Here is a 72,089-nt window from a genome sequence, read left to right on the forward strand (position 1 = left end):
TGGAGTGACTCCAGACCGAACTGCCCGACCAAAAATGTTGTGGGCGGGGCTAAGTTCGTCTGGCATCCAGGCTACAGTACAAGTACATATACAACGAAATGCAGTTTATCATCTAACCAGAAGTGCAAAAAAAGGCAGTAAAGTGCAGAGTATTGTGCGTATGTAAAGTGGAATGTAAATAAATAAGATATGTACAGTAAGAAATATATATGGAATAGTACAGTATTAACAGGTATTGTATGATATAAGAACTATGAGCAGTAAGAAATATAAATGGAATAATACAGTATTAACAGGTATTGTATGATATAAGAACTATGAGCAAGATAAATATATAAGAATATATAAATATGAATATACTATAGGCGGGATAATACAGTAGTAAACAAAGTAACAGTGTAGTGCAAATGTACAATTGTTCAAATGTTCAGTGGTTGGAGGAGGGTGTGTGGCAGTCCAAGCCAGGGTGGAGGGGGGAAGTACAGTCATTGGAGAAGGTGTGAGCTGGGTTGGGGTGGGGGGGCTGCTGCTGCCATCACTGTGGAGCCGAGTTCAGCAGGGTGACAGCTGCTAATTTCATGTTCCAAACATAAAGTTGGATCCATATCATTTCTCCCTTTCCTGAAGCCACTCTAGTAGTTAGATAAACAACCTTTACTTTCTAACATTTCATTGATAATTTCCCCCATTATTTTGCAGGTGTTTGATGTTAAAGCAATTGGTCTATAATTTTCTGGGTTTGTGCAATGTTTTCGTGGTTTGCGTATTGGTACTACAATTCTCTTTCCAACTTTCCATCTCCCAAATTGTATTATATAGTTAATATATCCTTAGATGATTCACTAAGCTGGCTTATCATTATAAAACAAATCTGATCTTTATCTGGTGCTGACACTTTTGTTTTCTCGAAACAACGGTTAGGTTCTGTCTTTGTGAATGGCTTGTATAACAGATCTCTACTATCTCCTCATCTTTCACTACTATTGTTTCATGATCATTTAGAATTGGATACCCATATTCTCATTTAATGGCATTCATTCACACCATCGGGCATTACACATATTACTATTCTGTGAGCCTAATGTGTGCCCTTGTAGGTGCAACACACCATCAGGCAATGCCCAGATGGTTTTAAAAAAGAAAGTTATTGTGTGACACAAAAGTAAAAAATGCCACAAAATATAAAATCTGCAGTTTGGATCAATTCACATCCGCACTAAGGTTATTACTTACTACTAGAAACATTGGAATCAAGGACAGGCCCCAAGCATCTGTTACGCCCACACACTCATGCCTCTGCTCGCTTCTCTCTCTCCCAAACCGGCAGTCTCTCTCTATCTCTACACTGCATGCTGGAAGTTTGTTGGTGGAGAGTGTGGTAAGCATGTAAGAGTTTGTGGGTTTTTTTTTTTTCACTCAGGTGATTGAGAGTTAAAATAGGATCCAGCTAAGGTTAAACTGATTGCTTTTTATTCCAATTCTGTTAAGGACTAAATTGTATTTTACTTTGTATCTCTTGAGGTAAATAGCTTTTGTCCAGAAACAGTTTTTGGCCAAATAGGAGATTTGGGGAAACTCACTGATTAAAGGTACACGTTTCTTTTGTTAATAAACTCTTTGGAGTTTCTGCTGCTGGGCCATTTAACACCAGGTGGCTGATTGGCTCATGAGCAGGGGGAGTGGTCAGCACAGCTGTAGCCAACCATCGGCAACTCTGGTTTAAAACCAGGAAATGCCTGGAGCGTCAGCGAAGACTCATCGTATGAAGACTCGGAGGATAAAGACAAAGGAGTCTTTCGTTGGAGTTTTTCGAGGAGGCTGAGGGGGAGGCAGAGTATTAAGCTGCATTTTATTTTTTGAATATGTGTAAACTTTCCGTGCAAAATTCTACTCGTAGATACTATAGGCCTTGCACTCGTTCACACCAACACCGTAACCTTTCCTCTCTTATCTATCCAACCCGTTCCACACATACCCAACACCTTGTCACTGGTGCCTATGGAACTGCCAGTCAGCTACACGCAAGGCAGACTTCATCTCTGCCAGCGGGGTAATGTGGGACATTTTTTACATTTGCTCCCCTCTAGGCGAGCTAAACTGATATATCAGTAAAATGTACACATTTCTCATTAATTCAGGATGTTTTCTAGCAATGGAAATGATCAGAATGTCTTCAGGACAAAGGGCAGTGAAAATATGATTGTTTTAAAAAAAGTTGTCTTGTGTCCCACTTTTTCCACTTTAAAACTACCATAGTTAAAATCTCGACAGCTAGATTGACAACCACTAATATCGGATTAGTAACAGAATCATGGGGATTGGTCAATTAAGCATATTTATGATTATTATGATTAATGTGATCTCTTGCACACCTTAGCTTACCTGCACATTGTTTCTCTGTCCAATTGGTAGGGACAGGGATATGGATTTTCTCTGCGTATTCAAATGCCAGTTCACAGCACTTAACTGGAGCAAGGCCATGGAACTGGTTAGCCAGTTGTTTCAAGTGTTTGGGAAGCTCCTCCTCCATCTCATCTGTGAATATTCTCTTTACCTCAGCTACTGCACCCAAGGCTACTGATTTTACTTTCCCTTTCTCTTTTTTCTTTATGAATCTTTTGAGGGTTGTCTGGTCAATATTTCTATCCCTTCCAGCTTTTCTTAAGGACTTCTTTCCTTGCATGACCTCAGCGCCTGCACTCTCCATCTCTGCGAGGGGTGTTTAGCCCCAGGTTGTCTACCTGGTGTATAGTTTGTTGGCATGATGGCTTTTCTACAATGTTTATGACATTAAAAATAAAACGTATATAATGTAATATAACACTAAAATATGTTTAAAACTAAACTTAACTTGTGCTTCATGGTGGGGTAGAGTGAGACACTGTCCCACTTTACCCCACAGCATTTGTCCCACTTTACCCCGAAGGCACAATTTTAGAAAAACAACATCTCTTAGCATTCAGGCTAATCTTCAGCTAGCATCAATCACATGGTTTTATATGTTGGAAGTTCACCAACATGTATGATATAATTTTTTCTACCTGAATCAATTTGTTTTGACACAACAGTTGATTAAGTTCAAAGCAAGAAAATTTACTTTTACATGCGAAAAACACATTTTTGTGAAAAAACATACTTTCCACAGCACCAGAACCAACTTCTCCTTCATGGCAAGGGGGGAATGGGAGGGGGCTTTTAAACATAAGTCACATGACCGCAAATGTGTTCCGTTGCCTAGATACAGGGGGTGTTTCACATCACCCGATGTCCCACATTACCCCACTCTCCCCTACTCATTTCGCACAAATGGAGTTTTTCTCTCTTCTCGCTTCCACTATTTACCCCAACATCTTTTGAATTTCATGCTGTGACAGTTACTCAACCGGTACAACTAACTATTGTTGTTCTCTACCGTCCACCAGGTTCTTTGGGAGATTTTTTGGAGGAATTAAACGTCCTCCTGTCAAACTTCCCAGAAAATGGCCCTGCACTTATCGTTCTGGGTGACTTTAACATCCACACAGACAAGTCATCTGACCTTTTACTTCTACTGTCTTCTTTTGCTCTCTCACTCAGTCCTTCCCCTCCTACTCACAAAGCCGGTAACCACCTGGACTATATTTTCACCAGAAACTGCCCAACATCTAACCTCACTGTAACCCCACTTCATGTCTCCGACCACTTCTTCATCTCTTACTCTCTCCCACTATCTCAAACCAACAACCCTACCACATCCACGGAGTCTGCACCTGTCCGTCGCAACATTCGTTCCATCTCTCCTGCCTCTCTAGCCTCCTCCCTTCCACTGACTCTTACTCACTCATGCACCCTAACTCTGCCACAGACATTCTCCTTTCTACCCTGTCCTCCCTCTTGACTCTCTCTGTCCTCTTACGTCACGACAGGTCCGCAAGTCCTCCCCAGCTCCTTGGTTGTCTGACTCGGTGCGTGCTGACAGAGCCACTATGCGAGCCTCAGAAAGGAAATGGCGGAAATCTAAACACCTGGACGACCTGCTCGCTTATCAGTCTATTTCTATTAGATCTATTTCTGCAGCCAAAAGCACTTTTTACCAAACTGCAATTTAATCCTCATTTTCTAACCCCAAAAAACTCTTCTCCATCTTTTCCAACCTCCTCGACCCCCCCAGTCCCCCTCCTCCTTCCTCCCTTCTACCAAGCCACTTTGTCAACTACCTTACAAAAAAGATAGATGACATACGCTCTTCATTTTCGGATCCTCCTTCTATAACCACACTTCCATCAACTTCATCTTCATCACCTTCGCTTTCCTCTTTCACCCCCCTGTGTCACAATCAAGTTCTGACCTTGGTAACCTCCGCCCGCCCGACCACCTGCCCCCTTAACCCAATCCCTTCTCACATTCTCCAGTCTATTGCCCCTGACCTTCTTCCTTTTCTTACCCATCTTATCAACACTTCCCTGTCAACTGGCTGTTTCCCTAATTCTCTGAAGGAGGCAAGAATAAATCCTCTCCTGAAGAAACCCACCCTTGACCTGTCTGAAGTAAATAACTACAGACCTGTCTCTTCTTCCCTTTGTTTCCAAAACTCTTGAGCGCGCTATCTTTAATCAACTCTCCTCCTATCTTAACCACAATAATCTTCTTGACCCTCACCAGTCTGGTTTCAAGGCAGGTCACTCAACTGAGACTGCCCTCCTTGCTGTATCTGAGCAGCTTCACACTGCTAGAGCAGCCTCTCTCTCCTCTGTCCTCATCCTTCTAGACCTCTTTGCTGCATTTGACCACCAGATCCTTATTTCCTCCCTTCAGGACCTGGGTGTGTCAGGCTCTGCTCTTTCCCTGCTCTCTTCCTACCTCAATGACTGCACTTATAGGGTAACTTGGAGAGGATCTGTGTCTAAACCTTGTCCTCTCACTACTGGGGTCCCTCAAGGTTCAGTCCTTGGTCCTCTCCTCTTCTCTTTGTACACCAACTCTCTCGGCTCTGTCATTCACTCACATGGCTTTTCCTACCATGGCTATGCTGATGACACCCAACTAATTCTGTCTTTTCCCCGATCTGAAACACAGGTAGCAGCACGAATCTCTGCCTGTCTGACTGACATCTCTCAGTGGATGTCTGAACACCATCTAAAGATTAACCTTGACAAAACTGAAATACTTTTCCTTCCAGGGAAAGACTCTCCCATCCACGACTATTAACTTTGACAACTCTGTGTTAACCCCCACTCAGACTATAGGAACCATGGTGTGACACTCGATAGCCAACTCTCCCTTACTGCCATATTAATGCAACAACATGGTCCTGTAGATTCATGCTGTACAACATCAGGAGAATACGCCCCCTTCTCAGGGTTAGGGTTAAGGCAGTGCAGATTCTGGTCCAGGCTCTGGTCATCTCACGCCCAGATTACTGTAACTCCCTCCTAGCAGGTCTACCTGCTACTGCCATCCGACCTTTGCAGCTCATCCAGAATGCAGCAGCTCGATTGGTTTTTAACCAACCGAAATTCACTCACACTACTCCGCTCCTCCGCTCCCTTCACTGGTTACCAGTGGCCGCTCGCATCCGGTTCAAAACACTAGTACTTGCGTATCATGCTGTGAACGGATCAGGTCCAGTCTACATCCAGGACATGGTCAAACGTTACACCCCAGCTCGTTCACTCCGCTCTGCTTCGGCTAATCGGCTCGTTGCTCCCTCACTGCAAGCTAAACACTTACACCAAAATCACGACTGTTTGCTGTCCTGGTTCCTAGATGGTGGAATGAGCTCCCCATCGACATCCGGACATCTGAAAGTCTACACATCTTCCGCCGAAAACTAAAAACACACCTCTTCCAACTTTACCTTGAATAAAAAAAAAAGAAAAAAGGAAAAAAAATAAAACACTAACAACTCTTTGAAACTAACACTTTTAGTAGCACTTAAATGGCACTTACTAATAGCACTTTGTAGTTTTGCTTTATTTTGAAGAAATTATACTTTCTTGATTCTTGTCGTCCTGGGTCTGTACCCTCGGGGTTGAAATGTAATGTAATGTAATGTGTCTTTTTTTTCCCCCTTCCGTCGAAGGAAGGGTGTTTTTTGTTAGCTGAAAGATTTCTTAACAAATCCTTATTTCCTTGTTAAACATTAATCTTATGGCTTCCTTGTGTAACGGCCCGGTTTTATTTTCTAATTGTTTGTCCCTCTACCCTAGATAGCTTGGGGGACGTAGTAGTTTTGGGGGCTCGTCCGGGATTTTCTTAGAGCAAGGTTGCTAGGCTGTTTTTGAAAAAAAAAAAAAAATATATATATATATATATATTTTCAGTGGCGTTTCTACATTAGGGGCACTGCCCCACCAGATGGCCCTGTTGTGCAGAAAGCTCAATATATCTGTACTTTGTGGCAAAATATATTTTATTTTATTTTATATGCAAAGTAGCGTGAATGTGTGTGTGAATAAACTTGACTCACATGCATCATAGTCTTGTTTTGGAGTCATTTGATTCGTGTGTGTTTCTGTCTGTGTGCTTGCTCTGTGAAACGCTTCTCTCTTGCCGTCCGACGTCTCTGCTCTGGGGCAAGGGCCCAAGCTTAAGACCGTTGCCATGGAAACACCAATGAGCGTGAACCACATAGGCCGAAGTTAACATTGGGAGATGGGCGGAGTTGGGGTACTTTCAGATGTGCCCCAACTCCGCCCACGAAATCTGCCTAGCAACCCGACTCCAGCTCCGAGCCTGTTGCCTGCTCGGCTCCACATGAGCTAACAGGCTAACAGGCTAATCCCTGTGAACACTCCCCGAGTCTGTGGAGAGGTTTCACTCACAGATCGGATGAATAACACGGTTTGATCTTCGGTTTGTTCTCCTGACAGAGAAGCTAGAGACGTCTGCGCTCCCGTTTCTGTGGTGAGTCAAGTTTAGTATTGTATTTTTGTGTTAGTGATGAGCAGGTACCTGTACATGGCTTGTTAGTTTATCGCTGCTAGCCTGCAGGCGATGCTAACGGGAGCGTACAGTTATTGACCCGACATGATCCGGTCCACCCTGCGGGGAAAAGAGTTAGAGTTGATGGAGTTGAGGATGAGTGTGTTTGGAGAATTAGCTCCGCCACGTTAGATATCTAATGGTATGTAAAGTTGTTTCACTCACCAACCCATTTTACTTGACTACGTTACACAGATTATTATTCTGCAGAAACAGATTTACTGTGATCAACTGAAACGTGAGTATTTAAAGTCACATCTGCATTTTAAGAGCAGCTGTTTAAAGTAGCATTACGTCTCCTAAAGCTCTTTATTCAGAGTATTGATGTTGACGTTAATGTGAAGCTATGTGTCTGTCTAATCTTTTTACCCTGTTGCAATCATTTTACTTTAATGCTGTATTATAGGCCAGTTTCAACCTTTTTTGAGCCGCGGCACATTTTTTACATTAACAAAATCCTGGGGCACACCACCAACCAAAATGACACAAAATGACCCTCTATGGCAGGGGTGGGCAATTAATTTTCCCGAGGGGCCACATGAGAAACATGGACAGTTGTGGAGGGCCGGACCAATAAGCTGAACTTAATTCTACTCATATTAATTTGATAAGCTTCTACAGGTAAGAGTAAATGTTATGGTTAGGCAATGAAAAAGTGAGGCAGGCAAAGTAATAACGCCAACAATATATCACATTTTAATCAACATTTACAAGAACAGTTGTGAACAAAGTATGCAATTTTTTTGCAGTATTCCAAAGATCAGCTTTAAATTAACTGTATACAAAGCGCTATTGCTATTTGCATATAGTCTAATCACACATTTGTGTGTTTTTTTCTTGTTAAGTGAGAGAAATCTAGTCTGTTTTGGGCATGAACAAGTGCACTGAAGTCAGGTTGAATATCTGAGGTGGATATGCAAAGGATAGCTGACAGGTGATCATCAGTGAGAGAGGATCTGTATCTGGATTTGTTAAAGTTCATCACAGAAAATGTTTGTTCACATATGTCAGTAGATCCAAAGAGAACCAACATCTTCTGAGCATGCCTCCTCATGTATGGAAAGTTCTCCTCTTTGAGAGAAGAATAAAACTCCAGCAGTGATACTGACTTAAAGTGCTCTGCCAGCAGTGTACCTGCGGAGGTGATCAACTGATGGTATGGCTTCTTTCAGTGATGGCATGTGGTTGAGAATGTTACCCTCCAACTGGCTTGAAAGAAACTGCAACTTTCTCATGAAAGCCTCCACCAGGCAGTGCATTTCATGTGCAAATAGGCCCTTGCCTTGCAGTTTGGTATTTGGCTCATTCATTAATGCAGTGACATCAACAGCAAATGCAAGATCTTCCATCCAGTCTGCATCCGAGAGCTCTGGGCTGTCCTTGCCTTACTTTTCACAAAACTCTTGAATCTCTGCTCTCAGGTCCCATACTGTTTTAAGCACTTTGTCCAGACTGAGCCATCTGACAGCTGCGTGGTAGCCTATGTCCCCATGTTCAGTCTCATGCTCCTCCAAAAGTGAAACAAACTGTCTGTGATTCAATGCTCTTGCCCTGATAAAGTTAACTAATTTAGTTACAACATCAGTAACATGAATCATTTTTAGCACTGACTTACACAACACCTCCTGATGTATAATACACAGGGTTCATACACATTTTGATCAATGGATTTCCATGACTTTCAATATCTTTAAACCAACTTTCCATGACCAAACATTTTGTGAGATCTCAGTGTATACATGCAAAAGAGACTAAATTTAGTATTTAAGCTAACAAGGAGAATTGCAAAGCATACAGTATACCTTGAATTACACAAATGAATGAGACAATAGTTTGATTGACGTCTGTTGTAACACATGGCATGTACTTTTCCATTTGTAGCCAAGCATGGTTAAATCTACACTTCCCTGATGTTGTGCATTAGCTCACCTGTTTTCCCACTGAACATTTCAATTAGTATGACATAGTATGCCTGCTTATATTTTGAGCGTATTTCTTTTAAAAGCATATGAATAAATTCAAACTCAGCGTAAATGAACGAATATAACAATTCTCCATGACTTCTCCAAAACTTTGAATACAATTTTCTTCAAGCGCTTTTCCAGGACTGGAATAAACATTTAACAATTCCATGACTTTTCCAGGTTTTTCATGACCGTGGATTAATTTCCCTCACTTTATCTTGCATCCGCTTCAAAAGCCGTCCCTTTTATTGACCGCATTGCTGCCAGCTCCTCAGTAATCACAAAGTCTTTTGTCATCCCACGTACAAAGATGAGTAACTGGGCTGTGTCGCGGACATCACAGCCCTCATCCAGAGCCAAGGAGAAAAAGTCAAATCGACCAATTTCTTTAGCAGCTGAAGCTTGAGATTTCCCCCAAAGTCCTCGATCCTTTCGTTACGTTTCGTCCGTAAAAGTCTCTCCGTGCTTTGTCTCGTAATGCCGGTTCAAATTGTAATCCTTAAAAACAGCGATCTTTTCTCCACAAACTAAGCACACGGCTTTCCCCTTGACTTCAGTAAATAATTACTTAGCAGTCCATGTCTCGTTAAAAAATCTATATTTCTTGTCTTAACGTGGGCTGACATTTTTGCGGACTTTAACAGCTAACTCACATCCCTTCTTAACTCCGTTCGCTAAAACATCATCTGCTCTCGGGCATTCAGGATGTACGTCAGGTAAATGTTAAAAAAAGGCACCTTCAAAATAAAAGAAATGTTGTTGTATTCTTTGCATGATGTTCACTTATTTACGTGTGATCCTAATATTCCGTTGACCTCACCCGGGCCGGTCACAGACAGCCAAAAGGCCGGATGCGGCCCGGGGGCCATACAATGCCCAGGTCTGCTCTATGGCCTAACGCAGTACATATAATACATATAGTTAGTAATATAGTTTCTAAATGTATTAAAAAGCACTTTAAAATTATTTCAGCCCTTTATTACTCTTATCTTTTAATGAGCACAAATTGAATCACATTTATGAAACAATCTTTGATTTAACTAAACTTTATTTAACGGAGACATATTATACCCATTTTATCACAGTTTATATGGTTCCTTGGGGTCTTAATGAAATGTCTGTAACATTTTTTGGTAAAAATACCACAAGGATCATTTAAAACAGCACCCTTTTTACCCTGTCTAAAACAGACCTCCTCAGATTGACCTGTTTTGAACAGCTAAAAAAGTGTAGGATGGTAATCCATGTGATTATTGAAATGTTTAGATTAAATATTGAGTCACTCACGTCACATCTGCTGACTCAGTCAAGACTGTGATCGAGTCATCGGGATCATATATAGCATCCTGTGGCTCTCCGAAGTCCATACTTGAACAACTTGGGTTGTCCTCTCCCTCCTCCAAGCGAGGTCTCTTACAGCTGAGGTCCCAACACCGACATCAGTGCAGCACAGTTTTCTGTGTGCCTATGATAAAACAGACATTCAGTATCCGTGGAGTCACAACAAATTAGATGCTGTTACAACGTTAACACGAAGACACAATCAATGACATGACGAAGTAACTGAGGGTAAACAAACCTGTACTTTTGTAGTGAGGTCGCAGTGTTTACATAGAAAGCTTTGTGCCATGTGTGCGCATCTTTGGTGGGTCCGTCTGGCATGCTACGTGATGTACCCTAGCACGTGCTTGCCACCAAAAGCAGCAATGTTATTCATGTTTGTACTACTGTCATGCATACAAAGATACAAGGACACATTTCCCCTAACTAGGGCTGGTAATGAATAATCGTTCTAGTCCCGCACATTATGACAACAACATCCTCCGGTATCTTGCGCGAGCGCCCGTAGCAGCAGCTGTAGCTGGAAGTTAGGTTCGTGAGTGTTGTGCTCTCCACGCTCTCCCCCCCCCCCCTCCCCCCTCTCCCCCTCTCCCCCCCCCCTGCACTGTCATGCATACAAAGATACAAGGACACATTTCCCCTAACTAGGGCTGGTAATGAATAATCGTTCTAGTCCCGCACATTATGACAACAACATCCTCCGGTATCTTGCGCGAGCGCCCGTAGCAGCAGTTGTAGCTGGAAGTTAGGTTCGTGAGTGTTGTGCTCTCCACGCTTGGATTTGAAGTGTTCTTTAAAGAAAAAAAACATTCACAACGCAGAAGTGAAGACACTACATCAGCGTCCCAATAACAATCCAGGATGGTATACATCAGGCAATGGTGGATATTGGCTGTAACTATCATCTACAAAACCTGGTGCGACCTGGGGCTTGGGTGGAGGCAGCCTAGGTGGATATTAGATGTTAGTGTGGATGTTATCATTAGAGTTCTCACATATTTGTTTCCATACTGACACTTTTAGTGAATCAATGTGTAGGGTTGCGTTTACAACCTGCAAGGACATTTGATATGTGTCCTGTGCTCAGCGGTGACGCCAGGTTATCAGACACTGCAGATTGGGAGAGGGAACTGGTGGTGCCTTGGCCGGAGGCAACACTTAACCGATTATTTGCCCGCTTGTAATCAGGGAGACATACAGCGTTGGTGTGCATTTGAACCAACCAGCCATTCCTAAAGAGATATTGTGCTCCATTACTCAATTACTAAGGTTATATTTTACTGTATTGTCATGGACCTCATTGGGCCATTCCTGTTGTTTGCATTGTGGGAGGTTCCTCATGCCTCCACAGGATTTTCTACCTATGAACTAATGTTTGACAGGAAACCTCAAGGGTTGTTGGACCTTCATGAAGAAAACTTTGCGGATTGTCCAAGCCGAAGTAAATTGTCAATTGGGTTAATTGTCATGTGAAAATTTGCTCCAGGCCCAGGAACGTCAACAACACCTGAACAACAGAGGAAATAGGTTATTAACTAAGGTATTAATCCCTTCTTCCAGCTAAAAATGAATTGCCAAGTAAAATTTTTCCTTTGTTGTCGCACAACTAATAAGGGAGGTTGACTATGAGGTTGCATTCTGACAGGACCTGACCTCACTACAGAGACTAAAACAGCTTATTGTCATTAAAGGAACCAACCTAAGATGGTTTGAATCCTATTCATCAGATATATTCCAATATGTTCAAATTACTGATGAGTCATCTGTGCGCACCAATGTTAATAGTAGTGCTCCTTAGGTTTCTGTGCTTGGCCCAATTTTATTCACCTTATATGTGGTTCCATTAGGGAACAATATCAGGGCATACTCTGTAAATTGTCACTACTATGCGGATGACAAACAGATTTACAATTCAATAAAACCAGAACAATGTAATGAATTAACTAAACTTCAACCATGTTTCAAGGACAGAAAAACCTGAATGAACTGCAGTTATTATCCTATTAAACTCAGATAGAACAGAGGTTCCAATACTCTGCCCTTAACAACGTTGAGGTGCATTATCTAATGATATAGCTATTCTACATGGTATTGCACTCCAGTGAAACCGTCAGGAATTTGGGAGTTATCTTTTGTCCCGATCTTATCTGGCGACTTTCCGCTACCTTGGGGGACACATGAAACACGGAGCATCTCGTTCCTCTTCCTTATGGTGGATCGCGATTCAGAGATCAGCGATTAGGGATGAGCGAGTATACCTGAAAGTGGGCGGGGCTTAGGCATTGGTTTCTGAAGTCTGACATCAGAATCAGAATCAGGTTTATTGGCCAAGTAAGTTTGCACAAACAGGGAATTTGACTCGGTAAAGTGGCTCTCAGGTGCTTACACAGAATACACATCACAAAAACAAAACAAAACAATGCAAAACAAAACAATACAAACAGTCCGAACAGTGCGACGGTCTAAGAAAAGAAGTGCAGGTGTGCATATTACAATTATCCAGTGAGGGTGAAATAAGTAAACATAATTAAATATAATTATAATATATATTATATATAATATAATATAATTTCGGGAGTAACTGTTGGTTATTATAAGGATCCAGAGTTATTGCACAGTGCCAGAGTGGGTTGGCTGTTCAGTAGTGAGACGGCGAGGGGGAAGAAATTGTTTTTGTGTCTGGTGGTTTTGGTGAACAGCAATCTGTAGCGCCTACCAGAGGGGAGGAGTTGGAAAAGGTTGTGTCCAGGGTGAGAGGGGTCTGCAGTGATCTTTCCTGCCTGTTTCCTGATTCTGGAGGTGTACAGGTCCTGGATGGTGGGCAGGTTGGCACCGATGATCTTTCCTGCAGACCTGACTGTCCGGTGGAGTCTATTTTTATCCAATTCAGTGGCCGATCCAAACCAGACAGTTATGGATGTGCAGAGAACAGACTCGATGACTGCAGTGTAAAACAGGATCAGCAGCTCCTGAGGCAGATTGTGCTTCCTAAGCTGGCACAGGAAGTACAACCTCTGCTGGGCCTTCTTGATGACTGTATTTATGTTGGGTTCCCACTTCAGGTTCCGGGAGATTGTGGATCCCGGAAACCTGAATGATTCCTCAGCCAACACAGTACTGTTGAGTATGGTGAGGGGGTGCAGTGCTGGGGGGCTCCTCCTGAAGTCCACTGTCATCTCCACGGTTTTAAGCGTGTTCAGCTCTAGGTTGTTGTGACCGCACCACAGGACCAGCTGTTCGACCTCCCGCCTATATGCAGACTCATCATTATCCTGGATGAGGCCGATGACTGATATGTCGTCTGCAAATTTGAGGATTTTAACAGATGGGTCTCCTGAGGTGCAGTCGTTGGTGTAGAGGGAGAAGAGCAGTGGGGAGAGCACGCATCCCTGAGGTGCACCAGTGCTGACTGACCGGGTGCTGGATGTTATTTCACCCAGCCTCACCTGCTGCTTCCTGTCTATCAGGAAGTTTTTGATCCACTGACGGGTGGAGGCAGGCACAGTGAGCTGGATGAGTTTGGTGAGGAGGACTTCTGGGATGATGGTGTTGAACGCCGAGCTGAAGTCCACGAACAGCATCCTTGCATAGGTCCCTGGGGAGTTGAGGTGTTGCAGGATGAAGTGCAGCCCCATGTTGACAGCATCATCCACTGACCCGTTAGCCCGGTAGGCAAACTGCATGGGGTCCAGCAGGGGGCCTTTGATGTCCTTCAGATGGGTCAACACCAGTCTTTCAAATGATTTCATGACCACAGACGTCAGGGCGATGGGTCTGTAGTCATTCAGTCCAGTGATGCAGTGTTTCTTAGGGACTGGGATGATGGTGGAGCGTTTGAAGCAGTAGGGGACTTCACACAGCTCCAGAGATCTGTTGAATATCTGTGTGAAGATGGGAGCCAGCTGATCTGCGCAGGCTTTCAGACAGGAGGGTGACACACCGTCTGGGCCTGGTGCCTTCCTTGTCTTCTGTCTCTGAAAGAGCTGGCACACATCCTCTTCAAGGACCGTCAGTGCTGGTGGGGAGTCAGGGGGGAGGGGGGAGTTGATAAAAGGGGGTGCAGATGAATGTGTGAAGTCTGAGTTGGAGCGGGTGAGAGGTGTTAATGTGGGGTAATCAAACCTGCAGTAGAACACATTCAGATCCTCAGCCAGTTTAGGGTTCTTCATGGGGCGGGGGGAGGTTTTCCTGTAGTCAGTGATGTCCTGCAGGCCTCTCCACACTGATGCAGGGTCGTTAGCTGAAAACCGTTTTTTCAGCTTTTCAGAGTAGTTCCTCTTTGCCACTCTGATCTCCTTAGTCAGTGTGTTTCTGGCCTGGCTGAACAGGATCCTGGCCCCACTCCTGAAGGCCTCCTCTTTGGCTTGACGAAGCCGCTTGAGCTTTGCTGAGAACCACGGTTTATTGTTATTAAAGATGCAGTACGTTTTGGTGGGTACGCACATGCCTTCACAAAAACTGATATATGACGTCACAGTGTCCGTGAGTTCGTCCAGTGATGTAGATGCAGCCTCAAAAACACTCCAGTCAGTGCAGTCAAAGCAGGCCTGTAGCTCCAGCTTTGACTCGTTGGTCCATTTCCTCACAGTTTTCACCACAGGCTTTGTAGATTTTAACTTCTGCCTGTAGCTTGGAAGGAGATGAAGCAGGCAGTGATCGGAGAGTCCCAAAGCTGCACGGGGGACACAGCGATATGCATTCTTCAGTATTGTGTAGCAATGGTCCAGTGTGTTTTTTCTCCTGGTGGGACACTTAATGTGCTGCCTGTATTTTGGCAGTTCAGGGCTGAGATTTGCTTGGTTGAAATCCCCAAGAATAATCAGAATAGAGTCCGGGTGTTTTCGCTCCATGCTGGTTATCTGGTCAGCCAGGTGCCGTTGTGCCTCGCTAACGCAGGCTTGAGGTGGTATGTATACACCGACCAGAAAAAAGGAGGAAAACTCCTGCGGTGAGTCAAATGGTTTGCAGTTTATGGAAATGGCTTCTAGCTGAGGAGTGCATATTTTCCATAGCACTGTGGCATCTGTACACTAACTTTTGTTGATGTAAAAGCAGATTCCTCCTCCCCTCGTTTTCCCCGTTAGTTCCGTAACGCGGTCTGCGCGGTGGAGTTGGAAGCCCGGCAGATGAAGGATGCTGTCAGGGATGCACTCACCAAGCCAGGTTTCAGTGAAGCACAGGGCAGAAGATCCTGATAAATCCCTGTTTATCTTCTTTAGGAGCAGCAGTTCATCCATTTTGTTGGGCAGAGAGCGGACGTTTGGCAGGTATAACGCCGGGAGCGGAGTTAGGAACCCCCGCTTTCGCAGTCTAACCAGCACTCCAGCGCGCTTCCCTCGCCTGCGTCTCCTCCAAGCTCCACAGAGAGCTGCGGCTCCTCCGACCAAAATCTCCAAAAAAGTGTATGGGTCTGTAAAGTCCGGTGAAAGGGTCCGCAGAATGGAACGTCGGACATTCATAAGTTCTTCTCTAGAAAAAGTAATCGTAGAGGGAGTGCTGAAGACCGTACAAATAAACAAAAACATGAAAAGCACGAGAGAGCGCAACACCGTGGCCGCCATGCGTGGCGCCATCATTTGTTATTAATATATAGGTTGATCAGATGTTCCTATATTTACAGAATAGAATTGAGCTTGAATAAACTTCAAGGAATCAATGAACACAACACATGAAGTATTAAGTAAAATGCAGTTTTTCATTCCAAACCTACTCAACAACTTTTTATATTAAATTTTTTATAAACATTTTAATAAATAACATTTAACCAGTTTTACCAGAAAAGCATTAGCCCTGACTCCCAACACTGGAACAGCAGAAGCGTCAGACATGACACAAGTTTTGTGATTGACCAGTCTAATTAAACATTTAACAAGTACAATCATGAAGAAGTCAACAACGCCAACCTGGAATATTAATCCAGGGAATATTAATTAATTCCAACCAATATTTATAACAATGAGGCAATCAGGCTCAGTATACTGAGGAGCATGAGACATAGTTCAATCCAATAATAATATTTTTATTCAAATCACAATTTCAATCATTAAAATGGCCATCACACCATTCACAGGTAAGAAGGGGGAAGGAATGATCCAGGGCTGAGGCATACCAGTGTAGAATAAGGCTAGTGAAAGAGGAGTGGTATCCCTAGGAGACTCACCCCGATCACATGTTCACACACGTCCTTACACACACACATACACGCAATAGTGGAAAACTGGATTAGGGTTGAATAGCACAGCACACAGGAAGGAGAAACCAGCCAAAAACACCAGCCTCCACCACCTTAGGCTCTTCATTCCTATAAGATATAGAGGAAACCAACATCAGTAGGGGTCCATACAGTTAAATCAAAGAAATAAAAATAAAGAAACAACTCCAAAACAATATAAATTTAGAGCAGTAAATTACAAAAGAACTCATTCCACACAATTATTCAAAATAAAAAAAGTCTGCTGAATCAATTAATAAAAGGGGCTAAATTAGATACAATAAATAAAAGAACAGAAAATAATAGAGACCCATAAATCAAGCAGAGACATATCAGACAAAACAACAAAGTTAAGCAAACAAAACGTAAAGTACAGCAAAGCCAGGCTTAATGAAAACAAACACGTTAAAGCAATGCAAAGTATGGTAAAAATCAGCGCGAAGCACGCAAGACAAGGCAAAGCAACAGCGCTCTTGTGGCGGGTGATGAGGAGCTGTACAGTGAAGCGGCCAAACACCATCCCGGGCTCACAGTCCTGATAAGTCTGTGTTGGGTCACTTAGCTCAGAGCGGCGGGGGGCCGTCAAACGGACTGGGAACGGGATATGCCATAATCATCAGGGGAGAGCTCAGGAGACAACTACGTATATATATAGTGTCCCTGTACTTGTGATTGGCTGATACAGTTGAGTTATCAAGAGCGCAACCACTATGGCTTAATGGACTAGCAGACTGGATGCTAGCGGACCAAGGAGCTGAATGGAGACCAGAAGGACCCAAATGCAGGAGTTACAGGTTTAGATATTTAAATCTGAATCTAAACATCTCAACAGGGGAATACACTAAGAAAACCCCAAAAAACTGGAACACACAACCGATAAGGAACCAGACGAAAAGACAAACTGCCAAAGACAAAGGGAAGCACAGAGACTTGTATACACAATGCAGGCAGGGATCATTGAACACAGGTGAACCACACTAGGAACGGGTGCAGATAATCACAAGGGCGGGAAAACAGGACAAAGGCAGGAAATCAAGCAGGAGACACACACCATAAAAAAAAGAAAAAAAAAGAAATGGACAACTTAGGGACAAAAATCAAACAAAACACAAATCTAAACCTCAGGAAAACAAGGTATATGTCCACAAAGTCATGTCCGAAAACAGGCCTTTTCAATTATGTATTTAAGTTCCAGGGGAAGAATCATGATACTTTTTAGCATTGTCTCGAGGTGCCCAGCCCAGTAAGATGCCTGAGAAAACAATTCATAAACTTCATAGTTTTCCATTGGTTAAAGCAATACAACAAAAGCGTGCCAGACACAAACATTGATCAAGTCGCGCAATTATGAGCTTAGTGTTAGCAGTAGTAGGGTGACCCCCTCCAAACAGACACCTTTTGAAGTGGAGCAAACACAGTAAATCCCCTCAGTCTAATAATGAAGGTGTGTAGGACTGCGTGTATTGAGGCCCTACAGCCCAGACAAAGACGCCCAATGTTGTGTGTCTGTTATAACTGTTCAAAGGTAGAGTTAAAGAGACAGCTGGTAAAGCCTGATAGAGGCTGGACATTGTGGGATCTACTTGTTTTAACCCTTTAGAGTATTTGTCACTTGAGGTCAAGGAGGATGGTGGTATGCTTCTGAAAGGAGGAAGGGGTTAGACAGCACCCTCCCTTCTAGTCCGCTCTGTGTTTTTCAAGCCCGGGTGACCTCCAAACCAAATCATGTCTCAAGGAGCCATGGGGGGCTATTGTTCTGCAAGTAGGTCAAAGTCCGCAGCTATCAAAATCCATTTGGCCTGATTGGAGAACAGTGGGGATGGAGACAAAGAAACACAGGCTGCAAGGCTGATCACACTTGTTGATATAAACTGAAGGAACAGGAACTAATGATAGTATTATTTATATTTCATCAGCCTCTTTCTCATCCTCATCATCTCCTAAACCTCATACAATATCTTTATCCTCCTCTTCATTGTTCATCCTCCTTCTCCCCCCCCCCCCTTTTCTCCTTACCCAAGCACCCTCCTCCATCCTGCTTTTGTATAGTGTAATTAGTCATGTGGAACATATGGAGCATCATATTACATAACCCAACAGCAGCTGCACTCAGCCTGGATCAGAGATAATGCAAATCAAGTACCAAATTGCTTTGGCACAGTAGATCTGACATATTTAGGAGCATCATAAAAAACTTGATGTATTCTGTGTCTCTTTTAGAACAATGCCTTGTTATTGCTGGCCTGTTTCTTTCATCAAGCTACCAATGAAACTGTCACTATATATCTTACTGATGTGCAACATGTTATGTCTGATTAGTTAAGTTTGGTGTTGGATTAAGTGCAGAAGGAGGTGATAATTTTTAAGAATGCAAACACTGCCTAAAAGAGATTAGTTAAGTAAAGAAGCATGCCCCAATTTAAAAACCTACCATTTCTATTTGACATAGATAAACACATTTGCTTGGTTTCTATTTACTTTAGATGATAGAAAATTATATACATGAACAGATCCGTTTTTGTTTTATTCTATATTATTCATTCAGTTGTATGTTTACTTCAACCTACAGTTATACAGTATGTTGTATTTTCAGTGGATTTATGTGTTTGTGAATGCAGCAAAACAGCTGTCTGTGTGTGCTTGAAACAGTGCAGAACTATTAAAAAGGTATCAAGGGACTGAGGGCCATCATCTCCTGAGCCCAAAAACTGAATTGTGAACAGTGGTAAAACCAGCTTGGCTCAAATTAGCTCTGTCACCTCTTTGTCTCTCACTTTGCAAAACCATAATCACAGACTATTGGGTTCATTAGCCACGTATTGTAATATTGGCTGAGTTAATCCTGTGAGCCTGTTTCCTTGTTTCTGCCACCATATGGACTGGAATATATAAGCAAAATGGTACATCCAATGGCCAGACTCAGACATATTGGATTATTATTATTAGGTATTATGCAATGACATCATGTTTTATTGATTACATTGTAATCTGAGAATATTTCTTCTCATTTGTCTCCATATTTGTAGAAGTTATACAGAAACTGAGATCACAAATTAATTATCTTCAAACCAGGGATAAGTATTTTTTTCCATTCCCCCCCCAATAAAATTCCATTATCTTGATGCTAATTCAGAATACGCTTGCAGTGCTGTTGTTTTTTCAATGTGGACTAATGTATTTATATATAATATATTAATATTAATATAATCATTGATACTTAAAATTAATAAAAAATATTATTTATGTAATCACCACCAATTTCATCACCACCACCATCAATCAATCAAATCGTATTTGTATAGGCTATATTCACAAATCACAATTTATCTAGTGTCACACCTTGAATTGTTAAAAAGTTAAAGTCGATAAAGAAGAAAGGCTTTGTAGTGAGAAAAATCTAAACATAGTATATAAAACATACCTATTACAGCAAATATAATAACATGGCAACATTAATTAAAAAGCTCAATTATAATAAATACATCTTTTAATCTGTATAAATTAAAATAAGTATAATATACCCATTACTTAGCTAATAATTTCAACACTATTTAGGGGTTGGTAATATAATTAAAATTGTTAAAGATTAATAATGAAGGGTGACCAGGTGGAGTGCAGTGCCATTCTAAACATGCCTGTTTTCATGACCAGTGCTTGCTTCAGAGCCTACTACAGAATTGTTTCTTGTCATTTTTTAGCCCTCCTAAAACAGATCTACACGATATTGTCACTTTTTAAATGTTTTGCCTGCTGGACGTTGTGTGCTGAGTTTTTCAAAAAAAACGTCTGTTAGAGATTGTTGAGTGTTGAATGCTCTGAATGGCTGGGAAATCTTCTTCAGTAACCCCGATAGGAAAGCAAATGCAGACACAGTGTACAGTTCTCCATTCTTTATATTGACTTTAGTGATTATCAGCGGTAGACAAGGGTGGACTGGCCATCTGGCATACCGGGCATCGTCCCGGTGGGCCGTTGACCCAATGTGGGCCGGTCTGGTCCGCTATGTTTTTTTTTTGTTTTTTTTTTCTCTTCTTCCTCTCTAAATTCCCTCCAATTGGGCCGGCCAATTGGCTACAGAGGGCTAGCAGTGTGTTGCCAGCATCGACACATATTATGGGTCCATTGTTTGTCATTGTCAATCAATCATGGGCTGACAGGCTCAGAGAGCCCTGACAGTGCTGTCAATCACAACACAAACCAGGGTGGGGCGGGACCTCATGGCATTGGCCGCGGGGACGAGTCGCGGGACGGGCTGCTGCTGAGACAGAAACTTAAAATGGATAATAAGAGTAAAAAACGCCCGGGTGGCGCTGAGAAGCATCGGGAAAAAAAGCTGAAGTCTCTGTGGGTGGAGGCTGCTAAATGTGCCAAACTGACGGACCTATTTGGTGCCGGGTTCACCAGCCCAGCAGCAGCAGGTGCGCCGGGAGACTAGCGAGGAGGACTCGACAATGATGAGCGAGTGGAGGCAGACATGGTAAGTAACGTTGGCCTGGGGCTGGCTAGGCTACATTTTTGAGACATGTCCAAAACAAAGTAGAAAACGTTTTTGATTTAGTTTTAATATGCTAAATTGTGATATTATGGGCTATTATTGTTCAGATGATTTAGCTAAGCTAGCTAAGAGCTGCTAACATCGTTTACTGTTGCCATAGCAACAGTAAACTTTCTTAGCCGTATTGAAAACAGAATACAAGTAAACCTATATGGAATAATTAGTTTAATTTGAAATATTTGCCAGTTATTATCACACATTGTCATTGTTAATCATTTATAATCATTATGGATGTAGTAATTCATGATTTGTCATTTTAATAATTATTTTCAGAAGTTTTATTGTGCTTATGTGTTTATCCTTAATGGTGTGATCATGTACACTAAATGATCAATTATTCTCCATTACAGGTTGTTGTGATATATTTGAGGAGTCGTTCTCCCTCTGTTTTATATATGGACATTTGGGACCACTGTTAGAATTTGGTAAGTTTATCATGTATTTTTTAACGTATAAATTCATACTTCATAATTATAATAACTTTCAGAAGGTTTTAAAAGAAACACATCCAAAAAGTTCTCAACTCTAGGTGCAGGACAGAGGAAAACATTTTCTTTATTTTTCAGACATTATAATGTATCCATGTCCTTCTCAGGTTGACCACTTGACATGTGAGAGCCTTAGGAGTTGTTCCCCCTCTGTCCATGTTCGAGGACTTGCTCTCTGTCTGCCTCCACTCTCTGCCTTCACTGTACCAAAGTTTGTCTGTTGAGTCTCCTTTAGTCTGGTGTATTTAATCATTTTTTATGTTTTATGAAATCATACTTAATTTGTGATGATTAGAGACATTATAATGTATCCATGTCCTTCTCAGGTTGACCACTCGACATGTGAGAGCCTGAGGAGTTGTTTTCCAGATACAGGTAGAGGTGGCAGGGGCGTCACCCTGAGCCTGCCCTTTTGGGCTGGGCTTCAGCTGCAGATCTAAAGGCTGCTTCCAGGGGCATGGGGCCCTCAGCCTTTGTTTTTCTTTGCTTCTGCACCTTACAACATACATCACACCTTATTTTCACACATCCAAACACTGTTAACACCACTGACGCGTAACATATTTTACACATCCCACTACGTAGTTAGAGCTATCTTGATTTGGAGTTAAATAAATTTACTTTTGGCTTGAGAGGTTTGTGTGTTGCCTCCCTTCTTGTTGCCATTTTTGAGCTAGGTGGTAACAGTAGTATACATGAGAGAAGACGCCGCGAGATTTGTGGACTTCTATGTGGTGTCCGCTGATAATGTAGTGGGCTGGTCTGGACAGACAATGCCAGGGCTGAATTTTTGTCCCAGTCCACCCCTGGCGGTAGAGATACATCTTTAGCATCAACATACATTGTTGATAAACGCCTGAGAATGTCTGAGACAGATTTATTTATTTATGTATTTCTGTGTCCCTATGATAATGAGAAAGGCGGTCCTAACCTCAGTCTAAAGTTGGACGATGTATTTTCCAAATCCAGTGTGAGACATTCACTGCCAAGTTCTCTGTCCCATACCTTTTCTACTGCCAGTATAACTGACAGTCATGTCATGGGATTACCCCATACCCTGCAATATATAAGGTGGCAGACACTGCACATACATAAAAGAGGGACATACAGTTATACTTGTAATGGGCTATGGTTGCAGCACCTCAGTATCAGTAGAATTAGTCTGTTAAGCTAGCACTCACATAAGACATTAAATCTTTCTAAACTATACTGATACACAGAGTCCACAAACAATGTTTGGAAATAACCTTTATGACACAGTTTTATTTCACAAGCATTTATTCAATGTTTTGGGTACATGTGTGTTAAGACCCCGTGATTTAAGACATTTTCCCTTGTGCTTCCTGCTTGTGTTTTTTTATGTCATGTCTTTCCTCCTGTTTATTTATGTTGTCATGTGCTTGTTTTGTTTATGTTGTCAGGCCATGTGTGTTTTGTTATTGTCCTGAGACACCGCCCTCTACTGCTTCCCGCTCTTTTTCTCCCTCACCTGTTCCCTATCGTCACCCTGAGTGTTTGCCTGATTTGTTCACCTGTGTCTTGTCTTTGTTAGCCCTTCTATTTAAGCCCAGTCTTTCTGTTGTCCCCTGTCGGATTGTATCATTTTTTTCACTGTGAAGAATCCATGCAAAGGATACTGCAATTTTTGAGCTTTATTATCTGTATGATTTTTGACTCTCTGGTTTTGGAGACTATTTGTTTTTCCCTTTTTGGAACTCTGTTTTGCCAAATTATTGAATTGGATTTTCTGTTTTTTGCTCTTGTAATTTTTTGCATTTTTGGATCCTTGGTTTTCCTTCTTTTGAAATAAAGAAGTATTTTTTTGCATCCTGGTCTGCGATTGGGTCCTTGCCCTGTGAAAGCCTAACAGTACAATCCGACCAGAATGGACTCAGCAGACCCTGACCAAGTGAAGGCCGCCATCACACATCATGACAGAGTCCTAGGACAACACCAGACTCAGCGGGAAGCCGCCCTCACGAGCGTAAAAGAGACCTGACTGCTCAGATGCAGGCTTTACAGCTCAGTGGATCCTCCGCGGCTGCTCCGCCCTCGCCCCAGCCTCCAGCCCATGAACCTAAGCTGCCTCCTCCTCAGAAATACGCTGGTGAGCCCGGCACATGCCGCTCTTTTCTCTCCCAGTGCTCTGTCGTCTTTGAACTGAAACCTACCTCCTTCCCTTCTGAGCGCTCAAAGGTGGCGTACGTCATCGTCCAGCTGTCCGGACGGGCAAGAGAGTGGGGAACCGCTCTCTGGGCAACCCAGTCTCATCAGAAAACGTTCAATGGCAACGTTGGTCCACTTGGAACGACGTTACCATCTCACAATCTGGCCTCTCAGATTGTGAGATGGTAACATTTAGTCCTCCCATTGTTTTGCATTGGCGTGTTCTCACGTCACGTGACTCAAGCTCCCGTCTGCGGAGAGGAAAACATGGCGGAGATTCCCTGTTTTTTCAGATAAAAATATAATTTTGTAACTTAGTTTGGGCATAAAAATACATTCTGACACCATTTCTAGCGAGAAATGTGCTCTTTGCTTCCACAGTCTTCAGCCAGTTCGTGCTTATGATAAATATTTTAATAGTTATCACGCATGTTTTTATCGTTGCTATGACGGTTGCCATGCCACCACGGCGCAGCTTGGTGTTTAAATCACAGTCCCTGCGTGGTGTCCTTCAGTGATCGTGAATGTTATTCATGTTATATAATAGTAATATTTGAGGCTAGATTACATCTCTAATGAGAAGGAACCTGCGAGTCTGTTCATACCGAGGCCGGCCCGGGTGCGCGACCGGACCGAGTGCGCGAGCGGACATGATGTGTGGCTGTCGTAAAAACCCTATTTGTAAACAACCAGCCCTTTAACTCGGGGCTGCGTTATAAACACTGAGCGCTTGGAAGACCACGATGTCATCTTCCTTCTGTCAGGTAAGTAGTTTATTGTTTTTAAAGATCGTTACGATCTAGGTTTACAGTCCGAGTGCGGAGAGAGTCCGTCAATCCACACTATGGACGCTGTTCATCAGCTAATACGCCATTGTTAGCCACATGCTTCAGGCCACGGTAGCCTGTGCTACCTGGGAGGTGAATACATGGTTGTTGAAAGCAGTTCAAGACGCTTAGCTCATCATTGAGGGACGCTACAATATAAATATAAACATGAATTTGATTTATGAATGCTTTAGATTAATAAGGAGTGTATTTGTCTACCATTACTCCACAATATCAGGTCAATTTGGTTTAATGTATAGTATGCACTATGACAATAATGTTTCCATGTTATGGAGTTGCGATTCATTTTATAAAACAATTGCTATGTTCTGTTTTTTAATCAAGGAGGATCAAAGTGAAGCTACAGGAGTTTCATTAACGTCAACAACTTGGACCGAACAGTTTGTTTTGCTTGAAGAGCAGGAAGGGCAGCCTGGAGAGAAAGAGAAGCCGGGTTGAGCCCACTAACATCATCCACGTACCACGAGGAAGATGAGGGAGAGAAATGATCCTACCATTAAAGAGGTACTTTTAAGTTACATACCAGAAAAAACATTTTATATAATTTGCCAAATATACATTTTTATTAAATCCCTAAAGTACACTTGCTGAAATACAAGTTAATATCACACTGAAAGAATTTTGATCAATCATGCTTCCCTGCTGTGATTGTTTAACTAGGAAAACAACTTTTTCCACAGGAAGGCAAGTAAATTTAAGGAATACATGTGCAAAGTTTTCCTCTGTTATGTATAATGATGACCCCCATCAAACATAATGTTAGCAATATTTACACCTTTTAATTTATACTGTTTATTTCTGTCTACATGTGTGAATTTGCCTTCATTAGTTTCAGAAAAGAGCGATGATGTATCGGTCAGTGGGCGGCAGCACGAGACTCCGCAAACTAGTCTGTAAGCAAAGCAGACGAAGGCATCGAGGTTGCGGCCTGCCATCATTGTTATTTTGCTTAAGGGACTGAATATGTTTCATGTAGAAATATTAGCATTTCCCTTATATCTACCAAAACTGCTTGTTTCACAGACTGCAGTTTTGTTTTGATCCGATGTGGTGTGCAAATACAACCGTATCTGCAATGGGTTGTGGGGCATTAACATTTGTAACTCTAATTTTGTTTTGACAGACTGTGAAAAGAACGTTGAGAACATCACCACTCTACAGGAAGACACAGTCCAGTAATGGGTGTCAGAAGTTCAGTAGTGAACGACAGGTACTGTGGGAAAATGTGTGTCATTGTTGTACAATGTCCTTTGACTCTGTTTAAACAAGGTCAACACAAAAAGGTTTGATTGTAAACTGATATCGGTACGAATTCATATTATTCTCCTCGTCAAAAGAAACAAACAATCCAAATTACCTGCAGAACACCCTTGATGGACGCTTCAGCTGCATCGTCAGACTGGCCAGACAGCAAGATGCCAACTTTAATGCCAATTTATTTGTGTAACATTCTGTGACCAAATGTATAGATAACTTTTTGTAGATTGTAAAAATAGATAACCCATTTATTACAAAAAAACTACACTAGAATTACCACACTGCGTTTGACTCTGCTAACCAGAGCAGTGTCCGTCTACATATTTCTACATATTTTCTCTCATATAAATGACACTGTATCTCTTGACAACTGAAACCATAAGATGAGGTCAGTGTGGCCTTGACCTTTTTACTTTAAGACAAATACAAAGTTAGACAATCCGAAAAAACATGCAGTTATGCCTCCGGCGACTCGCTATTGCAGAGGCATTAAAACCGTAGTGTAGTAGATTGGATTTTATTGGTGTTACATTGGACATCTTGTATGGGTACACCAAAAAATATATTTGGTTTCACATTCTAGATGGCAATAAGCAGAGTCATCAACTCAGGAAAAATATTTCTGTAGAAAAGAGAGCCTTGTATGTGTGTATGTATACATACACACAAACGCACAATTGAGACGTTTTTGTCTTTTATCATATATTCTCAGGCAGTACTGATGCATTTACTGAGAGGGGACGTGAGGGCCTACTCTGCGTGCTCAGAGTTCAAGCCCAGCAGGCTGCAGCGGGCCCGACATATTCTGGAACAGCAGCACAGTCTTTAGATGACTCCTCTGAAGATGAAAACATGGCGAGGTACTTCTCCACTGATTAAGAACTGTGAGGGCTGTGATTAGCTACACTCTCTTGCTACAATGCTACTCATGCTACTCCCTGGCAACCTTAGGAAGGCATTAGCTTGCTGTGTGGTAGCTGTTAGCTTCAGCATTTTTAGTTTTTAGTGGCCTGTCTGACGTTTATGTTTTTAAAAAAAAATCAGAGGGAACCATCTTCATAATTTAACACTATGGTTTGTTTGTGTTCTTAAGAGAAGCAGTACAGGTGTGCCTCAGCTCCACGCTCCCTCCTGCAGCCTCCGCTCCTGATGCTAACCTCATGTCTCCATCACACCAAGCAGCAGACCTGGATTGACAGACCTTTCTCCAGAGCTGCCCCCTCCCTCTGAAACCCCCCTCTCCAAAACACAATTTGTGTAGTTTTTAAAGTATTTTTTGCATGAGAATTGTTGATCATAACATTTCCAGCAGAGGCCTTAATATAATGTTTGTGCACAATAAATGACATTGATCATAACATAATGGTATTTCCTTGCACTTCTACACCATGATATTGTCAGATAAGATGCTGATTACATTAAAGCAGTGAATGCTCTTCTTTAAGCAACATAAACACACAATGATCCAATGGATCTGAAGTAGAATGGGCACATTACATTCTGTAGAGAATGCCTCAGTTATGGAAGTCAGAAAATAACTTTCTTTATCTGAGGTTCCAGTCATTTATAGTCACAGCAAAGCACACAGGTCTGGTTGTCTAAGTGGCTCCCATATCATATTGTTTAAGATGTGTAACATCAAGTTTGTGTTTCAGTGCAAAATTAGTCAGTCAAGAGTTCACCTTCTTCTTTACACTAAAATTAGGTGACCCAGATGTTTCACAATGCAATCTGATAAGGTCTTATGAGAAACATTCTTAACATTAAAGAAATCAACAGAGGATAGCAATATCTGTTTGACTTTAATCCGTAGCTGATAATCAGCGGCCTGACTTATTCAAACACATTAATACTACAATGAATAAGGCAGGGGTTTTCCATCAAATCATTTCTGGGACATTAATTTAAAAGATCTCCAGTATAAGCAAATGTATTCTAAAATTGGTTTACATCCAAGTGTGAGGCTGTCCTGGCACATGAAATAAGAGATATATATATTGTTTGTATTAGCTTTCCCTCAGTTTAGTACTTGCACTTCTTGAAAAGCTCTATATAAATACGATGTATTAATGTTTATACATTGCCCTCTAGTATATGTTTTCCTAAAAGTCACTGTAGATACAGAAATAACAGTATGGTTCAGGTGACAGTAAGTGGAAGCTGAAGGTAATTTCCATGTGCTCAAGAGAAACATAACGTGACGATATAGTTGATTTCTGATAGAAGGCCCTGCCTCATTCATTGTAGTATTAATGTGTTTGAATAAGTCAGGCTGCCGATTACCAGCTACTGATTAAAGTCAAACAGATATTGCTATCCTCTGTGGTGATTTCTTTAATTTTAAGAATGTTTCTCATAAGACCTTATCAGATTGCATTGTGAAACATCTGGGTCACCTAATTTTAGTGTAAACAAGAGGGTGAACTCTTGACTAATGACTAATTTTGCACTGAAACACAAACTTGATGTTACACATCTTAAACAATGATATGGGCGCCACTTAGACAACCAGACCTGTGTGCTTTGCTGTGACTATAAATGACTGGAACCTCAGATAAAGAAAGTTATTTTCTGACTTCCATAACTGAGGCATTCTCTACAGAATGTAATGTGCCCATTCTACTTCAGATCCATTGGATCATTGTTTGTTTATGTTGCTTAAAGAAGAGCATTCACTGCTTTAATGTAATCAGCATCTTATCTGACAATATCATGGTGTAGAAGTGCAAGGAAATACCATTATGTTATGATCAATGTCATTTATTGTGCACAAACATTATATTAAGGCCTCTGCTGGAAATGTTATGATCAACAATTCTCATGCAAAAAATACTTTAAAAACTACACAAATTGTGTTTTGGAGAGGGGGGTTTCAGAGGGAGGGGGCAGCTCTGGAGAAAGGTCTGTCAATCCAGGTCTGCTGCTTGGTGTGATGGAGACATGAGGTTAGCATCAGGAGCGGAGGCTGCAGGAGGGAGCGTGGAGCTGAGGCACACCTGTACTGTTTCTCTTAAGAACACAAACAAACCATAGTGTTAAATTATGAAGATGGTTCCCTCTGATTTTTTTTTAAAAACATAAACGTCAGACAGGCCACTAAAAACTAAAAATGCTGAAGCTAACAGCTACCACACAGCAAGCTAATGCCTTCCTAAGGTTGCCAGGGAGTAGCATGAGTAGCATTGTAGCAAGAGAGTGTAGCTAATCACAGCCCTCACAGTTCTTCATCAGTGGAGAAGTACCTCGCCATGTTTTCATCTTCAGAGGAGTCATCTAAAGACTGTGCTGCTGTTCCAGAATATGTCGGGCCCGCTGCAGCCTGCTGGGCTTGAACTCTGAGCACGCAGAGTAGGCCCTCACGTCCCCTCTCAGTAAATGCATCAGTACTGCCTGAGAATATATGATAAAAGACAAAAACGTCTCAATTGTGCGTTTGTGTGTATGTATACATACACACATACAAGGCTCTCTTTTCTACAGAAATATTTTTCCTGAGTTGATGACTCTGCTTATTGCCATCTAGAATGTGAAACCAAATATATTTTTTGGTGTACCCATACAAGATGTCCAATGTAACACCAATAAAATCCAATCTACTACACTACGGTTTTAATGCCTCTGCAATAGCGAGTCGCCGGAGGCATAACTGCATGTTTTTTCGGATTGTCTAACTTTGTATTTGTCTTAAAGTAAAAAGGTCAAGGCCACACTGACCTCATCTTATGGTTTCAGTTGTCAAGAGATACAGTGTCATTTATATGAGAGAAAATATGTAGAAATATGTAGACGGACACTGCTCTGGTTAGCAGAGTCAAACGCAGTGTGGTAATTCTAGTGTAGTTTTTTTGTAATAAATGGGTTATCTATTTTTACAATCTACAAAAAGTTATCTATACATTTGGTCACAGAATGTTACACAAATAAATTGGCATTAAAGTTGGCATCTTGCTGTCTGGCCAGTCTGACGATGCAGCTGAAGCGTCCATCAAGGGTGTTCTGCAGGTAATTTGGATTGTTTGTTTCTTTTGACGAGGAGAATAATATGAATTCGTACCGATATCAGTTTACAATCAAACCTTTTTGTGTTGACCTTGTTTAAACAGAGTCAAAGGACATTGTACAACAATGACACACATTTTCCCACAGTACCTGTCGTTCACTACTGAACTTCTGACACCCATTACTGGACTGTGTCTTCCTGTAGAGTGGTGATGTTCTCAACGTTCTTTTCACAGTCTGTCAAAACAAAATTAGAGTTACAAATGTTAATGCCCCACAACCCATTGCAGATACGGTTGTATTTGCACACCACATCGGATCAAAACAAAACTGCAGTCTGTGAAACAAGCAGTTTTGGTAGATATAAGGGAAATGCTAATATTTCTACATGAAACATATTCAGTCCCTTAAGCAAAATAACAATGATGGCAGGCCGCAACCTCGATGCCTTCGTCTGCTTTGCTTACAGACTAGTTTGCGGAGTCTCGTGCTGCCGCCCACTGACCGATACATCATCGCTCTTTTCTGAAACTAATGAAGGCAAATTCACACATGTAGACAGAAATAAACTAAAAGGTGTAAATATTGCTAACATTATGTTTGATGGGGGTCATCATTATACATAACAGAGGAAAACTTTGCACATGTATTCCTTAAATTTACTTGCCTTCCTGTGGAAAAAGTTGTTTTCCTAGTTAAACAATCACAGCAGGGAAGCATGATTGATCAAAATTCTTTCAGTGTGATATTAACTTGTATTTCAGCAAGTGTACTTTAGGGATTTAATAAAAATGTATATTTGGCAAATTATATAAAATGTTTTTTCTGGTATGTAACTTAAAAGTACCTCTTTAATGGTAGGATCATTTCTCTCCCTCATCTTCCTCGTGGTACGTGGATGATGTTAGTGGGCTCAACCCGGCTTCTCTTTCTCTCCAGGCTTCCCTTCCTGCTCTTCATCAAGCAAAACAAACTGTTCGGTCCAAGTTGTTGACGTTAATGAAACTCCTGTAGCTTCACTTTGATCCTCCTTGATTAAAAAACAGAACATAGCAATTGTTTTATAAAATGAATCGCAAATCCATAACATGGAAACATTATTGTCATAGTGCATACTATACATTAAACCAAATTGACCTGATATTGTGGAGTAATGGTAGACAAATACACTCCTTATTAATCTAAAGCATTCATAAATCAAATTCATGTTTATATTTATATTGTAGCGTCCCTCAATGATGAGCTAAGCGTCTTGAACTGCTTTCAACAACCATGTATTCACCACCCAGGTAGCACAGGCTACCGTGGCCTGAAGCATGTGGCTAACAATGGCGTATTAGCTGATGAACAGCGTCCATAGTGTGGATTGACGGACTCTCTCCGCACTCGGACTGTAAACCTAGATCGTAACGATCTTTAAAAACAATAAACTACTTACCTGACAGAAGGAAGATGACATCGTGGTCTTCCAAGCGCTCCGTGTTTATAACGCAGCCCCGAGTTAAAGGGCTGGTTGTTTACAAATAGGGTTTTTACGACAGCCACACGTCATGTCCGCTCGCGCACTCGGTCCGGTCGCGCACCCGGGCCGGCCTCGGTATGAACAGACTCGCAGGTTCCTTCTCATTAGAGATGTAATCTAGCCTCAAATATTATATAACATGAATAACATTCACGATCACTGAAGGACACCACGCAGGGACTGTGATTTAAACACCAAGCTGCGCCGTGGTGGCATGGCAACCGTCATAGCAACGATAAAAACATGCGTGATAACTATTAAAATATTTATCATAAGCACGAACTGGCTGAAGACTGTGGAAGCAAAGAGCACATTTCTCGCTAGAAATGGTGTCAGAATGTATTTTTATGCCCAAACTAAGTTACAAAATTATATTTTTATCTGAAAAAACAGGGAATCTCCGCCATGTTTTCCTCTCCGCAGACGGGAGCTTGAGAGTCACGTGACGTGAGAACACGCCAATGCAAAACAATGGGAGGACTAAATGTTACCATCTCACAATCTGAGAGGCCAGATTGTGAGATGGTAACGTCGTTCCAAGTGGACCAACGTTGCCATTGAACGTTTTCTGATGAGACTGGGTTGCTCTGGGAGGCCCAGTCGCCCTCCTGCAACAAATTCAAGGACTTTTCTGACGAGATGAACAACGCACTTCTCTTTCTGCCATCCTGAAGTGGGGGGTCCAACAACATGAGGTGGAGGCGTTGATTGACTCCAGAGCGGAGGAGAACTTCCTCGACTCCCGCTTCGTGGCTCAGTAGGGATTACCGACCATACAGCTCAAGACTCCAATGGTGGCCAACGCGCTTAATGGCCAAAGGCTGGCCAACATCACACACATCAGCGCTCCTGTAGGGCTCTTCCTCTCCGGTAACCATCATGAGGAGATGAGCTTTTATGTTATCGACTCCCCTAATGCCCCTCTGGTTCTTGGCCACCCCTGGCTCGCCAAGCATAATCCCCATACTGGACCCCATACCCCGACTGGAGAGGCATGAGAATTGTGGGCTGGAGCCCATCCTGTCTTTCAAACTGTCTCATTCAAGCCCAGACCCGGTTGGTCCCAACCTCTGGATCGCCAGAGGACTTTCCATACCTGTCAGCTGTTCCCCGTGAGTACATGGATCTTAAGACTGTTTTTAGTAAATCCAGAGCCTCTTCGTTACCCACCCCATCGCCCCTATGATTGTTGCATTGACCTCATACCTGGCACTTCCCCTCCCAGAGGTCGCCTCTTTTCACTGTCACGACCTGAGACGGAGGCTATGAATGTTTATATCAGAGACTCACTAGCAGCGGGCATATTACGCCCATCTTCCTCCCCTGCAGGAGCTGGTTTCTTCTTTGTGGGAAAGAAGGACGGCTCTTTGCGCCCATGCATCGACTATCGGGGCCTCAATGACATTACGATCAAGAATCGCTACCCTCTACCCCTTATGTCGTCAGCTTTTGAGTTACTTCAGAACGCTTCTGTGTTCACTAAGCTTGATTTCCGGAACGCCTACCATCTCGTTCGTATCCGTGAGGGAGATGAGTGGAAGACAGCCTTCAATACCACCTCTGGCCACTACGAGTACCTCGTCCTTCCATTTGGTCTTACGAATGCCCCAGCAGTGTTTCAAAGTTTAGTGAACGATGTCCTGAGAGACATGCTAAATAGATTTGTGTTTGTCTATTTAGATGACATTTTCATTTTTTCCAATTCTCTGTCCGAGCATGTCTCCCATGTACATTATGTCCTTCAACGCCTGCTGGAGAACCGGCTCTTTGTGAAGTCTGAGAAGTGCGAGTTTCATAAAAAGACTGTCACCTTCCTAGGATACGTGATCTCCCCCGGCACCATCCAGATTGATCGGCAAAAAGTCGAAGCAGTCCTGGAGTGGCCCCCTCCCTCCACCCGCAAGGAGCTTCAAAGCTTCCTCGGATTTGCTAACTTCTATCGTACTTCATCCGGGATTACGGTTCACTGGCGGCTCCCCTCACAGCCCTGACTTCCACGTCTGTTAAGTTCCACTGGTCCTTCGCTGCGGAGGGAGCATTTCAAGCCCTTAAACAACGCTTCACCTCAGCCCCCATCCTGATCCAACCTGACCCCAGTAGACAGTTCATCGTGGAGGTTGATGCCTCCGACATTGGCGTTGGAGCTGTGCTCTCCCAACGCTCAGCCAGGGATAACAAGCTCCACCCTTGTGCCTTCTACTCACACCGTCTCACGCCTACTGAGCAAAATTATGACTTCGGCAATAGGGAATTGCTGGCGGTGAAGCTACCTCTGGAGGAGTGGAGACATTGGCTGGAGGGCGCCTCTGTGCCGTTCCTGGTCTGGACTGACCACAAGAACTTGCAATACATCCGCACTGCCAAGAGACTCAACCCCCGTCAAGCCCGCTGGGCCATGTTCTTTTCCCGATTTAATTTTACCCTGTCATACCGTCCTGGTCACAAGAATGTAAAGGCCGACGCACTGTCTCGGCAATTCAGCCCCCGTGAGAGACCCCAGGAACCGGATACCATCCTCCCCCCTCATTGTGTTCTAGGAGCAGCTCAATTTGAGATTGAGAGTATTGTTACTGCTGCTCAACCTAATGAGATAAAACCCAGTCAGTGTCCTACTAACCGTCTTTTTGTTCCCAGTTCTGTCCGTCCTCAAGTCTTGCGGTGGGGTCATTCAACCCAGCTGTCCGGTCACCCTGGAACCACACGAACGCAAGCCTTCTTTGGCCGACGATTCTGGTGGCCGTCCATGAGGGAGGAGGTCCACAAGTTCGTCCAGACTTGTCCAGTCTGCGCTCAGAATAAAACATCCACCCGACCACCAGCCGGCCTGCTGCAACCCCTACAGGTTCCAAAAAGACCATGGTCTCACATATCGCTTGATTTTGTCACTTGTCTACCCCTATCCGATGGCAACACCATGATCCTCACAGTGGAGGATCGATTTTCTAAGTCTGTCCATTTCGTTCCCCTTCCCAAGCTTCCCTCTGCCAAAGATACTTCTAAGCTGATGGTTCAGCACGTTTTTAAATTACATGGTTTACCTGTAGAGGTTGTTTCTGACAGGGGCCCTCAGTTTACATCCAGTTTCTGGAAGGCTTTTTGTGGTCTGATTGGTGCATCTGTCTGCTTATCGTCTGGTTTTCACCCACAGTCCAATGGCAAACCGAGAGGGCGAACCAGCAGTTGAAGACAGTGCTGCGATGTTTGGCATCCCAGAACCCCACCTCCTGGAGCCAACAACTGCCCTGGGCGGAATACGCTATAAATTGCCATATTACATCCTCCACAGGCCGGTCCCCCTTCGAGTGCTCCCTGGGGTATCAACCACCTTTGTTCCCGGACCAGGAGAGAGAGGTGGGCGTTCCTTCTGCTGAGGCATACATCCGTCGCTGCCGTCGGACTTGGAGACGCACACGCTCGGCACTCCTTCTCTCCTCTGCCAGGATGAAGGTCCAAGCAGATAAACACCGCTCCCAACCCCCCCCTTATCGCCAGGGGCAACAGGTGTGGCTCTCCACCCAAGACCTCCCCCTCAAGACTGAGTCCCGTAAGCTCTCTCCCCGCTTCATCGGACCGTTTCCCATCGCCGGAGTCATCAGTCCCACCGCTGTTCGTCTCAACCTCCCTGGTCCCCTTCGCCGCATCCACCCCACCTTCCACGTTTCCCGAATCAAGCCATTTATTGGTAGCCCCTTGGACCCTGCCCCCAAACCCCCCCACCCCCACATCTCATCGATGGTTCAGAGGCACACACGGTGCGTCGATTGCTGGATGTTCGCCGCCGTGGCCGGGGACTCCAGTACCTTGTGGACTGGGAGGGCCATGGCATCGAGGAGAGATCTTGGGTTCCGTCTCGCTTCATCTTTTGCCCAAACCTCCGCAAGGACTTTCACCGCCAGCACCCCATTCCGCCTGGAGGCGTCCGTTAGGGGGGGGGGTACTGTTAAGACCCCGTGATTTAAGACATTTTCTCTTGTGCTTCCTGCTTGTTTTTTTATGTCATGTCTTTCCTCCTGTTTATTTATGTTATGTGCTTGTTTTGTTTGTTGTCAGGCCATGCGTGTTGTTATTGTCCTGAGACACCGCCCTCTACTGCTTCCCGCTCTTTTTCTCCCTCACCTGTTCCCTATAGAGTGTTTGCCTGATTTGTTCACCTGTGTCTTGTCTTTGTTAGCCCTTCTATTTAAACCAAGTCTTTCTGTTGTCCCCTGTTGGATTGTATAATTTTTTTCACTGTGAAGAATCCATGCAAAGGATACTGCAATTTTTGAGCTTTATTATCTGTATGATTTTTGACTCTCTGGTTTTGGAGCCTCTTTGTTTTTCCCTTTTTGGAAATCTGTTTTGCCAAATTATTGAATTGGATTTTCAGTTTTTTTGCTCTTGTAATTTTTTGGATCCTTGGTTTTCCTTCTTTTGAAATAAAGAAGTATTTTTTGCCTCCTGGTCTGCGATTGGGTCCTTGCCCTGTGAAAGCCTAACCATGTGTCTTGGCTGTTATTTTCACCCTCCCTCACCTTCATGTAAGGTCCCTGGCCCTATTTGCAAACAGGAAGTTGGTGATTCCAACTCCATTTGTAGAGGAGGGAATCTGGAGTGGACCACATAAAAGCCAGTCCAGAGGAGTGGTTTACCTATCACACAAATGCTCTTTTAAGTGCCCATATAATATAGCATAGTATTTTTCAATTTTTGTCAACGCTGCATGCTTGCACATCTGTACTTGAACCTCACTCACTGGTGACAATCAAATTTAAGCACCAGGTGAAGATTTCAAGTAATGTCTTGTAATGTCCACATTACAGAACTAGTAACGAGCTATCAATGTGTTACTGTAAAGGCTGAAATATGCTAATCCGACTCTTACATGCGGGGTGCAGACGGATCCGAGGGAATATTTTTCATTTATGGTTCTCCGAAGGCTGTTGGTGCTGAAAACAATTCACTGCCAGAACAGTAGGTGGCGCAACGGAAGACGAGCTTAGAGAAGCCTACTCATGACGTATTTGTATGTAGAAGTCCACGATTGTTTATTTACCTCCTCCCGGCTTTCCTCACCCACAGTGAACGATGGTAACTAACAGACAAAGGCTGTTGATGTAGCTGGAGCTGCTTGAGGACTTGCTTGTAACGTATTTTATGAGACGAGAACAACAACAAAAGAGGAGGAATGATGTCGTTAGCGGATCAATCACAGCCAAGGGCTTTCTCTAGGCTCTCCAAAATGCCGACGTGTAGTAATCAGAGGTGCACAATGAGCTCTCCAAGGTGCTCGGAGAGGGCGTTCCACGGTGGCGAAGCCGTTCCCATGTGTCTGTGTCCGTCAAAACGGTATAGCATATAACGGCCTTAAGACCTGAACCCAGGCCAGGACTAACCCACTTCTCCATAGGATACCCTGATAAAAACTTAATAAGCTTTCATTCATATTAGCATCGCTACACTGGCTTCCAGTTAAATCTAGAATAGAAATTAAAATTCTCCTCCTCACCTTCAAGGCCCTTAATAATATAGCGCCTTTTTACCTTAAAGAGCTGTTAGTACCTTATAAACCCGCTAGAGCACTCCGCTCCCAGAATTCAAGCCTACTTGTCGTCCCTAAATTCTCTAAAAATAGAGTAGGAGCCAGAGCTTTTAGCCATTAAGCCCCTCGGCTGTGGAATAATCTACCACTTTCAGTTCGGGAGGCAGTCACCATCTTTTCGTTTAAAAGTAGGCTCAAAACCTTCCTTTTTGATAAAGCTTATAGTTAGAGCTAATTAGTGCGCCAGAACGTTACTTGTTCTATTTTATGACACATGACACACAGAGCTTCTCTTTCCAGCTTCTCCTTCCTCTTCTCCATCCCTATCCCCCTTCCCCGGAATCCCTTTGCTTTATCACCCGCAGATCCAGGGCCTCTGTGGCCGCACCATGGATTGCGGTTTGTGGATCGCGCACCGGGGGTCGCAGTGTTGGATCCAGTGTGGCGGATTCTGAGTCATGTGGGCTGATTGTGGTGCTGGTGGCGGACCCTGTGTCGCGTTGGCATTGGGCACGGGCGGTGGACCAGGACCGCGGTGGTGGCTTGTAATGGGTCCTGGTGGGCGGCGGTGGACGGTGACTGAGGACTGGAGTGGTGTCTGGTCTGGATGGTGGATCGTGGTCTGGATGGTTGCTGACCATGGACTGTGATTGCAGTGGGACTGCTTGGCATGTCATGTTGGGGTTGTCCTTCGGGAGGTCTACCCTCATCAAATGCTGCTAGAGACTTTAATCTTTAATCTTGAAGACTTTAATCTTGATGATGTTTTCCTGCACGTGGCATCTATTGCACTTCTGTCCGTCCTGGGAGAGGGATCCCTCACATGTGGCTCTCTCTGAGGTTTCTACATATTTTTACCCTGTTAAAAGGGTTTTTAGTAGTTTTCCCTTACTCTTGCTGAGGGTTAAGGACAGAGGATGTCACACCCTGTGAGATGAATTGTAATTTGTGAATACGGGCTATACAAATAAAATTTGATTGATTGATTGATTGATATGCCTTTGGATTCAGTGAAGGCTTCATTCAGAAAGTCAGGGTTCTGTACTGTGATGTGGAGCGTATTCTCAAAGTCAATGGTGGTTTAGGTGCTCCCTTTAAGGTTGGCAGAGGTGTGAGGCAAGGATGCTATGTTCGGTATGTTATATTCTTTAGCAATAGAGCCTCTTTTGCAGAGATTAAGGATAACTCTAAGGGGGTTGTCTGTGCCTGGGTGTGTGGTACCTCTTTGTGTGTCAGCCTATGCTGATGATATAGTTCTAATGAGTAGTGGGGGAAGGGATATAGAGATGGTGGTGGACATCCTTAAAAAGTTTGGGTTACTCTCATCAGCCAGGGTTAACTGGTCAAAAAGTGAGGCTCTATTGCTGGGTCAATGGGTGGAGGGGGTGCCAAGGCTCCCAGATAATTTAAAATGGAGGAAAGATGGGTTCAAGTATTTGGGCGTCTTTCTGGGGAATGATGAAGTCATGGGAAGAAATTGGGAGGGGGCGGTTGAAAGTGTTAAGGGGAGGCTGGAAAAGTGGAAGTGGCTTTTGTCTAAAATGTCTTACAGGGGGCGTGTACTCATCATTAACAATCTGGTAGCTTCGTCCTTCTGGCATAGACTAGCCTGTGTAGACCCTCCACCTGACATGATGAAGAAGATTCAGTCTGTTTTAGGGAATTTTTTGGGGGATGGGCTGCATTGGGTACCTCAGTCTGTTTTGTTTTTGCCAAAAGATGAGGGGGGGCAGGGCCTCATACACTTACAGAGTAGGACTGCAACTTTTAGACTGCAGTTTGTAAAAAGGCTCTTGACTGGGCCTACAGAGGTTGCATGGAGGGGTTTGAGCTGTGCTATACTGAAAATGGAGGGGGGTTTGGGGTTACACAAATCATTGTTTTTGATGAAACCAGATGTGAGGTTGTTTTCAAAGTTGCCACCGTTTTATCGCAGTTGCTTTAAAGTCTGGGCCTTGTTTAATGTCAGACGTTTTGGTCCTGCTATCTCCTTACATTGGCTCTTGCAAGAGCCTGTGGTTGGAGGTGCTCGTCTGGATGTCTCCTCGACCAACTTCCTGCTTTTACACTTTGCACTTTCATGCTTTTACACTTTAAGGTTACAACCTTTGTTTTGCATGCTGAAAGATGTGTTTGGTGCATTTAGGGAAGTTTTCTCCACTGGGCCTTGGGGGTGAGGTCGCTTCGGGTGGTTTCGCAGCTCCTGGAAAAATGGCGTGCTGCCTGTACCACAGATGAGACTGAACTGCTTGTGCAGGGGTGTGTCGTCCGGACAAGCAGGACTTTTTCCCTAGGCTGGTAGTCTGGCCCAATCTGGACGAGTGTACAGGTCCACTTCTATCTAGGAACCCAAACACTATGCTGCTAAATATGGTTACAGGGAAACAGTTGTATCATGCATGTGTCAAAGCTTTTAATAAGAAAAGTTTGGAGGGCAGGGTTGACACACCGTGGAGCGCTGCTCTCAAACTGAATAGTGGGGTGAGGCCGAAATGGAGAGCTCTTTATAAACCACCATTGGCTAAGAGAGTGTGTGATTTACAGTGGAGAATTCTTCATGGAGCAGTTGCTGTCAATGCTTTTGTTTCAGTGATAAACAGAAATGTAAGTCAAGAATGTCCTTTCTGTCACCAAAGAGAAACCGTTTTTCATGCTTTTACACTTTGTTTAAGGTTACAACCTTTGTTTTGCATGCTGAAAGATGTGTTTGGTGCATTTAGGGAAGTTTTCTCCACTGAGACGTTTGTCCTTGGTTTTAAGTATGTTAAGAAAAGACAAAATGTATGTAAAATTTTGAACTTCGTCCTAGGTCAAGCCAAGATGGCTATTTACATTACTAGGAGAAATAAGGTCAAGCAACAACCAGGGACTAATGTCATTGCTCTGTTTCCTGCCCTGGTAAAAGCCAGAGTTGTGATTGATTTCAGGTTTTATGAGCTAATGCAAAATCTCGAAACATTTAAGGATGTATGGTGTGTCAAAGAAGCGATCTGCACTGTAAAAGAAAATGAATTGCATTTTAGCCATATTTTATAATTTATTTTTGTCTGTTTATCATTTTTAATTCTCTATTTCTTTGATGGAAAGGAATAATTGATTGTCCTACTCTTTGTTCTGTAAAACTGAATAAAGTAGGTATTTTAAAAATCTCTCTCTCTCTCTCTCTGTTTCTCTGTACCCCGTTTATTTTACTACATGTCACTAACTTTGTGTTTGTCCTTGCTAGAATCTCTCTCTTCTTCTTTATATCTGTCTTTGGTTCTCTCACTCTCTGGCTCTCTCTCTCATCCTGCACTTATCTGACTCCAGAGCTGTAAGATCCAGAAGACAATTATTATAATAATAATTATTATTACTATTAAATTAACTGTTGCTGCTATTATTAATGACATCATTACATGTAAACATATCACCCATCATTTTCTTTATAACAACCAGAGCTTAAATATGGTTGTTACATAACTTTTGCTTGCCCTCCTCCCCCTTGCCCCTCTGTTACACTCACCTCTCCTCATTTTTTTCCCGCTCACCCCAACGGGTCGGGGCAGATGGCTACATTAAGTCTGGTTCTGCTACAGGTTTCTTCCAGTTAAGAGGAGGGATTGTTTTTCTCCCTCTACAGTGACTAAAGTGCTTGCTCATTGTGGGAGCTGTTGGATTTCTGTATAATTTGTTAGGTCTCAAACTTAATATGTAAAGTGCCTTGAGATTATTTATGTTTTGATTCATTGCTTTGCAAATAAAATTGGAAGAGGTATTGAATAAACGGAAATCTTGTGCAATAGGCCAGATTTGGGGGCAGCATATGTGTGGAATAATGAGTGTTCGGGTCAGGTGGCCAAACGGAAGCCAGTCCCAGACTGTCAGTCTGATGTCCATCTCCTCATTCACCTGCTAATAGGATAAAAAGCAGAAGGGACAGGGCCTGGCTGCCAACGGAGAGTAGACTAATGCTTAACGCGCCATCATAGCCCATCTGCCCCAGATTGACCACTTAACCCATCCATGGGGATTAGGTATATTACTCACAATTTTTTGTGTTTGTGTGTGTGGTTGTGGAATCTGGGTGTAGCTTATATGTGATTACCAAATGCACATTTCATAGTAAGTTTTCCATTGTTTGCTCTCGACTTTCAAGATGACACATCCACATGGATTATCCCCCCTCAGACCCAGTAATCCTATAGTCAGAGTGAACTAGCGACCCTGGTGGAAACCCTGGGATATCTCCCTTGTCTATATGTTTTAATGTGAGCTGAAGTTGCCAGTTACACAGTTGGATATATTTACCAGAAAGGAAACATCACAGAGGAGCTGTTTGATAGATTACCTGATTAATCATATTACAAAAATAAAATCACTAAAAGGTTTCCTCTTCACAAAGATTTATTTATTTAAAGGCAGTTAACTAATACATTAGTTAAACAAACTAGATTTACAACGGTCAGCAAAAATACTACAACCATGAAACTTTGCTGCTAGGCAATGGCAACATAAAGGACAAAAGGAAATGCAAAGTTGTTTTAAATAAATCAAATTAATTATGCTAGCACTTGTGGTTTGACTTTTGAAGTTAATGTACTGACATGATTATAGATGTTCTGGATTTGTACCCTCATAGTTGAATGAACCTATTGTAAGGTAGTTTGGATAAAAGTGTCAGCTCAATGAAATGCGATGTAATCTAATAATATTTAAATATTTGTATTGGATTTTCATTGTATATTATGGAACAATACATGAAACATAGACCCATCAAAATAATAAAAACAATGGAATAATTATAAATCTGAATAACAAATATAACTAGGGCTACGTTGTAGCACTAACGGGCCCGAGCACAGGCGATTTCAAGTCTGTTGCGGTCGGGGAAGAGAGCGTGATCGATGACCAAGCGCACGTCTAGGCCTTGCGTGCGTTTTAAGCTCTGGAGCAAGGATAAACGCTTCACTTCCTGTAGCCAGCAGGTGGCGCTATGATTTTAAGTCATGGTGTCTTTGTAGATGTCATCAGGTCGCGACTCTTGTCTTACATGTCTAGTTTGGAGTCGATGGGACCAAATATGTCTAAGATATAGAAGCTTGTGTTTTCATGGCGTTCATCACACTTTGCCGCCACGCCACGGTCAGACGGTGTGTCAGAAAGTTGTTTCTTTGATAACTTTTTATCTCCATATTGTTGTGATGACACTCATCTAAATTTTTTGTTGATCTGATGAAAGCTCTCCGAGAAGTACATAAAAATAGAACATGTACCAAAAACAAGACATTTCCTGCTGCCACCAGGGGGCGCTGTCATTTTAAGTCAAGATTTTTGTGTGGTCTTCAGGTCGCGACTCTTGTCTTACATGTGTAGTTTGGAGTCCATGGGACCAAATATGTCTGAGATATAGAAGCTCGTGTTTTGATGGCGTTTCGTCACACTTTGACGCCCCGCCACAGTCAGACGGTGTGGCGAAAAGTTTTTTCTTTGATAACTTTAGATCTTCATTTTGTTGTGATGACAGTCGTCTACTTTTTAAGTTGATCTGATGAAAGCTCTACGAGAAGTACATTAAAGTAAAAAATTATGGAATATGACCAAAATAGTCACTAAATCAAAAATGGCGGGCTTCCTGTTGCGTTTTTCATAATGCTCCAAGAGGCTTTTTTGTACATCTGGTGATGATACACAACTGTCTTCAATTTTGTGAGGATCAGTGAATGCTAAATGAGGTGCATCTCCGTAAATGAGGGGCTCTCCGTTGGTGGCGCTGTTGAGCCATTTTGCCACGCCCATTTCCAAATACCCCAGAATACGTAAATTTTCACGACTTTCTAACTTACTGCAAACTTTTACAACTTTTTGAGCATGGTAAAACCCTCAAAAAGCCAATTCATTAACGACACAGCAAAATAATAATATTAGGAATATTAATAATCATTTCAATTTCAATAGGTCCTCTCACCGATTTCGGTGCTCGGGCCCTAACTAGGGCTACGTTGTAGCACTAACGGGCCCGAGCACAGGCAATTTCAAGTCTGTTGCGGTCGGGGAAGAGAGAGCGATCGATGACCAAGCGCACGTCTCTGCCTTGCGTGCGTTTTAAGCTCTGCAGCAAGAATAAACGCTTCACTTCCTGTAGCCAGCAGGTGGCGCTATGATTTTAAGTCATGGTGTCTTTGTAGATGTCATCAGGTCGCGACTCTTGTCTTACATGTCTAGTTTGGAGTCGATGGGACCAAATATGTCTAAGATATAGAAGCTTGTGTTTTCATGGCGTTCATCACACTTTGCCGCCACGCCACGGTCAGACGGTGTGTCAGAGAGTTGTTTCTTTGATAAATTTTTATCTCCATATTGTTGTGATGACACTCATCTAAATTTTTTGTTGATCTGATGAAAGCTCTCCGAGAAGTACATAAAAATAGAACATGTACCAAAAACAAGACATTTCCTGCTGCCACCAGGGGGCGCTGTCATTTTAAGTCAAGATGTTTGTGTTGTTGTCTTCAGGTCGCGACTCTTGTCTTACATGTGTAGTTTGGAGTCCATGGGACCAAATATGTCTGAGATATAGAAGCTCGTGTTTTGATGGCGTCTCGTCACACTTTGACGCCCCGCCACAGTCAGACGGTGTGGCGAAAAGTTTTTTCTTTGATAACTTTAGATCTTCATTTTGTTGTGATGACAGTCGTCTAAATTTTAAGTTGATCTGATGAAAGCTCTACGAGAAGTGCATTAAAGTAAAAAATTATGGAATATGACCAAAATAGTCACTAAATCAAAAATGGCGGGCTTCCTGTTGCGTTTTTCATAATGCTCCAAGAGGCTTTTTTGTACATCTGGTGATGATACACAACTGTCTTCAATTTCGTGAGGATCAGTGAATGCTAAATGAGGTGCATCTCCGTAAATGAGGGGCTCTCCGTTGGTGGCGCTGTTGAGCTATTTTGCCACGCCCATTTCCAAATACCCCAGAATACGTAAATTTTCACGACTTTCTAACTTACTGCAAACTTTTACAACTTTTTGAGCATGGTAAAGCCCTCAAAAAGCCAATTCATTAACGACACAGCAAAATAATAATAATAGGAATAATAATAATCATTTCAATTTCAATAGGTCCTCTCACCGATTTCGGTGCTCGGGCCCTAATAAGAATAATAATAATCATTTCAATTTCAATAGGTCCTCTCACCGAAATCGGTGCTCGGGCCCTAATAAGAATAATAATAATCATTTCAATTTCAATAGGTCCTCTCACCGAAATCGGTGCTCAGGCCCTAATAAGAATAACAATAATCATTTCAATTTCAATAGGTCCTCTCACCGATTTCGGTGCTCGGGCCCTAACTAGGGCTACGTTGTAGCACTTGCGGGCCCGAGCACCCGCACGTTGAAGCCTGTTGCGGTCGGTGGAGAGAGCGATCGATGACCAAGCGCACATCATCGATCGAGCATGCACTTCTCCACGTTGCATGCGTTTTGCGCTCTGCGGCAGTAGGTTTGCCAGTAGGTGGCGCCATCACTATTATTACGCACAGACATATATATCTGTTCATGTAGGCGCTCTGATGTAGCGTGAGCAATTTTGTGTCAATTGGACAATGTTAACACAACTTAATTTTCACACTGATCAGTAGGTGGCGCTATGACCCTGAACTAATATTTATATGTGGAGCTGTTCAGATCAGTATTGTGATCATAGGTCAGTAGTTTGGAGCCGGTTGGATAATGCAGAGTGGATTAACAAAGTACGTCCTGTTTCCTGGTGAATCAGTAGGTGGCGCTATGACACTGAGGAAATATTGACACATAGAGCTGTTCAGGCTTGTACTCTTATCATGTGACAGAAGTTTGGTAGTGATAGGACAATGCACAGTGGAATTATGAAAACATCGTGTCCTTTGGCGAAGGATGATCCTTCGCCAAACATCAATGTTTACATGGTTTGAGGAAATGTCACAATTCTGACCTTGATTCAATGACTTGACTGAGCTCATTTGAGCTGTATATCTTAAAGCAGCCAGGAGCAGTTCATCAAAGTATAAAACATGTCACTTCATGTTGCCACCAGGGGGCGCTGTGATTTCAACTCATAATTTCTGTGTAGATGTCATCAAGCCGGAACTCTTGTCTTGCATGTCTACTTTAGACTTGATTGGACCATGTATGTTCGAGATACAGATGATCGTGTTTTGATGGCGTGTAACCAAACTTTAACGCCACGCCACGGTCACACGGTGTGAAGGGGAAAAAATCCCTTAATCAGTTTTTATCTCAATCTTGTTGTGATGACACTCATCTGAATTTGAAGTTGATCTGATGAAAGCTCTACGACAAGTAAATCAAAGTAAAAATGTTGAATAGGGCCAAAATGGCCACTAAATCCAAAATGGCGGGCTTCCTGTTTAGTCTAGCATATCTATCCAAGAGACTTATTTGTTTGTTATGAAAAGACACATGCCCAAATCGATTTTTGTACATGTCGGCCAAGCGTAGTGCCGGGCTGCCCGTTAGGGGGCGCTAGTCAGTTATTTTGCCACGCCCATTCCTTAAAACCATATGAAAATCTTCAGGGGGGGGATGTTGTTGCACACATGTAGTTTGAGTGAGATAGAACCATGAACACTGAAGTTAAAGCAATTTCGTGTTTCACGGCGAGGTGATGAACTTTGATGCCACGCCATTAATATGGCGTTTGACGAAAAGTCACAGTTATCTTATGCCTTCATTATCAATGTCTTGAGACCCATTTGGTACAGTTTGACATGGTTGAGGTCAGTGGATGAGGAGGAATACATCCAAAAGTAAGACAAGCAAAAAACAAGACATTTCCTGGTGCCACCAGGGGGCGCTGTGATTTTAAGTCATTATTTCTGTGTAGATGTCATCAGGCCGGGACTCTTCTCTTACATGTCTAGTTTGGACTTGATTGGACCATGTATGTTCGAGATACAGATGCACGTGTTTTGATGGCGTTGAACCAAATTTTGACTTCACGCCACGGTCACACGAAGTGACGGAAAAAAATTCCGTTGATCATTTTTTTTCTCAATCTTGTTGTGATGACACCCGTCTAATTTTTAAGTTGATCTGATGAAAGCTCTACGACATGTACATTAAAGTAAAAATGTGGAATTTGGCCAAAATGGCCACTAAATCCAAAATGGCGGGCTTCCTGTTGCATTTTTCATAATGCTCCAATAGACTTTTTTCTATGATTAGTCACGTTACACCAGTGTCTAGATTTTGGTGAAAATCGCTTATGTGGAAACCTAGGGGCTGGTTCCAGGGGGCGCTGTTGAGCCATTTTGCCACGCCCATTTCCAAATACTCCAGAATACGTAAATTTTCACCACTCTCTAATTTACTGGAAAGTTTAAAAACTTTTTGAGCACGTTGAAGCCCTCAAAAAGCCAATTCATTGTTCGGAGAATAATAAGAATAACTAGGGCTACGTTGTAGCACTTGCGGGCCCGAGCACCCGCACGTTGAAGCCTGTTGCGGTCGGTGGAGAGAGCGATCGATGACCAAGCGCACATCATCGATCGAGCATGCACTTCTCCACGTTAAATGCGTTTTGCGCTCTGCGGCAGTAGGTTTGCCAGTAGGTGGCGCCATCACTATTATTACGCACAGACATATATATCTGTTCATGTAGGCGCTCTGATGTAGCGTGAGCAATTTTGTGTCAATTGGACAATGTTAACACAACTTAATTTTCACACTGATCAGTAGGTGGCGCTATGACCCTGAACTAATATTTATATGTGGAGCTGTTCAGAATAGTATTGTGATCATAGGTCAGTAGTTTGGAGCCGGTTGGATAATGCAGAGTGGATTAACAAAGTACTTCCTGTTTCCTGGCGAATCAGTAGGTGGCGCTATGACACTGAGGAAATATTGACACATAGAGCTGTTCAGGCTTGGACTCTGACCATGTGACAGAAGTTTGGTAGTGATAGGACAATGCACAGTGGAGTTATGATAACATCGTGTCCTTTGGCGAAGGAAAATCCTTCGCCGCACATCAATGTTTACACGGTTTGAGGAAACGTCACAATTCTGACCATGATCTAATGACTTGACTGATCTGATTTGAGCTGTATATTGTAAATCAGCCAGGAGCAGTTCATCAAAGTATAAAACATGTCACTTCCTGTAGCCACCAGGGGGCGCTGTAATTTCAAGTCATAATTTCTGTGTAGATGTCATCAGGATGGCACCCTTGTCTTACATGTCTAGTTTGGACTCGATTGGACAATGTATGTCCGAGATACAGAACCTCGTGTTTTGATGGCGTTTAATCAAACTCAAGACGCCACGCCACGGTCACACGGTGTGACGAAAGGTCAATCTCTTAATCACTTTTTATCTCCATCTTGTTGTGATGGCACTGATCTTAATTTGAAGTTAATCTGATGAAAGCCCTGGGACAAGTGCATCAAGTAAAAATGTGGAATATGGAAAAAAAATGGCCACTTAATCCAAAATGGCGGCCTCCCTGTTTGGTCAAGCATACCTATCCAAGATATTTTTTTGTTTGTTATGAAACGACACATGTCCCGATAGATTTGTATAAATGTCGGCCATCGTAGTGCCGGGGTTGCCCTATAGGGGGCGCTGGTCAGTTTTTTTGCCACGCCCATTTCTTAAAACCATATGAATATCTTCAGGGGGGGGCTGTTGTTACACACATGTAGTTTGAGAGAGATAGAATCATGAACACTGAAGTTACAGCAATTTCGTGTTTCACGGCGAGTTGATGAACTTTAATGCCACGCCATTCATATGGCGTTTGACGAAAAGTCACGGTAATCTTATGTCTTCATTGTCAATGTCTTGGGACCCATTTGATACAGTTTGACATGGTTGAGGTCAGTGGATGAGGAGAAATTCATCCAAGTGTAAGACAAGCAAAAAACAAGACATTTCCTGTTGCCACCAGGGGGCGCTGCGGTTTTAAGTCATCATTTATGCATAGATGTCATCAGGCGGGGACTATTGTCTTACATGTCTAGTTTGGACTTGATTGGAACATGTATGTCCGAGATACAGATGCCCGTGTTTTGATGGCGTGTAACCAATTTTTAACGCCATGCCACGGTCACACGGTGTGATAAAAAAAAAATCCCTCAATCATTTTTTATCTCCATCTTGTTGTGATGACACTCATCTGAATTTGAAGTTGATCTGATGAAAGCCCTGGGACAAGTACGTAAAAGTAAAAATGTGGGATATTGCCAAAATGGCCACTAAAAGCAAAATGGCGGACTTCCTGTTGCGTTTTTCATAATGCTCCATGAGACTTTTTTTCATGACTGGTCACGATACACCTATATCCAGATTTTGATGAAAATCCGTTATGTGGAAACCTAGGGGCTGGTTCCAGGGGGCGCTGTAGAGCCATTTTGCCACGCCCAATTCCAATTACTCCAGAATACTAAAATATCCGCAGACCTTGAATTTCCTGCAAAGTTTCATAACTTTTTGAGCATGTCTAGACCCTGAAAAAGCCCCCCAAAGGGAAATAATAATAATAATAATAATAATAAAAATCCTTACAGATTCAATAGGGCCTCTCACCATTCGGTGCTCGGGCCCTAACTAGGGCTACGTTGTAGCACTAACGGGCCCGAGCACAGGCAATTTCAAGTCTGTTGCGGTCGGGGAAGAGAGAACGTTCGATGACCAAGCGTTCGTCTCAGCGTTGCATGCATTTGCGCACTGCTGCAAGATAAACGCTTCAATGCCTGTAGCCAGCAGGTGGCGCTATGATTTTAAGTCATGGTGTCTTTGTTGATGTCATCAGGTCGCGCTTCTTGTCTTACATGTGTAGTTTGAACTCGATTGGACCAAATATGTCCAAGATACAGAAGCTTGTGTTTTGATGGCGTTTAGTCACATTTTGACGCCTCGCCACGGTCACACGGTGTGGCGAAAAATTGATCTTTCAATAACTTTAGATCTCCATCTTGTTGTGATGACACTCGTCTAAATTTTCAGTTGATCTGATGAAAGCTCTCCAAGAAGTACTTGAAAATAAAAAACATGGAATATGGTCCAAATCGAAAATGGCGGGGTTCCTGTTGCGTTTTTCAAATTGCTCCGAGCGCGTTTTTTGTGCATCTGGTGATGATACACAACTGTCTTCAATTTCGTGAGGATCAGTGAATTCTAAATGAGGTGTTTCTCCATAAATGAGGGGAAGCTCTGTTGGTGGCGCTGTTGAGCCATTTTGCCACGCCCATTCTTTAAAACCATCTGAATATCTTCAAGGGAGGGGGGCTGATGATACACACATGTAGTTTGAGGGAGATGGACCCATGAACACGGAAGTTAAAGCGTTTTCGTGTGTCATGGCGAGCTGATGTGACGCCCCGCCACAGTCAGACAGTGTGACGAAAAGTTGTTTCTTTGATAACTTTAGATCTCCATCTTGTTGTGATGACACTCGTCTAAATTTTCAGTTGATATGATGAAAGCTGTACGAGAAGTATATCAAAGTAAAAGATTATGGAATATGACCAAAATGGCCACGAAATCGAAAATGGCGTGCTTCCTGTTGCGTTTTTCATATTGCTCCGAGCGCGTTTTTTGTGCATCTGGTGATGATACACAACTGTCTTCAATTTCGTGGGGATCAGTGAATGCTAAATGAGGTGTTTCTCCGTAAATGAGGGAAAGCACCATTGGTGGCGCTGTTGAGCCATTTTGCCACACCCATTTCCAAATACCCCAGAATACGTAAATTTTCACGAGGCCCATAATCTGCTCTATAGATGTTGAATGCATTCTGTAGTGAGAACACATTCAAGCACATGTCCTACACCTCCATGAGAGGGGGGAGGGGTGAGAAGGGGGAGGGATGAGAGGGGTGAAAGGGGGTGGGGTAAGATGGGGGCGGGGTGAGAGGGGGGCGGGGCCTTCAAAACAGGTTGATCTGAGGAGGTCTGTTTTAGACAGAGTATAAAGGTGCTGTTTTAAATTATCCTTGGGGTATTTTTACCAAAATATTTTACAGACATTTCATTAAGAACCCAAGGAACCATATCAACTGTGGTGAAATGGAAATAATATGTCCCCTTTAAAGCGAATATGTCCCCTTTAAAGCGTTTTCGTGTGTCATGGCGAGCTGATTTGACGCCCCGCCACAGTCAGACGGTGTGTCGAAAAGTTGTTTCTTTGATAACTTTAGATCTCCATCTTGTTGTGATGCCAGCCGTCTAAATTTTAAATTGATGTGATGAAAGCTCTCCGACAAATAAATCAAAGCGCACGATGTACAAAAACAAGACATTTCCTGATGCCACCAGGGGGCGCTTTCCTTTTAAGTCATGATTTCTAGGTAGATGTCTTCCGGTCGCGACTCTTGTCTTATATGTGTAGTTTGGAGTCGATTGGACAAAATATGTCTAAGTTACAGAAGCTCGCTTATATTGGCGTTTAGTCGAACTTTGAGACCTCACCACGGTCACACGGTATGATGAAAAGTTTAAATATTGATAACTTTAGATCTTCATCTTGTTTTGTAGAGTCTCATCTAATTTTTAAGTTGATCTGATGAAAGCTCTCCGAGTAGTACATAAAAACATAACACGTCTTAAAAACAAGACATTTCCTGTTGCCACCAGGGGGCGCTGTGATTGTAAGTCACAATTTCTGCAGTGATGTCTTCTGGTCGCGACTCTTGTCGTATGTGTCTAGTTTGGACTCAATTGGACAAACTATGTCTGAAATATGGAAGCTTGTGTTTTGATGGCGTTTCATCAAACTTTAACGCCACACCACGGTCAGACGGTTTTGCTAAAACGTAATCCTTCAATAACTTTAGATCTCCAATTTGTTGTGATGACGATCGTCTAAATTTGAAGTTGATCTGATGAAAGCTGTACGACAAGTACATCAAAGAAAAAATATGGAATATGACCAAAATGGCCACTAAAGTCAAACTGGCGGGCTTCCTGTTGCGTTATTCATAATGCACTGATGGACTTTTTTGTGCATATAGTCATGATACACAATAGTCTTTGTTTTTTTTGAGGATCGGTGAATGCTAAATGAGGGGCTTTTCCGTAGGTGGCGCTCTTGAGCCATTTTGCCACGCCCTTTTCAAAATACTCCAGAATACGTAAATTTAAGCCGCCTTCGAATTTACTGCAAACTCCTACAACTTTTTGAGCACATTAAAGCCCTCAAAAAGCCAATAAGTTCAATCGGAAAAAAATAATAATAATAATAATAATAATAATAATAATAATAATCATTTCAATTTCAATAGGGCCTCCCACCGATTTCGGTGCTCGGGCCCTAATAATAAGAATAATGCCTACAATTTCAATAGGGCCTCTCACCAAATAATAAGAATAATGCCTACAATTTCAATAGGGCCTCTCACCATTCGGTGCTCGGGCCCTAATAATAATAATCATTTCAATTTCAATAGGTCCTCTCACCGAAATCGGTGCTCGGGCCCTAATAATAATAATAATAAAAATCCTTACAGATTCAATAGGGCCTCTCACCATCGGTGCTCGTGCCCTAACTAGGGCTACGTTGTAGCACTAACGGGCCCGAGCACAGGCAATTTCAAGTCTGTTGCGGTCGGGGAAGAGAGAGCGATCGATGACCAAGCGCACGTCTCTGCCTTGCGTGCGTTTTAAGCTCTGCAGCAAGAATAAACTCTTCACTTCCTGTAGCCAGCAGGTGGCGCTATGATTTTAAGTCATGGTGTCTTTGTAGATGTCATCAGGTCGCGACTCTTGTCTTACATGTCTAGTTTGGAGTCAATGGGACCAAATATGTCTAAGATATAGAAGCTTGTGTTTTCATGGCGTTCATCACACTTTGCCGCCACGCCACGGTCAGACGGTGTGTCAGAAAGTTGTTTCTTTGATAACTTTTTATCTCCATATTGTTGTGATGACACTCATCTAAATTTTTTGTTGATCTGATGAAAGCTCTCCGAGAAGTACATAAAAATAGAACATGTACCAAAAACAAGACATTTCCTGCTGCCACCAGGGGGCGCTGTAATTTTAAGTCAAGATTTTTGTGTTGTTGTCTTCAGGTCGCGACTCTTGTCTTACATGTGTAGTTTGGAGTCCATGGGACCAAATATGTGTGAGATATAGAAGCTCGTGTTTTGATGGCGTTTCGTCACACTTTGACGCCCCGCCACAGTCAGACGGTGTGGCGAAAAGTTTTTTCTTTGATAACTTTAGATCTTCATTTTGTTGTGATGACAGTCGTCTAAATTTTAAGTTGATCTGATGAAAGCTCTACGAGAAGTGCATTAAAGTAAAAAATTATGGAATATGACCAAAATAGTCACTAAATCAAAAATGGCGGGCTTCCTGTTGCATTTTTCATAATGCTCCAAGAGGCTTTTTTGTACATCTGGTGATGATACACAACTGTCTTCAATTTCGTGAGGATCAGTGAATGCTAAATGAGGTGCATCTCCGTAAATGAGGGGCTCTCCGTTGGTGGCGCTGTTGAGCCATTTTGCCACGCCCATTTCCAAATACCGCAGAATACGTAAATTTTCACGACTTTCTAACTTACTGCAAACTTTTACAACTTTTTGAGCATGGTAAAGCCCTCAAAAAGCCAATTCATTAACGACACAGCAAAATAATAATAATAACTAGGGCTACGTTGTAGCACTAACGGGCCCGAGCACAGGCAATTTCAAGTCTGTTGCGGTCGGGGAAGAGAGAGCGATCGATGACCAAGCGCACGTCTCTGCCTTGCGTGGGTTATAAGCTCTGCAGCAAGAATAAACGCTTCACTTCCTGTAGCCAGCAGGTGGCGCTATGATTTTAAGTCATGGTGTCTTTGTAGATGTCATCAGGTCGCGACTCTTGTCTTACATGTCTAGTTTGGAGTCGATGGGACCAAATATGTCTAAGATATAGAAGCTTGTGTTTTCATGGCGTTCATCACACTTTGCCGCCACGCCACGGTCAGACGGTGTGTCAGAAAGTTGTTTCTTTGATAACTTTTTATCTCCATATTGTTGTGATGACACTCATCTACATTTTTTGTTGATCTGATGAAAGCTCTCCGAGAAGTACATAAAAATAGAACATGTACCAAAAACAAGACATTTCCTGCTGCCACCAGGGGGCGCTGTCATTTTAAGTCAAGATTTTTGTGTTGTTGTCTTCAGGTCGCGACTCTTGTCTTACATGTGTAGTTTGGAGTCCATGGGACCAAATATGTCTGAGATATAGAAGCTCGTGTTTTGATGGCGTTTCGTCACACTTTGATGCCACGCCACAGTCAGACGGTGTGTCAAAAAGTTGTTTCTTTGATAACTTTAGATCTCCATTTTGTTGTGAGGACACTCGTCTAAATTTTAAGTTGATCTGATGAAAGCTCTGCTACAAGTGTATCATAAAAAAAAACATGGAATATTCCCAAAATGGCCACTAAATCCTAAATTGCTGGCTTCCTGTTGCGTTTTTCATAATGCTCCGGTGGCTTTTTTGTGCGTCTGGTCATGATACACAACTGTCTTCAAAATCGTGACGATCAGTGAATGCTAAATGAGGTGCTTCTCCGTAAATGAGGGGAAGCTCCGTTGGTGGCGCTGTTGAGCCATTTTGCCACGCCTATTTCCAAATACCCCAGAATACGTAAATTTTCACGACTTTCTAACCAACTGCAAACTTTTACAACTTTTTGAGCATGTTAAAGGCCTCAAAAAGCCAATTCATTGCGCTCCGCGAAATAATAATAATAAGAATCATTTCAATTTCAATAGGTCCTCTCACCGATTTCGGTGCTCGGGCCCTAACTAGGGCTACGTTGTAGCACTAACGGGCCCGAGCACAGGCAATTTCTAGTCTGTTGCGGTCGATGAAGAGAGAACGTTCGATGACCAAGCGCTAGTCTCCGCATTGCATGCGTTTGCGCTCTGCGGCAAGGATGATCGCTCCACTTCCTGTAGCCAGCCGCTGGTGCTGAACTAGAGGTAAGTAACCTTCAAACTATACAACATAACCTATTGCTTTATCGATCATCATATGCTTACATGCCTCAAGTTTTGTGTAATATGTAATTGTTATAAAAGTTACCGTTTATTTATCACGTCTAATGAACAGATTGAATCAAGTTAACTCCACAGTCTTGTTTTGGTTGTGACTTTAATTATTTTTTTAATAAGTTACTATCAATACTCTACACGTGTACGTTGCATGTGATAGTAACTATGTTTCACCAATATTCTGATACAGGCTGGTATATCCACCATTACTATTTTCACATCGTTTATTTAGTCTGTCATGGAGTTGTAGAGTGAATTAGACAGTATAGATAAGATTATAATGTCCACACATCAGTGTTGTAAACAGTTCTCACATTAATTATATAATTATGTTTTCACACTGAGGGAAGTGGAGAGACTTGATGTGGACTGTTATCAACAGCTCTGTGGGAGATCATCACCTTGAATATTACAGATGAGGTAGAAAGACATTTTATCTATGTGTACAATGTTGTATTTCTTTCTCACGTTTTATCAAAAGCGATTTAAAGTATGTGCATTTAACCATTAGTATACAAACCCAGACCCCAGTACATCGGTTCTATCTGAAATATGTGGTGCTTCATACACAACACAAAACATTCATAACAGTGCGCTTCTGCTCCTCATTAATGCAGCTCCTGATGTCCTCAGCAGCAACATGGTGGAGATCTGCAGCTTCATGCTGGTCAACTGGAAGACAACTGATTAAGATTAAAAGATTAAGATTAAGATCCATTTATTCGTCCCAAACACATGCACAGACATGCAAAGGCACACTCATGCAGGTAGGGAAATTTAATCTCTGCTTTTTACCCATCTGGTGCAGGACACACAGAGCAGTGAGCGACCATGTACGGCCCTCACGGAGCAGATGTTGGGGGAGTGAGGTGTCTTGCTCAGGGGCACTAGAGAGGGTAGGGAGACTCTTGGATTTTTGGACAGATCAATCCAGGTTTGTCTGTTGTTGTCTCTCCGTAGAGTCGAACCGGAGACGAACCAGAGACCTTCTCTGACCATAGTCCAAGTTTCTGCCCTCTACACATCACTCCATACGTTGCTCCCTTAACTGCAGATGGCCTGCGAATGTCATGGAGTTTTACAGTGAATTAGACAGTTTAGATATGATTTTAATCTCCACACATCAGTGTTGTAAACAGTTCTCAAATTAATTATATAATTATGTTTTCACACTGAGAGAAGTGGAGAGACTTGATGTGGACTGTTATCAATAGCTCTGTGGGACATTATCACCTTGAATATTACTGATGAGGTAGAAAGACATTTTATCTATTTATACAATGTGTATTTCTTTCAGTACTTTTATCAGAAGGGACTTAAAATATGTACATTTAACCATGAGGATACAAACCAAGACAACAGTTCTATCTGAAATCTGTTGTGCTTCATACACAACACAAAACATTCTTTAACAGTGCGTTTTTTCTCTTCATAGATGAAGAACTGCAGCACCTGATGTCCTCAGCAGCAACATGGTGGAGATCTGATTTGATACACTTTAGATAAGAACCCAGTGTTTAATATTTCTGCTTTGCCATAAGAGACAGAACATGGTCAATTGGTCATCACAGCTGTGTCCTTCAGGCTCGTCCATCCCTAATAAAATGAGAGGAAACATAAAAATAATCAGATCATAATCATTTCATCTTAGGAAATAGGTAGTGTACATCATTTTCAAATTCTCTATGAACACTGTCTGTTCTAGTAAAGTTACAAGGCTATAATGTATTTATATTTAACAAAATAATTCAGGGAAGTCTGCCTGAGATTAACGATGTAAACACTAGTAGACACGGTTATTTTTCACTGTAACACGTGACAGGACATCAACACCGTGACTCGATACGTAGTGCTCCTTTGCACAGCTGCTCTTACAATGTGTAGCAAGTGCTAAATCTCCATTAGTATAATAGTAATGAAAATCACCCTTCACATAATTGAACATATATTTTCCATGTGAACCGCTTTAACACAGTTCAATTCCGGAGCAAAATATAACTTATACAGTATTTATTAGAGCTAGTATTAGTAAACAGATCAAACAAATAGCAGTACAACACATTACACGTGCACCAGCATGCAGTCTCACTGTCGCTATGGAATTGTTCTTAGAGTGTGTGCCGCGCACTGTACTCTGCACAGTCAGTCCACAGTGTCTCTTTTGGTTATCATCACAGTCAGTCAGAAGTGTCCGTTTCACTTACGTAGCAGTTGAGAGATGCTTTGTTGGAGCTAGCAGGAGCTAGCTAATAGCCAGTGCTGATGTTGAGAAAGGCAGCGGCAGAGTTCACACAGGAAGAAACACGAGGGGAGAGGGGAAAAGAGCGTGGAGACACTCTAACCTGCTGAGCGAACAACGTCCACAGTAACTCCGACGCCGTCCTCTCATCCAGATTCGCCAACCGTCCTCCGGTTCCCCGTGACCCACAGCTCCGCAGCTTGTCACGCTGTAACTTTTTTCAAAGTGTTATGATGCGTTCACTTGCAGCTGTGTTCAATTGAGTTTCGTTTTTCATGTCGAGATGAGGAACTCTGCTGCCAAGCCATTAACCATCCGCATGATGAAATGTCACAGCAATCTTATGCCTACATTATCAATATCTTGAGATCCATTTCACACAGTTTGACATGGTTTCGCAAAGTGGCTGAGTAGAAATAACTCCAGGTGTAAGTTGACCAAAACAATACAATCTCATGATGCGTTCATGGTAACTCCGCTAAAATGGATTTCGTTTGTCATGGTGAGCTGATGAACTTTCTTGCCTCGTCATTAAGAATCTGCTTGATGAAAAATCACAGTAATGTTATGCCTACATTATCAATATCTTGAGACCCATGTGACAAAGTGTGACATGGTTTAGCACAGTGGCTAGGGAGAAATAGATCAAAGAGTAACACCTAACAAAACAAGACATTTCCTAATGCCCCCAGGGGGCGCAGTCCTTTTAAGTCATGATTTCTAGGTAGATGTCTTCCGGTCACGACTCTGGTCTTACATGTCTAGTTTGGAGTCGATGGTACCAAATATGTCTAAGATATAGAAGCTTGTGTTTTCATGGCGTTCATCACACTTTGCCGCCACGCCACGGTCAGACGGTGTGTCAGAAAGTTGTTTCTTTGATAACTTTTTATCTCCATATTGTTGTGATGACACTCATCTACATTTTTTGTTGATCTGATGAAAGCTCTCCGAGAAGTACATAAAAATAGAACATGTACCAAAAACAAGACATTTCCTGCTGCCACCAGGGGGCGCTGTCATTTTAAGTCAAGATGTTTGTGTTGTTGTCTTCAGGATGCGACTCTTGTCTTACATGTGTAGTTTGGAGTCCATGGGACCAAATATATCTGACATATAGAAGCTCGTGTTTTGATGGCGTTTCGTCACAATTTGACGCCCCGCCACAGTCAGACGGTGTGGCGAAAAGTCTTTTCTTTGATAACTTTAGATCTTCATTTTGTTGTGATGACAGTTGTCTAAATTTTAAGTTGATCTGAATAAAGCTCTACGAGAAGTGCATTAAAGTAAAAAATTATGGAATATGACCAAAATAGTCACTAAATCAAAAATGGCGGGCTTCCTGTTGCGTTTTTCATAATGCTCCAAGAGGCTTTTTTGTACATCTGGTGATGATACACAACTGTCTTCAATTTCGTGAGGATCAGTGAATGCTAAATGAGGTGCATCTCCGTAAATGAGGGGCTCTCCGTTGGTGGCGCTGTTGAGCCATTTTGCCACGCCCATTTCCAAATACCCCAGAATACGTAAATTTTCACGACTTTCTAACTTACTGCAAACTTTTACAACTTTTTGAGCATGGTAAAGCCCTCAAAAAGCCAATTCATTAACGATACAGCAAAATAATAATAACTAGGGCTACGTTGTAGCACTAACGGGCCCGAGCACAGGCAATTTCAAGTCTGTTGCGGTCGGGGAAGAGAGAGCGATCGATGACCAAGCGCACGTCTCTGCCTTGCGTGCGTTTTAAGCTCTGCAGCAAGAATAAACGCTTCACTTCCTGTAGCCAGCAGGTGGCGCTATGATTTTAAGTCATGGTGTCTTTGTAGATGTCATCAGGTCGCGACTCTTGTCTTACATGTCTAGTTTGGAGTCGATGGGACCAAATATGTCTAAGATATAGAAGCTTGTGTTTTCATGGCGTTCATCACACTTTGCCGCCACGCCACGGTCAGACGGTGTGTCAGAAAGTTGTTTCTTTGATAACTTTTTATCTCCATATTGTTGTGATGACACTCATCTAAATTTTTTGTTGATCTGATGAAAGCTCTCCGAGAAGTACATAAAAATAGAACATGTACCAAAAACAAGACATTTCCTGCTGCCACCAGGGGGCGCTGTCATTTTAAGTCAAGATTTTTGTGTTGTTGTCTTCAGGTCGCGACTCTTGTCTTACATGTGTAGTTTGGAGTCCATGGGACCAAATATGTCTGAGATATAGAAGCTCGTGTTTTGATGGCGTTTCGTCACACTTTGACGCCCCGCCACAGTCAGACGGTGTGGTGAAAAGTTTTTTCTTTGATAACTTTAGATCTTCATTTTGTTGTGATGACAGTCGTCTAAATTTTAAGTTGATCTGATGAAAGCTCTACGAGAAGTGCATTAAAGTAAAAAATTATGGAATATGACCAAAATAGTCACTAAATCAAAAATGGCGGGCTTCCTGTTGCATTTTTCATAATCCTCCAAGAGGCTTTTTTGTACATCTGGTGATGATACACAACTGTCTTCAATTTCGTGAGGATCAGTGAATGCTAAATGAGGTGCATCTCCGTAAATGAGGGGCTCTCCGTTGGTGGCGCTGTTGAGCCATTTTGCCACGCCCATTTCCAAATACCCCAGAATACGTAAATTTTCACGACTTTCTAACTTACTGCAAACTTTTACAACTTTTTGAGCATGGTAAAGCCCTCAAAAAGCCAATTCATTAACGATACAGCAAAATAATAATAATAACTAGGGCTACGTTGTAGCACTAACGGGCCCGAGCACAGGTAATTTCAAGTCTGTTGCGGTCGGGGAAGAGAGAGCGATCGATGACCAAGCGCACGTCTCTGCCTTGCGTGCGTTTTAAGCTCTGCAGCAAGAATAAACGCTTCACTTCCTGTAGCCAGCAGGTGGCGCTATGATTTTAAGTCATGGTGTCTTTGTAGATGTCATCAGGTCGCGACTCTTGTCTTACATGTCTAGTTTGGAGTCGATGGGACCAAATATGTCTAAGATATAGAAGCTTGTGTTTTCATGGCGTTCATCACACTTTGCCGCCACGCCACGGTCAGACGGTGTGTCAGAAAGTTGTTTCTTTGATAACTTTTTATCTCCATATTGTTGTGATGACACTCATCAAAATTTTTTGTTGATCTGATGAAAGCTCTCCGAGAAGTACATAAAAATAGAACATGTACCAAAAACAAGACATTTCCTGCTGCCACCAGGGGGCGCTGTCATTTTAAGTCAAGATGTTTGTGTTGTTGTCTTCAGGATGCGACTCTTGTCTTACATGTGTAGTTTGGAGTCCATGGGACCAAATATATCTGACATATAGAAGCTCGTGTTTTGATGGCGTTTCGTCACAATTTGACGCCCCGCCACAGTCAGACGGTGTGGCGAAAAGTCTTTTCTTTGATAACTTTAGATCTTCATTTTGTTGTGATGACAGTTGTCTAAATTTTAAGTTGATCTGATGAAAGCTCTACGAGAAGTGCATTAAAGTAAAAAATTATGGAATATGACCAAAATAGTCACTAAATCAAAAATGGCGGGCTTCCTGTTGCGTTTTTCATAATGCTCCAAGAGGCTTTTTTGTACATCTGGTGATGATACACAACTGTCTTCAATTTCGTGAGGATCAGTGAATGCTAAATGAGGTGCATCTCCGTAAATGAGGGGCTCTCCGTTGGTGGCGCTGTTGAGCCATTTTGCCACGCCCATTTCCAAATACCCCAGAATACGTAAATTTTCACGACTTTCTAACTTACTGCAAACTTTTACAACTTTTTGAGCATGGTAAAGCCCTCAAAAAGCCAATTCATTAACGATACAGCAAAATAATAATAATAACTAGGGCTACGTTGTAGCACTAACGGGCCCGAGCACAGGTAATTTCAAGTCTGTTGCGGTCGGGGAAGAGAGAGCGATCGATGACCAAGCGCACGTCTCTGCCTTGCGTGCGTTTTAAGCTCTGCAGCAAGAATAAACGCTTCACTTCCTGTAGCCAGCAGGTGGCGCTATGATTTTAAGTCATGGTGTCTTTGTAGATGTCATCAGGTCGCGACTCTTGTCTTACATGTCTAGTTTGGAGTCGATGGGACCAAATATGTCTAAGATATAGAAGCTTGTGTTTTCATGGCGTTCATCACACTTTGCCGCCACGCCACGGTCAGACGGTGTGTCAGAAAGTTGTTTCTTTGATAACTTTTTATCTCCATATTGTTGTGATGACACTCATCTAAATTTTTTGTTGATCTGATGAAAGCTCTCCGAGAAGTACATAAAAATAGAACATGTACCAAAAACAAGACATTTCCTGCTGCCACCAGGGGGCGCTGTCATTTTAAGTCAAGATTTTTGTGTTGTTGTCTTCAGGTCGCGACTCTTGTCTTACATGTGTAGTTTGGAGTCCATGGGACCAAATATGTCTGAGATATAGAAGCTCGTGTTTTGATGGCGTTTCGTCACACTTTGACGCCCCGCCACAGTCAGACGGTGTGGTGAAAAGTTTTTTCTTTGATAACTTTAGATCTTCATTTTGTTGTGATGACAGTCGTCTAAATTTTAAGTTGATCTGATGAAAGCTCTACGAGAAGTGCATTAAAGTAAAAAATTATGGAATATGACCAAAATAGTCACTAAATCAAAAATGGCGGGCTTCCTGTTGCATTTTTCATAATGCTCCAAGAGGCTTTTTTGTACATCTGGTGATGATACACAACTGTCTTCAATTTCGTGAGGATCAGTGAATGCTAAATGAGGTGCATCTCCGTAAATGAGGGGCTCTCCGTTGGTGGCGCTGTTGAGCCATTTTGCCACGCCCATTTCCAAATACCCCAGAATACGTAAATTTTCACGACTTTCTAACTTACTGCAAACTTTTACAACTTTTTGAGCATGGTAAAGCCCTCAAAAAGCCAATTCATTAACGATACAGCAAAATAATAATAATAACTAGGGCTACGTTGTAGCACTAACGGGCCCGAGCACAGGTAATTTCAAGTCTGTTGCGGTCGGGGAAGAGAGAGCGATCGATGACCAAGCGCACGTCTCTGCCTTGCGTGCGTTTTAAGCTCTGCAGCAAGAATAAACGCTTCACTTCCTGTAGCCAGCAGGTGGCGCTATGATTTTAAGTCATGGTGTCTTTGTAGATGTCATCAGGTCGCGACTCTTGTCTTACATGTCTAGTTTGGAGTCGATGGGACCAAATATGTCTAAGATATAGAAGCTTGTGTTTTCATGGCGTTCATCACACTTTGCCGCCACGCCACGGTCAGACGGTGTGTCAGAAAGTTGTTTCTTTGATAACTTTTTATCTCCATATTGTTGTGATGACACTCATCAAAATTTTTTGTTGATCTGATGAAAGCTCTCCGAGAAGTACATAAAAATAGAACATGTACCAAAAACAAGACATTTCCTGCTGCCACCAGGGGGCGCTGTCATTTTAAGTCAAGATGTTTGTGTTGTTGTCTTCAGGATGCGACTCTTGTCTTACATGTGTAGTTTGGAGTCCATGGGACCAAATATATCTGACATATAGAAGCTCGTGTTTTGATGGCGTTTCGTCACAATTTGACGCCCCGCCACAGTCAGACGGTGTGGCGAAAAGTCTTTTCTTTGATAACTTTAGATCTTCATTTTGTTGTGATGACAGTTGTCTAAATTTTAAGTTGATCTGATGAAAGCTCTACGAGAAGTGCATTAAAGTAAAAAATTATGGAATATGACCAAAATAGTCACTAAATCAAAAATGGCGGGCTTCCTGTTGCGTTTTTCATAATGCTCCAAGAGGCTTTTTTGTACATCTGGTGATGATACACAACTGTCTTCAATTTCGTGAGGATCAGTGAATGCTAAATGAGGTGCATCTCCGTAAATGAGGGGCTCTCCGTTGGTGGCGCTGTTGAGCCATTTTGCCACGCCCATTTCCAAATACCCCAGAATACGTAAATTTTCACGACTTTCTAACTTACTGCAAACTTTTACAACTTTTTGAGCATGGTAAAGCCCTCAAAAAGCCAATTCATTAACGATACAGCAAAATAATAATAATAACTAGGGCTACGTTGTAGCACTAACGGGCCCGAGCACAGGTAATTTCAAGTCTGTTGCGGTCGGGGAAGAGAGAGCGATCGATGACCAAGCGCACGTCTCTGCCTTGCGTGCGTTTTAAGCTCTGCAGCAAGAATAAACGCTTCACTTCCTGTAGCCAGCAGGTGGCGCTATGATTTTAAGTCATGGTGTCTTTGTAGATGTCATCAGGTCGCGACTCTTGTCTTACATGTCTAGTTTGGAGTCGATGGGACCAAATATGTCTAAGATATAGAAGCTTGTGTTTTCATGGCGTTCATCACACTTTGCCGCCACGCCACGGTCAGACGGTGTGTCAGAAAGTTGTTTCTTTGATAACTTTTTATCTCCATATTGTTGTGATGACACTCATCTAAATTTTTTGTTGATCTGATGAAAGCTCTCCGAGAAGTACATAAAAATAGAACATGTACCAAAAACAAGACATTTCCTGCTGCCACCAGGGGGCGCTGTCATTTTAAGTCAAGATTTTTGTGTTGTTGTCTTCAGGTCGCGACTCTTGTCTTACATGTGTAGTTTGGAGTCCATGGGACCAAATATGTCTGAGATATAGAAGCTCGTGTTTTGATGGCGTTTCGTCACACTTTGACGCCCCGCCACAGTCAGACGGTGTGGTGAAAAGTTTTTTCTTTGATAACTTTAGATCTTCATTTTGTTGTGATGACAGTCGTCTAAATTTTAAGTTGATCTGATGAAAGCTCTACGAGAAGTGCATTAAAGTAAAAAATTATGGAATATGACCAAAATAGTCACTAAATCAAAAATGGCGGGCTTCCTGTTGCATTTTTCATAATGCTCCAAGAGGCTTTTTTGTACATCTGGTGATGATACACAACTGTCTTCAATTTCGTGAGGATCAGTGAATGCTAAATGAGGTGCATCTCCGTAAATGAGGGGCTCTCCGTTGGTGGCGCTGTTGAGCCATTTTGCCACGCCCATTTCCAAATACCCCAGAATACGTAAATTTTCACGACTTTCTAACTTACTGCAAACTTTTACAACTTTTTGAGCATGGTAAAGCCCTCAAAAAGCCAATTCATTAACGATACAGCAAAATAATAATAATAACTAGGGCTACGTTGTAGCACTAACGGGCCCGAGCACAGGTAATTTCAAGTCTGTTGCGGTCGGGGAAGAGAGAGCGATCGATGACCAAGCGCACGTCTCTGCCTTGCGTGCGTTTTAAGCTCTGCAGCAAGAATAAACGCTTCACTTCCTGTAGCCAGCAGGTGGCGCTATGATTTTAAGTCATGGTGTTTTTGTAGATGTCATCAGGTCGCGACTCTTGTCTTACATGTCTAGTTTGGAGTCGATGGGACCAAATATGTCTAAGATATAGAAGCTTGTGTTTTCATGGCGTTCATCACACTTTGCCGCCACGCCACGGTCAGACGGTGTGTCAGAAAGTTGTTTCTTTGATAACTTTTTATCTCCATATTGTTGTGATGACACTCATCTAAATTTTTTGTTGATCTGATGAAAGCTCTCCGAGAAGTACATAAAAATAGAACATGTACCAAAAACAAGACATTTCCTGCTGCCACCAGGGGGCGCTGTCATTTTAAGTCAAGATTTTTGTGTTGTTGTCTTCAGGTCGCGACTCTTGTCTTACATGTGTAGTTTGGAGTCCATGGGACCAAATATGTCTGAGATATAGAAGCTCGTGTTTTGATGGCGTTTCGTCACACTTTGACGCCCCGCCACAGTCAGACGGTGTGTCAGAAAGTTGTTTCTTTGATAACTTTTTATCTCCATATTGTTGTGATGACACTCATCTAAATTTTTTGTTGATCTGATGAAAGCTCTCCGAGAAGTACATAAAAATAGAACATGTACCAAAAACAAGACATTTCCTGCTGCCACCAGGGGGCGCTGTCATTTTAAGTCAAGATTTTTGTGTTGTTGTCTTCAGGTCGCGACTCTTGTCTTACATTTGTAGTTTGGAGTCCATGGGACCAAATATGTCTGAGATATAGAAGCTCGTGTTTTGATGGCGTTTCGTCACACTTTGACGCCCCGCCACAGTCAGACGGTGTGGTGAAAAGTTTTTTCTTTGATAACTTTAGATCTTCATTTTGTTGTGATGACAGTCGTCTAAATTTTAAGTTGATCTGATGAAAGCTCTACGAGAAGTGCATTAAAGTAAAAAATTATGGAATATGACCAAAATAGTCACTAAATCAAAAATGGCGGGCTTCCTGTTGCATTTTTCATAATGCTCCAAGAGGCTTTTTTGTACATCTGGTGATGATACACAACTGTCTTCAATTTCGTGAGGATCAGTGAATGCTAAATGAGGTGCATCTCCGTAAATGAGGGGCTCTCCGTTGGTGGCGCTGTTGAGCCATTTTGCCACGCCCATTTCCAAATACCCCAGAATACGTAAATTTTCACGACTTTCTAACTTACTGCAAACTTTTACAACTTTTTGAGCATGGTAAAGCCCTCAAAAAGCCAATTCATTAACGATACAGCAAAATAATAATAATAACTAGGGCTACGTTGTAGCACTAACGGGCCCGAGCACAGGTAATTTCAAGTCTGTTGCGGTCGGGGAAGAGAGAGCGATCGATGACCAAGCGCACGTCTCTGCCTTGCGTGCGTTTTAAGCTCTGCAGCAAGAATAAACGCTTCACTTCCTGTAGCCAGCAGGTGGCGCTATGATTTTAAGTCATGGTGTCTTTGTAGATGTCATCAGGTCGCGACTCTTGTCTTACATGTCTAGTTTGGAGTCGATGGGACCAAATATGTCTAAGATATAGAAGCTTGTGTTTTCATGGCGTTCATCACACTTTGCCGCCACGCCACGGTCAGACGGTGTGTCAGAAAGTTGTTTCTTTGATAACTTTTTATCTCCATATTGTTGTGATGACACTCATCTAAATTTTTTGTTGATCTGATGAAAGCTCTCCGAGAAGTACATAAAAATAGAACATGTACCAAAAACAAGACATTTCCTGCTGCCACCAGGGGGCGCTGTCATTTTAAGTCAAGATTTTTGTGTTGTTGTCTTCAGGTCGCGACTCTTGTCTTACATGTGTAGTTTGGAGTCCATGGGACCAAATATGTCTGAGATATAGAAGCTCGTGTTTTGATGGCGTTTCGTCACACTTTGACGCCCCGCCACAGTCAGACGGTGTGGTGAAAAGTTTTTTCTTTGATAACTTTAGATCTTCATTTTGTTGTGATGACAGTCGTCTAAATTTTAAGTTGATCTGATGAAAGCTCTACGAGAAGTGCATTAAAGTAAAAAATTATGGAATATGACCAAAATAGTCACTAAATCAAAAATGGCGGGCTTCCTGTTGCATTTTTCATAATGCTCCAAGAGGCTTTTTTGTACATCTGGTGATGATACACAACTGTCTTCAATTTCGTGAGGATCAGTGAATGCTAAATGAGGTGCATCTCCGTAAATGAGGGGCTCTCCGTTGGTGGCGCTGTTGAGCCATTTTGCCACGCCCATTTCCAAATACCCCAGAATACGTAAATTTTCACGACTTTCTAACTTACTGCAAACTTTTACAACTTTTTGAGCATGGTAAAGCCCTCAAAAAGCCAATTCATTAACGATACAGCAAAATAATAATAATAACTAGGGCTACGTTGTAGCACTAACGGGCCCGAGCACAGGTAATTTCAAGTCTGTTGCGGTCGGGGAAGAGAGAGCGATCGATGACCAAGCGCACGTCTCTGCCTTGCGTGCGTTTTAAGCTCTGCAGCAAGAATAAACGCTTCACTTCCTGTAGCCAGCAGGTGGCGCTATGATTTTAAGTCATGGTGTTTTTGTAGATGTCATCAGGTCGCGACTCTTGTCTTACATGTCTAGTTTGGAGTCGATGGGACCAAATATGTCTAAGATATAGAAGCTTGTGTTTTCATGGCGTTCATCACACTTTGCCGCCACGCCACGGTCAGACGGTGTGTCAGAAAGTTGTTTCTTTGATAACTTTTTATCTCCATATTGTTGTGATGACACTCATCTAAATTTTTTGTTGATCTGATGAAAGCTCTCCGAGAAGTACATAAAAATAGAACATGTACCAAAAACAAGACATTTCCTGCTGCCACCAGGGGGCGCTGTCATTTTAAGTCAAGATTTTTGTGTTGTTGTCTTCAGGTCGCGACTCTTGTCTTACATGTGTAGTTTGGAGTCCATGGGACCAAATATGTCTGAGATATAGAAGCTCGTGTTTTGATGGCGTTTCGTCACACTTTGACGCCCCGCCACAGTCAGACGGTGTGGCGAAAAGTTTTTTCTTTGATAACTTTAGATCTTCATTTTGTTGTGATGACAGTCGTCTAAATTTTAAGTTGATCTGATGAAAGCTCTACGAGAAGTGCATTAAAGTAAAAAATTATGGAATATGACCAAAATAGTCACTAAATCAAAAATGGCGGGCTTCCTGTTGCGTTTTTCATAATGCTCCAAGAGGCTTTTTTGTACATCTGGTGATGATACACAACTGTCTTCAATTTCGTGAGGATCAGTGAATGCTAAATGAGGTGCATCTCCGTAAATGAGGGGCTCTCCGTTGGTGGCGCTGTTGAGCCATTTTGCCACGCCCATTTCCAAATACCCCAGAATACGTAAATTTTCACGACTTTCTAACTTACTGCAAACTTTTACAACTTTTTGAGCACGGTAAAGCCCTCAAAAAACCAATTCATTAACGACACAGCAAAATAATAATAACTAGGGCTACGTTGTAGCACTAACGGGCCCGAGCACAGGCAATTTCAAGTCTGTTGCGGTCGGGGAAGAGAGAGCGATCGATGACCAAGCGCACGTCTCTGCCTTGCGTGCGTTTTAAGCTCTGCAGCAAGAATAAACGCTTCACTTCCTGTAGCCAGCAGGTGGCGCTAGGATTTTAAGTCATGGTGTCCTTGTAGATGTCATCATATCGCGACTCTTGTCTTACATGTGTAGTTTGGAGTTGATTGGACCAAATATGTCCAAGATACAGACGCTCGTGTTTTGATGGCATGTGATCAGACTTTGACTCCACGCCATGGTCAGAGTATGGTGTTTTCCTATTTTTTAGCAGGTAAAAATACCAGTTAAATGTCAACAGTTGTCTTTATTGTCGTTCTGTTATTTAATAAATGCAACAAACTATAGTTTTTATATATATTGTATAACTATATATATATATATGTATATATATAACTTTATAACCTGTGTTATCAAATATGTTGTGCGGCTCCAGACAGATTTAAATTGGGGGAAGAGGGGACGAAATGGCTTTTTCAATAGTTACATTTTGTGTCTTGATCAAACCATGGTGTTACACTGACCTCTGGTGCCTTAATATTGGCACTACAGGTGTAATTCAATATTAAGTCACTAGAGAGCAGTGTTGGACCATTAACTACAGAAATGGTGTTTTCATTTTGTTTATCAAATTTATAAGCCTCACCACGGTCACACAGATTGATGAAAAGTTTAAATTTTGATAACTTTAGATCTTCATCTTGTTTTGTACACATGCATCAAATTTTTACGTTGATTTGATGAAGGCCCTATGAGAAGTGAGTCAAACTGTAAGACATAGAAAAACAAGACATTTGCTGTTGCCACCAGGGGACGCTGTGATTTTAAGTCACGATTTCTGTACCGATGTCTTCAGGTCGCGACTCTTGTCTTATGTGTATAGTTTGGACTCGATTGGACAAAATATGTCCAAGATACAGGAGCCTGTGTTTTGATGGCGTTTAATCAAACTTTGAGGCCACACCACGGTCAGACGGTTTTGCTAAAACTTAATCCTTCAATAACTTTAGATCTCCATTTTGTTGTGATGACGATCGTCTAAATTGTAAGTTGATTTGATGAAAGCTGTAGGAGGAGTACTTAAAAGAAAAAATATCGAATATGACCAAAATGGCCACTAAAGTCAAACTGGCGGGCTTCCTGTTGCGTTATTCATAATGCACTGATGGACTTTTTTGTGCATCTAGTCATGATACACAATAGTCTTTGTTTTTTTTGATGATCGGTGAATGCTAAATGAGGGGCTTTTCCGTAGGTGGCGCTATTGAGCGGTTTTGACACACCCGTTCCCAAATACTTCAGAATACGTAAACTTGCGCACATTTCTAATTTACTGTACACTTTAGAAACCTTTTGAGCACGTTAAAGCCCTCAAAAAGCCAATTCACTGAGCGAAGAAAAATAATAATAACTAGGGCTACGTTGTAGCACTAACGGGCCCGAGCACAGGCAATTTCTAGTCTGTTGCGGTCGATGAAGAGAGAACGTTCGATGACCAAGCGCTAGTCTCCGCATTGCATGCGTTTGCGCTCTGCGGCAAGGATGATTGCTCCACTTCCTGTAGCCAGCCGCTGGTGCTGAACTAGAGGTAAGTAACCTTCAAACTATACAACATAACCTATTGCTTTATCTATCATCATATGCTTACATGCCTCAAGTTTTGTGTAATATGTAATTGTTATAAAAGTTACCGTTTATTTATCACGTCTAATGAACAGATTGAAGCAAGTTAACTCCACAGTCTTGTTTTGGTTGTGACTTTATTTATTTTTTTAATAAGTGACTATCAATACGCTACACGTGTACGTTGCATGTGATAATAACTGTTTCACCATTATTCTGATACAGGCTGATATATCCACCATTACTATTTTCACATTGTTAATTTAGTCTGTCATGGAGTTGTAGAGTCAATTAGACAGTATAGATAAGATTATAATGTCCACACATCAGTGTTGTAAACACTTCTCCAGTTAATTATATAATTATGTTTTCACACTGAGGGAAGTGGAGAGACTTGATGTGGACTGTTATCAACAGCTCTGTGGGAGATCATCACCTTGAATATTACAGATGAGGTAGAAAGACATTTTATCTATGTGTATAATGTTGTATTTCTTTCTCACGTTTTATCAAAAGCGATTTAAAGTATGTGCATTTAACCATTAGGATACAAACCCAGACCCCAGTACATTGGTTCTATCTGAAATATGTGGTGCTTCATACACAACACAAAACATTCATAACAGTGCGCTTCTGCTCCTCATTAATGCAGCTCCTGATGTCCTCAGCAGCAACATGGTGGAGATCTGCAGCGTCATGCTGGTCAACTGGAAGACAACTGATCAAGATTAAAAGATTAAGATTAAGATCCATTTATTCGTCCCAAACAAATGCACAGACATGCAAAGGCACACTCATGCAGGTAGGGAAATTTAATCTCTGCTTTTTACCATCTGGTGCAGGACACACAGAGCAGTCAGCGACCATGTACGGCGCTCGGGGAGCAGATGTTTGGGGAGTGAGGTGCCTTGCTCAGGGGCACTAGAGAGGGTAGGGAGACTTTTGGATTTTTGGACAGATCAATCCAGGTTCGTCTTTTAAGTACAGATGGCCTGCGAATGTCATGGAGTTTTACAGTGAATTAGACAGTTTAGATATGATTTTAATCTCCAAACATCAGTGTTGTAAACAGTTCTCAAATTAATGATATAATTATGTTTTCACACTGAGAGAAGTCGAGAGACTTGATGTGGACTTCTATCAATAGCTCTGTGGGAGATTATCACCTTGAATATTACTGATGAGGTAGAAAGACATTTTATCTATTTATACAATGTTGTATTTCTTTCAGTACTTTTATCAGAAGGGACGTAAAATATGTACATTTAACCATGAGGATACAAACCAAGACCACAGTACAACGGTTCTATCTGAAATCTGTTGTGCTTCATACACAACACAAAACATTCTTTAACAGTGAGTTTTTTCATCTTCATAGATGAAGAACTGCAGCACCTGATGTCCTCAGCAGCAACATGGTGGAGATCTGATTTGATACACTTTAGATAAGAACCCAGTGTTTTATATTTCTGCTTTGTCATAAGAGACAGAACATGGTCATCACAGCTGTGTCCTTCAGGCTCGTCTGTCCCTAATAAAATGATAGGAAACATGACAGTATGTCATAATTATAGAGAAAGAGTTACATATGAACAAAGTGTGTATTCTTATTTTCGGTGGATATTCAACTATGTATTTGAATATGCTTTTGGATTAAAACGTGCACTACCATGACAATGAATGTTTAGTATGGAGCTATTTCACATTAAAAGTATTGCATTATAATTTAACACATTATGTATTATGTGCAATACTTTGTAAGTAATGAAAACAGGTCTGTACCTGGAGTCAGTGTTCAGTCTGGTTGGATTCAAGTTGTGTCTCACGCTGGACATCCTAGAGGAACATTGAACACAAATACACAGATATGTTAAGTCATACATGTGCCATGTTATCTGCTTAACAGACTTTTACATGGTAATAATAAAATATTAATTCAAAGTTAATCAGATCATAATCATTTCAGCTTAGGAAATAGGTAGTGCATATTAGCCTACAATTCTGTATGACACTGTCTGTTCTAGTAAAGTTACAAGGCTATGATTTACTCATATTTAACAAAAGAATTCAGTGAAGTCTGTCTGAGATTAACGATTTAAATACTGAAGGTGGGAGACACGGTTACTTTTCACTGTAACACGTTACAACACTACTCTGAAGAAAGAGCTTTAGGACACGTAATGCTCCTTTGAACAGCTGCTCTTGCAATGCAGATGTGACTTTAAACACTCAGGTTTCTCAGGTTTCAGTTAGCATCGCTAGCCCGCTAGCGCAGCTAACTTACAAGCCGACACACAGTCTCCTGTCTCAGAGTCATCCGCATAAAGTAACGCTTATATCTGCTGGGTGGACCCGCTCATGTCGTTTCATGTCGGTGTTTGTCGGTAATAACCCCAATCGAATCGCAGGACAGTTACTGCACCCATGCGAAGATATTGTTTAGCCTCGGGGCTAGCGCAACTATGCTAACAAGTTGCTTTAACACACGCTGCAAATCACTTCTAACAGATCGAAATAAAATAGTTAACTTCACTTACCACAGAAACGAGAGAGCAGTCGCCTTTTACATGTCCGTCAGATGAACAAGCAGAACAGCAAACTGTGCTACTGATTCGATGTGTGAGTGGACCGTCACCACAGACTCAGCTCTTAATGAAGGAGATTGTCATGATGCGTTCACTTGCAGCTGTGTTAAATTGCGTTTCGTTTTTCATGTCGAGATGATGACCTCAGCTGCCAAGCAGTTAATCATCATGATGAAAAGTCACAGCAATCTTACACTATCAATATCTTGAGACCCATTTCACACAGTTTGAAATGGTTTCGCAAAGTGGCTGAATAGAAATAACTCCAGGTGTGAGTTGACCAAAACAATGCGGTCTAATGATGCGTTCATGGTAACTCCGTTAAAATGAATTTCGTTTGTCATGGTGAGCTGATGAACTTTGATGCCCCGCCATTAACAATCCGCATGATGAAAAGTCACAGTAATATTATGCCTACATTATCAATATCTTGAGACCCATGTGACAAAGTTTGACATGGTTTAGCACAGTGGCTGGGGAGAAATAGATCAAAGAGTAACACCTACCAAAACAAGACATTTCCTAATGCCCCCAGGGGGCGCTGTCCTTTTAAGTCATGATTTCTAGGTAGATGTCTTCCGATCGCGACTCTTGTCTTATGTGTATAGTTTGGACTCGATTGGACAAAATATGTCCAAGATACAGAAGGCCGTGTTTTAATGTTATTCATCAAATTTTAAGGGCACGCCACGGTCAGACGGTGTGGTGAAAAGTGTTTTTTTTGATAACTTTACATCTTCATGTTGTCTTGAGGAGACTCATGTAATTTTTAAGTTGACCTGATGAAGGCCCTACGACAAGTAAATCAAAGTGTAAGACGTATAAAAAAAAAGCATTTCCTGTTGCCACCAGGGGACGCTGTGATTTTAAGTCACGATTTCTGTACCGATGTCTTCAGGTCGCAACTCTTG

At 42.2% G+C, this 72,089-nt stretch overlaps 3 long non-coding RNA genes across 6 annotated transcripts; 1 reads left to right on the forward strand and 2 right to left on the reverse strand.

The window, feature by feature from the left end:
- The first annotated feature begins 24,433 nt into the window (after positions 1–24,433).
- On the forward strand, positions 24,434–26,646 carry LOC128441663 (uncharacterized). Of its 2 annotated transcripts, none has more exons than XR_008338752.1 (3): positions 24,434–25,040; positions 25,660–25,746; positions 26,506–26,646. It is a non-coding gene; the product is annotated as an uncharacterized LOC128441663 (long non-coding RNA). The 2 variants fall into 2 exon arrangements; XR_008338751.1 differs by lacking the exon at positions 26,506–26,646 and adding an exon at positions 25,874–26,050.
- Positions 26,647–28,997: 2,351 nt separating this feature from the next.
- LOC128441647 (uncharacterized) lies at positions 28,998–31,321 on the reverse strand. 2 transcript variants are annotated; one of them, XR_008338750.1, is made up of 4 exons: positions 31,231–31,321; positions 30,640–30,822; positions 29,943–30,029; positions 28,998–29,183 (listed from the first exon to the last, which is right to left on the reverse strand). It is a non-coding gene; the product is annotated as an uncharacterized LOC128441647 (long non-coding RNA). The 2 variants fall into 2 exon arrangements; XR_008338749.1 differs by lacking the exon at positions 28,998–29,183 and adding an exon at positions 29,623–29,815.
- Positions 31,322–68,397: 37,076 nt separating this feature from the next.
- On the reverse strand, positions 68,398–71,229 carry LOC128436984 (uncharacterized). 2 transcript variants are annotated; one of them, XR_008338151.1, is made up of 4 exons: positions 71,131–71,219; positions 70,376–70,429; positions 69,424–70,124; positions 68,398–69,311 (listed from the first exon to the last, which is right to left on the reverse strand). It is a non-coding gene; the product is annotated as an uncharacterized LOC128436984 (long non-coding RNA). The 2 variants fall into 2 exon arrangements; XR_008338150.1 differs by lacking the exon at positions 68,398–69,311 and having other exon boundaries at positions 69,330–70,124; positions 71,131–71,229.
- Between the last annotated feature and the right edge of the window lie 860 nt (positions 71,230–72,089).

The sequence above is a fragment of the Pleuronectes platessa genome, chromosome 1 (assembly GCF_947347685.1).
Source record: "Pleuronectes platessa chromosome 1, fPlePla1.1, whole genome shotgun sequence".
Lineage (NCBI taxonomy): Eukaryota > Metazoa > Chordata > Actinopteri > Pleuronectiformes > Pleuronectidae > Pleuronectes > Pleuronectes platessa.